Source organism: Eurosta solidaginis, chromosome X, assembly GCF_040869045.1.
Source record: "Eurosta solidaginis isolate ZX-2024a chromosome X, ASM4086904v1, whole genome shotgun sequence".
Classification (NCBI taxonomy): domain Eukaryota; kingdom Metazoa; phylum Arthropoda; class Insecta; order Diptera; family Tephritidae; genus Eurosta; species Eurosta solidaginis.
Window position 1 is genome coordinate 111,624,986 of NC_090324.1, and position 72,089 is coordinate 111,697,074.

The 72,089-nt window shown below is 39.2% G+C and overlaps 2 pseudogenes; both read left to right on the forward strand.

Moving 5' to 3' along the window:
- The first annotated feature begins 20,872 nt into the window (after positions 1 to 20,872).
- LOC137235076 (DNA repair endonuclease XPF-like) lies at positions 20,873 to 49,836 on the forward strand (annotated as a pseudogene).
- An 11,540-nt stretch (positions 49,837 to 61,376) lies between these two features.
- Positions 61,377 to 72,089, forward strand: part of LOC137235077 (F-actin-uncapping protein LRRC16A-like) — a 12,781-nt pseudogene continuing 2,068 nt past the window's right edge.

Here is a 72,089-nt window from a genome sequence, read left to right on the forward strand (position 1 = left end):
CCCCAACTACTATAGCCGTCGTTCCGTTGTCTGCGGAGCTATTAAAGCAACGCAACTATTTGATGTTCTGTGGGTTTGACAGGGTCAAGTCAAGGCCCAAAACCAAGCAACTCCTCCCCCTGGTAAATATAAATACCAGCGGCAGTGACAATAAGGGTGAAGGGGATGATACGGTTGACGATGACAAACCGTGCTGTTCGAAGAACCAGAAGGTGTCTAGTAGGCATTTACCTACTCAACACCAGGTTTTGCAGAGTCAATCGGACACCCCCCAAAAACCTTCTCAAGAAGAACCCAGGCCTTCTGGGTCTAGTGTTGGCCCACAGAGGCCAAACGAGGTAGCGACAGTCCGCCAGCATGTCCCCCAAAACCCGGCAATCAGGCAACCACCTCGTGGGAGCCCCAATGTCAGCAAAGGGACCAGAAAGGACGAGGACGAACGGCTGAAGAAGCCATAATGTCGCTTAACAATAGGGCAAGGAAGGTGGCTACACGTGGCCGTAAAGAACATAAATATTGTCTCCCCTCCCTATCAAAGCCCAAAAGCAAAGACGTCTGAATCTTCACCATGCCAAGGCAGCCTCAGACGTCAATTAAAAAAATTGCAGAAGAAGGTCTGGGAATAGCCTTCATCCAGGAGCCCTGGATTCAACACGGTGCCGTAAAAGGTCTTAACAGTACTGATGGTAAGTTAATTTATGCCACCAGTTCTCGCGCAAGAACGGCGATGATTTTAAGCAACAAACTAATGTTTCTTCCACTCTTACAGTTTATGACGGCTGATCTCGTAGCAGTTTGGGCTAAAATTCCAACCCAAAGAGGCGAACAAGAGGCATTCTTGGCCTCTGCCTTCTTTCCGGGGGAGTAAGAAACGGCCACAACATCCGAAACAATAGCCCCCATCAAATACTGTCAGCAGAGTGGCACGCCATGGATCCTCTGCTGTGACGCAAATTCCCATCATACAACATGGGGTAGTACGAACATCAACAACAGGGGTGAGTACCTCCTTGAGTTTATCAGTAGTAATAATATAAGCATTATCAATCGGGGCAATGAACCAAACTTTGTAAATGCTATTAGAGGGGTAGTTTTGGATCTTACTATGTTCAGCCATAATATGGCCAGCACCGTCACTAACTGGCATGTTTCAGGAGAGGAATCAATGTCGGACCACAAACACATTGTATTCGACATTGGTCACTTTCCGGAACACATGCCAGCTTTTATAAATTCCAGGAAAACGAACTGGGAGCTTTTCCGTTTTATTATTGAGGAAGCTGGTAACAGCTTACAGCGACCTATAACCACCGTTCAGGAGCTTGAGAAGGAAGCTCCACTCAGACATTAAAGCACTGGGAGTTGCCCCCAAGGAAAGATACGTACACAACATGATGTGCCTTGGTGGAACAAAAAGTTTGGGCAGCTAAGATGCCAGGCTAGGAAGCTGTTCAATAAAGCGAGAGCTACGGGCGACTGGGATTCATACAAATTCGCTCTAACATCTTACAATAAAGATCTTAGGAAATCTAAAAGGGCTACCTGGAAAGAACACTGTGAAAAGATTAATGATCTTCCAGCAGCGGTTCGATTACATAAAGCCCTTTCTAGAGATCACAGACGTAGAAAAAACAGATGGGAGCTACACAACGCGGCCGAAAGGGACGACCAAACTATTACTCGAAACACACTTTCCTGACTGCACAGCAGGCTATCAATCACCACCTATAATGGCAGAATTGCCAACGATCAGTGGTAATGAAAAAAGCCTAGCAACAAAGCTCACCACTGTGAAACGAGTGCAATGGGCTCTGTCTAATTTCAGCCCATTCAAGTCACCAGGACCGGATGGGTCCTACCCTTGTCTGTTACAGCAAGGGATACAGCATATAACCCCAGTCCTTTCCACTTTGTATAAGGCATCACTACTGCTCGGCCATATCCCGAGCAGGTGGGCAGAGGTTAAGGTAGTATTATTACCAAAGCCAGGGAAACCCGAGCAACTTCCCTCGTCGTATCGAGCAATAAGCCTGAGCTCGTTTCTCCTAAAAGGTATGGAGAAAACCTTAGATCAGCATATCAGGGAGGTCAATCTAAATAAACTCCCTCTGTGTAGGAATCAGTTCGCCTACCAGTCAGGGAAATCCACGGAGACGGCTATTCATAGTCTCACGTTAAAAATTGAAAATGCTCTTGAGTCAAAAAATTTAGCCCTCTGCGCTTTTATTGATATATCAGGGGTTTTCGATAACACAACGCATCAAGCTATCGAATAAGCTATGATTAACAACGACATAAGCCCTATAATAATACGTTGGGTGCTGTCTATTTTAAAGAGTAGAAAAATCCATTTGGAACTGGAAGGGACAACTGAATCAATTGTGGCCACAAGGGGCTGCCCACAAGTATGTGTGCTCTCCCCTCTCCTGTGGACCGTGTCATTGATGACCTCCTTCAGTTAATGAAAACCAAGGGATTTGACATACAAGGATATGCAGATGACCTAGTTATTTGCATGACAGGGATGCACGAAGATACAGTATCAGATCGCATGCAACAAGCCCTTTGCATCATAGAGACGTGGTGCGATACAAAAGGATTGTCTACAAATCCTAACAAAACTGTTATAGTGCCTTTCATCCGGAGAAGGAAAATATCTATCCCAGAACCATCCCTGGGTGGTACAAAAATACAAATCTCAATGGAGGCTAAATATCTAGGGGTCACACTGGATAGAACCCTCTCGTGGAATGCTCATTTGGATGCTATCCTAAACAAGGCAACAAGAGATTTCTTCGCCTGTACTCGTCTCTACGGCAAAACATGAGGGATTTGTCCAAAAATGGTATATTGTACATTTAATACTGTCGTAAGGCCAATAGTCACCTATGCTTCTCTAGTGGCAGAAGACCACGCGAAGAAAGGCAACGGCTAAACTAAGCTAACTGCATCGATGAGTTTGCGTTGGCATAACGGGTGCGATGAGAACCGCCCATGTTGACGCGCTTAGTGCTTTAGTGGGAATACCTCCCTTCCCTATTCTGATAGAGAAAGAGGCAACACTAGGTGCACTAAGACTTCCAAATATTTCTGAGTTGAAGGAAGGAAATAAGATAGGGCATATGAAAGTAATAAAAAAATTCATAGGAAATCCCTCATTACAACTGCGTAACGTAATGTCCCCTAAGCTCAGAATCTCACGGAAATTTGAAGTGTCCATTGTGGACAGGACCCACTGGGAAATAGGGAATCCTTATAACGACCCTGAATCAGAGGTCTGGTACACGGATGGATCGAAAATCGATGACGGAAGAAAGGGAGCTGGCATCTATGGACAAAACTTCAAAAAATCAATACCAATGGGATGTTACCCCACCATATTTCAGGCAGAAATTCATGCAATAGAGGCCTGTGGTAGAGAATGTCTGCGGGGAGGCTCAACATTGAAGAGCATCTACATTATTTCGGACAGCCAGGCGGCACTGCGTGCCTTGCAATCCTACATAGTTACATCTATTTAATTTTAAAATTTAAAATTTTATATTTTTCCTATATAACACAAAGAAAAGAGCGCGAAACTGTCAACCACATAATCAGCTGTGTGTGGTGGGTTTAGTTTGTAACAAATCCTTCCCTCCACAAGCGAGACAAAGCGAGACGAAGCTATAAGCGTAAAAGCTTGCATCAAAATCGAAGTAAGCTTTTTACTTCGCGAAGCTTCTCACCACAAGTGAGCTTTTCCAATAAGCTCTTTTAAATTAAAGAAAGCCTCTAGCTATAGGGTAAATGAGGCATATATGACATAATACGATAAACACCTATTTATACCTAAAAATTAAACTAAATTAATAAATTAAAATAAAATTAAATAAAATAAAATCAACTAAAACTAGGTAAAATAAAGCGAAAATAAAACAAAATATACCATAAAATAATACTTACTGAAAACTAATAAATAAAAAATAATAATAATAATAAAAAAAAATTAACTAAATAAATTAAAAGCATAAATACAATGAAAAATATAAGCACAAATATAACATAATAATAATATAATTGAAAAGAATAAGAAGGAGAGCAATATGAGAACACCACAAATTTTCCCTGTTGAAATAAGCGAGGACGGCAGTATGGATCCATGCGCCAGGAGGTCAAGACTTGCGCAGTCACCTTCAATGCTCTGCTCCACCCATTAGTGCTTCTTCGCAGAGACTGAGCGAATCAGGGACCGAGGGCGGTGCAGACGACGAAAATGCTCTCCAGTCCCTCGGAAAGATTATAAAGGAGATGAAGGAGCTTGTAGGAAGTGGGAAACGCACCATTAACCAAAACCTTCGGATTTGGTCAAGGCTATTGCGATCTCCTACGAGCAAGCCATGGATGCGCTCAAGAAGACGAATAAGTCTTGCTGGGAAGTGAAGCAGTCACAGACTACCCCATCTCTGGCACAAAGCGTGCAACAGAAAGGTACAAAACGTGGTCGCGAGTGCGCCTCCGGGGGTACGCCATCGTCGCAGGTGCGGCCAAAGATAAAAGAAGAACGCGCAAAAGACCTCAGAGGTCGTGAACGTACCAACGAAGGAAGTAGCAGAAGTAGTAAAAGAACCAGAAAAGAGGAGCTTGGGCGACATTTAAAAAGCAAAAGCGCCCGAAGCAGAGACCAGCCCGCTCCAACGCAATCCTGATCAAAAGCTCAGGCGATTGCTCATCCTTAAAGTTGTTAAAATGAAGAGTCATTGAAAGAAATGAACACAATGGTTCGTAAGATCCGCAAGACTGCTAAGGGAGAACTCCTCTTCCAACTCAGTAGGCAGTCGGACAATGACACTGCAAAACTTGAAGCAGCTGTAGGACAAACTCTCTCAGGGAAAGCCGATGTCAAGTCCCTCAAGGAGGAGTCTCTGTGCGAAATACGTGATATAGACGAAGTAGCGACGGCTGCAGAGGTCTGCCAGGCGCTGAACACACAGCTTGCAGGCTTCAATGCTAAGCCGTCTAGTGTGCGATCCTTGCGTAAAGCATATGGCGGTACACAGGCTGCGACTATTTCTTTGCCCATTGAGTTAGTTCGGGAACTTACGAGAAGTGGTAAAGTCCGAATCGGATGAGTTATATGCCGAGTCCGAGCAAAAGTTCAGCCGAAACGATGCTTTAACTGTCTCGAGTTCGGACACATAGCAAGAAATTGCGGCACCGAATCCCATCTCAAAGGCGTTTGCTTTAAGTGCAGGGGCCAAGGGCACGCGGCAAATTCATGCACTAACGCGCTTAATTGCTTATTGTGCGCTAGAAGAGGGCTCAGCGGCACAGACTATCACACTGGTGGCTATAAGTGCCCAGTATATAAAAAAAGCGGTCCAGAAACAAAGACCTTTATGAGATTATTGCAACTTAATCTCAACCATTGTGAAGCAGCCCAGTACATTCTGGCACAAACAGTTTTGGAGTTGAAGATTGACTTAGCACTTCTTAGTGAGCCCTACAGAGCGAAGACTTCGAATTGGATACAAGACGAATTGAGCAAGGCTGCTATTTGGTCCTGCAGACATAATCCCTTATATGCGGAATTAATACTTAAGGAACGAAGATTCGTATGCGGTAGGATTGATGGCATTTACGTTTACAGTTGCTATATACCACCTAGTACGCCGCTACTACATAGTTACATCTATTTAATTTTAAAATTTTAAATTTTATATTTTTCCTATATAACACAAAGAAAAGAGCGCGAAATTGTCAACCACATAATCAGCTGTGTGTGGTGGGTTTAGTTTGTAACAAATCCTTCCCTCCACAAGCGAGACAAAGCGAGACGAAGCTATAAGCGTAAAAGCTTGCATCAAAATCGAAGTAAGCTTTTTACTTCGCGAAGCTTCTCACCACAAGTGAGCTTTTCCAATAAGCTCTTTTAAATTAAAGAAAGCCTCTAGCTATAGGGTAAATGAGGCATATATGACATAATACGATAAACACCTATTTATACCTAAAAATTAAACTAAATTAATAAATTAAAATAAAATTAAATAAAATAAAATCAACTAAAACTAGGTAAAATAAAGCGAAAATAAAACAAAATATACCATAAAATAATACTTACTGAAAGCTAATAAATAAAAAATAATAATAATAATAAAAAAAAATTAACTAAATAAATTAAAAGCATAAATACAATGAAAAATATAAGCACAAATATAACATAATAATAATATAATTGAAAAGAATAAGAAGGAGAGCAATATGAGAACACCACAAATTTTCCCTGTTGAAATAAGCGAGGACGGCAGTATGGATCCATGCGCCAGGAGGTCAAGACTTGCGCAGTCACCTTCAATGCTCTGCTCCACCCATTAGTGCTTCTTCGCAGAGACTGAGCGAATCAGGGACCGAGGGCGGTGCAGACGACGAAAATGCTCTCCAGTGCCTCGGAAAGATTATAAAGGAGATGAAGGAGCTTGTAGGAAGTGGGAAACGCACCATTAACCAAAACCTTCGGATTTGGTCAAGGCTATTGCGATCTCCTACGAGCAAGCCATGGATGCGCTCAAGAAGACGAATAAGTCTTGCTGGGAAGTGAAGCAGTCACAGACTACCCCATCTCTGGCACAAAGCGTGCAACAGAAAGGTACAAAACGTGGTCGCGAGTGCGCCTCCGGGGGTACGCCATCGTCGCAGGTGCGGCCAAAGATAAAAGAAGAACGCGCAAAAGACCTCAGAGGTCGTGAACGTACCAACGAAGGAAGTAGCAGAAGTAGTAAAAGAACCAGAAAAGAGGAGCTTGGGCGACATTTAAAAAGCAAAAGCGCCCGAAGCAGAGACCAGCCCGCTCCAACGCAATCCTGATCAAAAGCTCAGGCGATTGCTCATCCTTAAAGTTGTTAAAATGAAGAGTCATTGAAAGAAATGAACACAATGGTTCGTAAGATCCACAAGACTGCTAAGGGAGAACTCCTCTTCCAACTCAGTAGGCAGTCGGACAATGACACTGCAAAACTTGAAGCAGCTGTAGGACAAACTCTCTCAGGGAAAGCCGATGTCAAGTCCCTCAAGGAGGAGTCTCTGTGCGAAATACGTGATATAGACGAAGTAGCGACGGCTGCAGAGGTCTGCCAGGCGCTGAACACACAGCTTGCAGGCTTCAATGCTAAGCCGTCTAGTGTGCGATCCTTGCGTAAAGCATATGGCGGTACACAGGCTGCGACTATTTCTTTGCCCATTGAGTTAGTTCGGGAACTTACGAGAAGTGGTAAAGTCCGAATCGGATGAGTTATATGCCGAGTCCGAGCAAAAGTTCAGCCGAAACGATGCTTTAACTGTCTCGAGTTCGGACACACAGCAAGAAATTGCGGCACCGAATCCCATCTCAAAGGCGTTTGCTTTAAGTGCAGGGGCCAAGGGCACGCGGCAAATTCATGCACTAACGCGCTTAATTGCTTATTGTGCGCTAGAAGAGGGCTCAGCGGCACAGACTATCACACTGGTGGCTATAAGTGCCCAGTATATAAAAAAAGCGGTCCAGAAACAAAGACCTTTATGAGATTATTGCAACTTAATCTCAACCATTGTGAAGCAGCCCAGTACATTCTGGCACAAACAGTTTTGGAGTTGAAGATTGACTTAGCACTTCTTAGTGAGCCCTACAGAGCGAAGACTTCGAATTGAATACAAGACGAATTGAGCAAGGCTGCTATTTGGTCCTGCAGACATAATCCCTTATACGCGGAATTAAGACTTAAGGAACGAAGATTCGTATGCGGTAAGATTGATGGCATTTACGTTTACAGTTGCTATATACCACCTAGTACGCCGCTGGATGCGTTCGAAGAAATCGTCGGGAAAATAGCCATGGATGCGACGTTGCGGGAGCGTTTTGTCATCGCGGGAGACTTTAATGCATGGGCTATAGAGTGGGGCTCACAGAGAACATCTCCCAAAGGGAGGGCTCTGCTCGAAGCATTTGCATGCCTTGATGTAGCGCTCCTTAACGTGGGTGGGCAAAACACCTTCTTAAGAAACGGGTTCGGCTTCGTAATCGACATAACGTTTGTCAGCGTCAATCTCTACTGGTTGGCTGAGTGGAAAATCAGTGATTGCTATACCCAAATCGATCACTCAGCGATTGTGGTGGACATCAACCTCGAGGTCGGCGGGCGACCCACTATATAGCTACCCTTAAAAAACAAAGGTTGGAATATCAATACTTTTGACCCCTACATATTCAAGCTAATGTTGACAACAGTCGAACATAGACGACATGGCGAATAAATTAATGGAGGATATTAGAGCAGCATGCGATGCGTCAATGACTAGAAAGCCCAAGCGCAAAGAACATTGTTCCACATTTTGGTGGAACGAGCGCATACATTCCCTAAGGACAGAGTGTATTCACGCTACGAGGCGCTATCAACGAGCCAGAGGGAGACCGGAATGTCTAGAATGCAGAGTTACCTACAAAAGAGCGCGACTCGCACTTAAGAGAGCAATAAAAGATAGTAAGCGCGAATGCTTTCTTAAGCTTTGCGATGACGTCGAGAATGAACCTTGGGGCACAGCTTATAAATTGGTTTTTAAGAAATTGAAACACAAAGGAGAGGCGATGCCAATATGCCCCTATTTTCTCAGAAACGTGGTAGATACTTTATTTCCCACGCAAAGGGAGCTAGTTTCTCCCACATCAGGCGCCGCGCTATACTCATTTGACGAGATTACCGTCGTCGAGGTCTTTCAAGCGGTAAATAGACTGTAAGACCGCAAGTCTCCTGGCCCAGACAGGGTACCAAACAGAGCACTCAAACTAGCTCTCACTTATAATACGCCAACATTTGCGAAACTATTTAATGCATGCTTGGCTGAGGGGACATTTACTACAATATGGAAACGACAAAAGCTGATACTGCTGCCAATGCCTGGTAAAAATACGGCGGAACCATCTAGCTCCGCCGGTAAAGATCTTGAGCGAGTCCTCTATAATCGACTCGAAAAAGAAATCGAAGATGTGGGGGGTATTTCCGATAACCAGTTTGGGTTTAGGAAAGGACGGTCTATTATCCAAGCTGCGAACATGGCGAAGGGAGTGGCCCAAGAAGCCATAAGTGGCACTCGATGGCTCGAAGGCTCTAAGGAATATTGCCTTATCGTTACCTTAGATGTGAAAAATGCCTTCAACACTGCCAATTGGGCAAAAATCCTACACACGCTGGACCAGATAGGTATATCCCTTTACCTGCGAAGGATCATACGCAGTTACTTTGAAGGTAGAGTGCTGGAATATGAAACGGCTGCTGGAGTAGAAAAGTTTCACGTCACAGGCGGTGTTCCTCAAGGCTCCGTGCTCGGTCCACTGCTTTGGAACATTATGTACGACGGAGTATTTCGCCTCAAGGTACCCAATGGGGTGAAAATTATCGGCTTCGCGGACGATATCGCATTGGTAATCACGGCCAAGCACCTAGGCGAAATATGCACCAAATCTAATACAAGCATAGCCATGGTTCAATCGCGGATTACGGAAAATGGACTGCAGATGGCGGAACAAAAAACAGAGGCTGTACTCATATCAAGTAGGAAAAGGGTGGAGCAGGTCACTATAAGAATCGGCCGCCATGATATCAACACCCTGTCTGCGACAAAATACTTGGGGGTTGTCACAGACAGGAGGTTGTCATTCAAAACCCACTTAGAGTATGCCAATGAAAATGTAGCAAACCCCGTAGCAGCATTATCTAGGGTAATGATAAATGCAAGAAGACCAAAGCAACGACGGCTTCAACTTCTGGCTGCCGTTGTAAAAAGCCAACTACTTTACGGGGCTCCTGTTTGACACCAGGCCACGGAGTATAAATCATACTTCCGCCTGTGTGCATTACGCGTCTGTAGCGCCTTTGAAACTGGCTCTGACGACGCAGCACTAATCATCGCAGGAATGTGGCCTATAGACATATTACCAAAATAAGCAGCGACGATTTATCAGGATCAAAGCTCACGTGATGGAGCACGAGAGCTAAGCGTGCAGAACTGGCAGCTCAGGTGGAATGCCCCAACAAATGGACGCTGGACACAACGATGTATCCCAGATATTAATATATGGATATCTAGAAAGCACGGCGAGGTAGATTTCTACTTCACACAGTTTCTGAGTGGTCACGGATGCTTTAAGGAATATTTGCACCGATTCAATCACAAGCCTAACAACATATGCGATCACTGTGGCGGCGATACAGTAGAAGATGTTTACCATGTATTTTGGAGTGTCCTAGGTTCTATAGCTCGAGATGCAAACTACGCAGAATATTTGGACGGGATTACACTCCTGAAACAATTGTTGGATGCATGCTACAAAGCAAGGTAAAATGGTCCGCCGCATGCGATGTAATAGCGGAAATAATGAAGTGTCTACGAAGTCTGGAAAGGCTCCGGCGTAGCAGCGAACATTGGACAGTCGAGTTGTGTGGGTGGAGAACAAACTGCAAAGGTGGAGGGGATCGAGCTGAGCACGTATAGGATGCAAGGCCTCCGTACAATTAGCGGCGTGAGAATGATAAAATAAGAAAAGACCAGAATATATGTAGGTAATGTAATAGTAAACCAGGCGACGGATTGAAGACAAGGCCTCTTCAACCGTTCGAATACTGCCCCAGGTGAAGGAATAAAGCACGGATTGGAGACACGGCCTCTTCAACCGTGCGACCAAAAGCAGTCAACATACACCCAACGACAAAATGAGTGTAAACGTCTCACATGTAATCAGGGTTTATACACGGATTGGAGACAGGGCCTCTCCAACCGGTGGAAGTACGAGAAAAGCCGGCCTTACATATTGTTGGAAAAAAAACCTATCAAAATTAAATGAAAAAAGAAAAACGCCAAACATGCCTCAAGCACTGTATGCTGTATGCACAGTGTTTAAGGTATGCTTGGAAATATTCGTAGAAGTGGTATGTGTCAAGCACATTCAGGTAGTAAGCAGGGAGTGCCAGTCTGACAGTCACACTGACTATAAGGCCTTCGCTGCTTCCTCCTCGTAAAAAAAAAACCACACATCTAAGCTGGTGGATGAATACACTGAAATCCTTAATGCCCTGTGAGCCAAAAACAAGGTTTTGTTGGGATGTGTTCCCGGACATCAGGGACATGCAGGTAATGAACATGCAGATTTCCTAGCAAAGCAGGGTGCTACATCAGCATTCTATGGTCCAGAGCCCTTTTGTGGACTCACAAAAGCACACACCAGGGAAACTATAAGTAACTGGCAAACTAAACAATCCAGACGTCACTGGATTGATTGCCCAGGGCAAAGGCAGGACAAATTGTTTATACTTCCGGCAACGAAATTATCAGCCAAACTCAACTAACCTAAGCAGGGAGGACCTAAGAAATCTTACTGGGTACTACACGGGACACTGCCGTTTACGATATCATCTAAGTAAATTAAATCTATCTGATACCCAAATTTGTCGTTTCTGTGAGCTGGATGATGAAACGCCGGTTCACATTCTCTGCGAATGCGTCGCTCTAGCTAGGCAGAGACTATCCCATCTAGGTGGTGGGACTCTTAATCCCTATGTGATATGGAGTAAAAAGCCTGAAGAGGTACTTATATACGTCAAGAGCCTCCAGATACAAAATTAGGCTGAAAGGTCTTGCACAATAGATCTGCACAAAGGTCGCAGTGCTTCCAGACCAATTAATAATAATAATAATAGTTCTAGAGGTGGACGCCTTTTCGAGATATCGCCATAAAGGTGGACCAGTGGTGACTCTAGAATTTGTTTGTACGATATGGGTATCAAATGACGGTGTTAATGAGTATTTTAAAAGGGAGTGGGCCTTATTTCTATAGGTGGACGCCTTTTCGAGATATCGCCATAAAGGAGTTAATATGTATTTTAAAAGGGAGTATGCCTTAGTTCTATAGGTGGACGCCTTTTCGAGATATCGTTATAAAGGTGGACCAGGGTTGACTTTAGAATGCGTTTGTACAGTATGAGTTTCAAACGAAAGGTGTTAATGAGTATTTTAAAAGTGAGCGGGCCTTAGTTCTATGGGTGGACGCCTTTTCGAGATATCGCCATAAAGGTGGACCAGGGGTGACTCTAGAATGTGTTTGTACGATATGGGTATCAAACGAAAGGTGGTAATGAGTATTTTAAAAGGGAGGGGGCCTTAGTGTTATAGGTGGACGCCTTTACCCGATATCGCCATAAAGGTGGACCAGGGGTGACTCTATAATGTGTTTGTACGATATGTGTATCAAATTAACCCCCATTAGTACGGGTTTTAAAGGGGAGTGGTGGTAGTTGTATATGTGGAGGCGTTTTCGAGATATCGACCAAAATGTGGACCAGGGTGACCTAGAACATCATCTGTCGGGTACCGCTAATTTATTTATATATGTAATACCACGAACAGTATTCCTGCCATGATTTTAAGAGCTTTTGATTTCGCCCTGCAGAACTTTTTCATTTTCTTCTACGTAATATGGTAGGTGTCACACCCATTTTACAAAGTTTTTTTCTAAAGTTATATTTTGCGTCAATAAACGAATCCAATTACCACGTTTCATCACCTTTTTCGTATTTGGTATAGAATTATGGCATTTTTTGAATTTTTCGTAATTTTCGAAATCGAAAAAGTGGGCGTGGTCATAGTCGGATTTCGACCATTTTTTATACCAATACAAAGTGAGTTCAGATAAGTACGGGAACTGAGTTTAGTAAAGATATATCGATTTTTGCTCAAGTTATCGTATTAGCGGCCGAGCGGAAGGACAGATGGTTGACTGTGTATAAAAACTGGGTGTGGCTTCAACCGATTTCGCCCGTTTTCACAGAAAATAGTTATCGTCCTAAAATCTAAGCCCCTACCGAATTCCACAAGGATTGGTAAATTTTTGTTCGACTTATGGCATTAAAGGTATCCTAGAAAAATTAAATGAAAAAGGGCGGAGCCACGCCCATTTTGAAATTTCCTTTTATTTTTGTATTTTGTTGCACCATATCATTACTGGAGTTGAATGTTGACATAATTTACTTATATACTTTAAATATATTAAATTTTTTGTTAAAATTAGACTTAAAAAAAATTTTTTTTGAGTGGGTGTGGGCGTTCTCCGATTTTGCTAATTTTTATTATGCATACATATAGTATTACGAGTAACGTTCCTGCCAAATTTCATCATGATATCTTCAACGACTGCCAAATTACAGCTTGCAGAACTTTTAAATTACCTTCTTTTAAAAGTGGGCGGTGCCACGCCTATTGTCCAAAATTTTATTAATTTTCTATTCCTCGTCATAAGTTCAACTCACCTGCCAAGTTTCATCGCTTTGTCCGTCTTTAGTAATGAATTAACGCACTTTTTCCGTTTTTCGAAATTTTCGATATCGAAAAAGTGGGCGTGGTTATAGTCCGTTCGTTCATTTTAAACAGCGATGTGAAATGAGTGCCCAGGAATCTACATACCAAATTTCATCAAGATACCTCAAAATTTACTCAAGTTATCGTGTTAACGGACGGACGGGCGGCCATGGCTCAATCAAATTTTTTTTCGATACTGATGATTTTGATATATGGAAATCTATATCTATCTCGATTCCTTTATACCTGTACAACCGTTATCCAATCAAAGTTTTTATACTCTGTGAGCTCTGCTCAACAGGTGACTGTTACGTAACGAAAGTGCTCGATTGGTATTCTGTATCACGAAAAGGTGTTACCAATACAAAAACGAAGTGGCAAAAACAAACAACAGGTATTCACCTGTCGTTTTGGTTGAAAATGAGCGACACAAACAAAAAAAAAGTGAGTAATATTATTTAATTAGTTATTAATGTATAAAAAAAAATAGTATTTTATATTAGAAAATTCAAAAAAGACCACAATAACTATCACTATATCACATAGTACCCAAAATAGTACGAAAAAAATTGTTGTTCCTTTTTATGAAAGCTTAGTTTTAAAAATTGGTTGAAAAAGTTTTTATGAAGATAATTAGCGTGAGAATAGTTAAAACAACTTGCTCAAGAGCATTAAGCATGACAATTTTAAAAATGTCCAGTTATATTGAAAAAAAGTATTATTCCCGCAAGTTGAACATTCCTGTCTTTCATATTAAATTTTTTATTGGAGGTGCTGATATAGTGACTTTTTTACTTGGGCATATTTAATTAACCCTCGGAGCATATTTGGTGATTCATTTTGTTAAGTTTTCAAGTTTTCTTAACAAATTTTGCTCGCTTTTTTCGAAGTAGCCCTTTAAAGTCGCTGTCACAGCTTTAAAAAAATAAAGCTAAATGGAAAAGAAATGCTAGACAAAGTGCACAAAACCCCCCAAATAACACAAATCGCAAACGTAAGATTTTACAGCTCTGAACCCCCGAATTTATGAGTGGGCTAATTTTTTATTTGAACCGCAGAAAAATAATGGTTGAATAATATGTTGCTGTCACAAATGCAATAGACTTTTTCAGTAAGCAGAAGCATTTTTAAATTTAGAAAAATGATTACTTACCTTCTCATGGAAAAATTTTAAAAGAAAAAGTTATCTACAGTAAGTTTTCTACCCACGTGTAAAGTTTGCATCATCGGTTTTCCCCGTGATCATTTTGATACATGTAAATCTTTATTTATCTCGATTAGTTTATGCCATTACGATGCAGAGTGACAGATGAAACGAATAACCTTATTATCTTGGGTAGAATAAAGTAAAATAGATATATCCAAAATTCTACATCATTTGCGCACCATACAACAACATATCCTTAGCTTAATGTGAAAATGTGCGATGTTAAGAATTTTACAGGAGCCGAAAAAAAAATTAATAATTTTTGAAATAACCGCTTTTTTCAAAACTGTGAATGAGGATACATTAGCTGCAATACTTTTGAGTGTAGACGCTTTGAAAAAGATAAATAAAAATCATGTTTGCTAACCCAGCAGCTGTATTATGACTTAGCACGATTTCCGCACTCAAAACAAATTTTTCTCCTGACTTAGCACTTTTTACTCAATATGTTTCCCCATTACTTATTCCCCCCATGTCTTATTCCATAAAGACTACTGCCATATACTTTATCTACAAACTAAATGCTAAATCTCTTAATCGTTGTCAAGAGAGTAAAGACTTGGGTGTAATTTTTGACTCCAAACTCTCTTTTTCTAGTCACATTAACTTCATTGTTTAAAAATTTGTTGCAATCGTTGGGTTCAGTAGACGTAACACCAGTGACTTTAAGGACCCTATGACGTTGAAGGCCCTCATCTAGCCTTGGTCAGAAGTGGTCTTGAATATTGCACAATAATATGAAATCCTTTCTATGAATCTAACTCCTATAAAATTGAGAAAGTTCAAAAAAATTTTACGAAATTATTTTACGTATGCTTCAATGGACAGACGGCCTCCCATCATATACCAGCAAGCACCAATTGTTTGGTCTTCAGGCTTTACTTGACAGAAGAACTTTTATCTCACTCATGCTTACCTATAATATAATAAACTTTAGCACGAATTGCTCTGATTTATCTAATTTGTTCATTCCATATATTCCACTGCCTGATCTTCGGCATAATAATTTATCGAAATAAATCATAACATGAATTATGCTGTGAATGTACCATAACTAGGACTATCCATTTAGCAAATCGATTCAGTAGTGTTATTAGTTTTAATAACAGCTTATATAAGTTTAAGCTTGAATTGTTTTCTATTTTTAACTAGTCTGTAAGAAAGCATGTAGTTATCGACTTGTAAGAATTGATGTAGATTATGGTCAGCGCAAAGCATTTATCAAACACCAGGCATGTCCCAATTGGGTCAATCCAATTTCAAGGGGTTGTGTTCGCAACCCTCTTAAGGGGTTGGCAGCGCAATATATGTCTTCTCCAACTCAATTGTCAACCTCACCTAACCGTGGCGAATCCTGTTTCATTGACAGGCGAGGCTCTGGCGACCCCAAGTTCGCCATGGAACTAGGGGGTGGGGAGGGCGGGATGGCCTAGAAGGTTTAATGTGGTCATATAAATCGTTCCCCATATGATCGGGCTAGTACCTTAATAGTGCTTTGTTACCGGAAAGTACCAGATCTATATCCGGCAAAGGATCATCAACATCGGTAACACTCCCCAAAGCCTTCGAGGAGTGTCTTTATCGTTAATACAACAACAACAACAACAAAGCATGAACTTTTAGACTGAATGAATTAAATAAATAAATAAACTGCGCGCACAAAGAAATGACTAGTAATTCAGATTGATATTATAACATGAATTATGCTATGAATGAACCTATAACTAGGGCTATACATCTAGCAAATCGATTCAGTAGTGTTATTAATTTTAATAACAGCTTATATAAGTTTAAGCTTGAATTGTTTTCTATTTTTAACTAGTCTGTAAGAAAGCATGTACTTATCGACTTGTAAGAATTGATGTAGATTATGGTCAGCGCAAAGCATTTACCAAACACCAGCCATGTCCCAATTGGGTCAATCCAATTTCTAGGGGGATTGTGTTCGCAACCCTCTTAAGGGGTTGGCAGCGAAATATATGGCTTGTCCAACTCAATTGTCAACCTCACCTAACCGTGGCGAATCCTGTTTCATTGACAGCCGAGGCTCTGGCGACCCCAAGTTCGCCATGGAACTAGGGGGTGGGGAGGGCGGGATGGCCTAGAAGGTTTTAAAACTGCATTAAAATAAAATTTTTCAAAAAAAGTGACTTAGCACATTTTCACATTAAGCTAACCATATGGCACATTTATATAAAAATCTGTAAAAATCGGCGTGACATCGAGCAGTCTATTTAAGTGCGCTTTGGGTGTAAACTATTTACTTTACTGCAAAATTTCTAAATTGTACCTACTCGCTAAGAACCCTGGATCTTACTTATCTTGGTATTCTTTATTTACATTGTTTGTTTTAAGTGCTCTTTTTTCATAAAAAAAGTTGCTTGCACTTTTAATGGTTTTTTATGTTATTAGTAAAATTGTAACAACCACGATTAATGTCATCAATGTTATTTTTTCCATTTTACTTGTAGTATACCATAAATGTTATGTTCAATGTTTTACATGTAGACTCGTTGTAATGTTTTGTGAAAATACCACTCTGTGCTGCGCACAGTAATACCTTAAAATTGCATCACTGACGATCAGCGTCGACATGATCGCCTATAAATACTGTGTAAGCAATGTAATTGAGAGCCATTCTCGTTTGACTGCCATAAATGTTAGTTCGTCCAATATTGCTTTGGTCAACTAGCATTAATAAACCACAAACGAAATATTAGTACACGCGTTTTTATTCGATTGTCTACAATTCTGTATGCGACTCTCGTCCTGATTATTGGACAGGTCCATTTGGAAGAGTAGACGCGGTCGCTATATCAAAAATAAGGAATTGTTGGCTCAGCCAATCCTATGATCTTAGGAACGGCAAGGCTAGCGTTTCATTGGCGCCCAACTTAGTGGCCTCGAATCTCGACAACGAATCGACTAGCGGGGACAAACTGGCGACATTTTCACCCGAAAAATTTTCCCAAATACTTGAGGCGATTTTAAGCGGCGGTAAAAGCGGTTCTTTTACAAAGTGTACATCACGCTTTAAAGGGCAACGGGATCCAGCAACGGTAGAGGACATTGTTGCTGCTGTAACAGTATACAAAGATATAGAAAAAATTTCTGACGCCGATGCATTACGTGGGATGCCGCTATTGCTCGAAGATTATGCAGCAACTTGGTGGATGGGAATAAAAGAATCCGTTTTAACATTCGACGACGCCATGCAATTGATACGAGCAACATTTTTTCCTCCAACACCCGACTGGAAGATTTACTTAAATATTTTCGAGCATAAGCCGCAAGTACGCGAAGCTACCGACAGTTTTATCTGCAAAAAGCGGCTGTTGTTCTCTCAACTCAAAGATAGCAGAAGTGGTGCAGCTGAATATGATCTACGGCCTCTTATCGATGAAAATTAGAGATCGTGTGCACCGTGATGCATTCTCGATATTTGAGCAACTTATATCGCGTTGCCGTGATGCGGAATTGTTTCTGGCCGAATCCAATCAACCTCCGACGGCACCAGGTGAGGAGGCGGAATGCGGATGGGCCCAAGAGGTGCTCTTTCTGCCGATTACGCGGGCATACAATGGACGTATGTTTAAAAAAGAAAAGGGAGCAGCAGGCTCAGCAACAATCGACAGTGGCAAGTTCAAGCGGAACAGCGCCGCAAATCAAACGTACACCTGCGTTTGCATGCTACGGCTGTGGAGCACCGGGAGTGTACCACGCGAATTGCCCAAAATGTAGTGGGCACAGTAAAGACAGTCCTCAATATCTAGCGTTTAATGCGGTGAACAGCAACATTGTTAGAAGATCCAGTCCGCTAGTTCACATAGAGATGTTTGGGATGACAGGTGAAGCTCTCTTCGACACTGGAGCGAAATATTCTGTTGCCAGCGCTAATTTAAAGAAAGTATTATCGAGCAAGGGGTGTATTTACTAAGATGCTGACGTTATATTGGCAGATGGAAGCACGACCACGCAAAAAGTGTTATCAACCATTTGCGACATTACTATCGGTAATAGGGTTCGGAAAATTCGAATGATATCGCTTCCAAATGCTACAAAGAATCGTACCTTAATCGGATCGGACTTTTTGGAACAAGCACACATTGTGCTGAATATGGCACAACGATACTGGTATTTCGAAGATGAACCCAGAAAAAAATATGATTTCGCCGCTCCAAGTGGAAGTAGTCTACCGTTTGCTGTAGACATAGCTAGTGCGCATGTGGTAACGAGCAATCAGCAATCGCCTCGAACTAAGGCTCTAAACGAATATACAAACTTCGTAAGCTACGTCATAAGGCGTGATACTAACATCAACTATACCGATTCTCCAGAAATATGTCCAGAAGTAAACTATGGGCCATCAGTAAAAGAGAAACGTTCAAATTCCAACGACTACTCTCCACCTGTAGTACAGCGAATATTTCAGAGTTCACTCCCAGTTGGCGAATATATGCCCGAGAATACATCTCGTCTATTTGCACCTCCAATAAAGGTAAAGATTAGCGGCTATGAAAAGTTTTGCGAAGAGAACTTCTTCTCATTGAACTCCCTTGAATTTAGTGCGGAAAGTAAGATAGATATTGGTGATCTAACTATGCAACAGAGCGTTGAGCTTGAAAAGTTATTATCTTAGCATAATGAAGTCTTCGAAGAGTCAACATGCGCAACACAACTTGCCGTGCACAGCATCGATACAGGCGAATATATCCCAATCGCTTTGCCTTCATATCGATTGGCACCGCAGCGAAAGGCTCTATTAAAGAAAGAAATAACCGAAATGCTGAGGGTTGGTGTTATCGTAGAGAGCGAATCGCCGTGGGCAGCACCTGTGGTTATCGTGCCCAAGAAATCAGGTGACATACGTATTTGCATCGATTACCGAGAGTTAAACGCCATTACTAAGCCGGATCGGTATCCTCTTCCACGGGTTGACGACTTGCTGCATGAAGCAAAAGCTACCAATTTTATGCCAACGTTGGATCTACAGGCTGGCTATTGGCAAATCGGTGTGAAGAAAGAAGACCAGGACAAGACCGCGTTCGTTACGCCGTTTGGTATGTACAAGTTCACACGCAAGCCTTTTGGTTTACGAAACGCGCCAGCAACGTTTCAACGGTTGATTGATCGACTCAAAACGTCCTTAAACAAAGTAACTATATTTGTATACTTGGACGATATAATTTTATGCTCGGTCAGTTTGGAGGAGCATCTTCGAGAGCTAAATATGCATTCCGATCGAATTAAACAATTTGTCTTAAGGTCAATAAAAGGAAATGCCGGTTTGCCTGCCGCGAATTTAAGTACCTAGTGCACATCTTAACGCCAGATGGCATACAAGTAGATCCAGAAAAGGTTGCCGCAATATCTCTGCGTAATCCTCCTAAAAATGTATCGTTCCTCCAAGCGTGTTCATGGTACAGGCGTTTCGTACCACAATTCGCGGATGTTGCAAAACCACTTTCACAGCTGACTAAAAAGAATGCATCTTGGGTATGGACAGATGAACAACAAGCTGCGTTTGACAAGCTTAAGCAGCAGTTGATAACATCGCCTATCCTAAAACAAATCGACGAAAACATGCCATACATCATAAAAACCGACGCTAGCGGTTACGCATTAGGAGCAGTTTTGATCCAGGGGGAGGGTCCAGATGAACACCCCGTAGAATACGCGAGTAGACTCTTGACAAAAGCAGAGCAAAATTACTCTAACATTAAGAGGGAAGCTCTTGCCATAGTGTGGGTTGTCCAAAAGTATCGTGGCTACATTGGAGGACCCGAGTTAAAACTCATCACGGACCATCGGCCGCTTAAATGGTTAATGACGCTAAAGTCACCAACCCGACGCCTAGCCCGATGGACATTACTCCTCCAACCATACAATTTAAATATTGACTACAAGCCTGGAAAAATAAATGTTGTGGCAGACATGTTTTCAAGGCCACCTTGTGAAGATAGACATGAGAACAAAGAACCGTGTCATATATGCTCATTTGCTATTGATCTTCCACACCGTGGAGCGAAGGAAATCCGTGACAGCCAACTCAGTGATCCCACACTAAAAAGTATTATTGATTGTTTCGTGGGTGAGACTGATGATGCGGTACATTGGGCCAAGAGAGGATACACGATGAACGATGGCGTTCTCTATTGCTACAGCGACGAAGATAGCGAGGATGCACAGCTGGTTGTTCCGAAGTCCGAAGTCCCAGATATTTTAAATACGTATCACAACAAAGACACTGCTGGTCATTACGGAATCGACCGGACTATGTGAAAGGTATCATCGCGTTATTATTGGCCAGGTATGCGGAAGGATATTGAGAATCATGTCAAAAAATGCATTGAATGTCAGCGCTATAAGATAACGAACCTGAAGCCAATGTCCCTATACCAAAAAAACTGCAGTAAACAACGTTTTGAAGCCATAGCCGTTGATCTGTTTGGACCATTACCACCAGATACGAACGGAATGCAGTGGATTTATATTGTGGAAGATGTCGCTAGCCGGTGGGGGGAGCTCTTTCCACTAAAAGAAGCTTCTGCCGAGAGCTGCGAAAAAACGCTTATAGACGAGGTGTTCCTACGCTGTGGAATCCCTAGACGAATAATCAGCGACAACGGTGTACAATTCGTACCAGGTGTGATGCAGAAAGTTGCCTTTTGTCTGGACATACGCCAAGTATTTACGCCATTCTATCACCCTCAAGCGAATCCGGTAGAGCGGAAGAATCGAGGCTTTAAGACGCAGCTGTCCATTTTGGTAGGCACAAAATATCGCAACTGGGCAGAGAAGTTGCCAGCCATACGGTTCGCAATGAACACAACATGCTGCCAAAGTACTGGTCACACAGCCGCTTATCTTACGTTTGCGCATGAATTGCGTACAATCGACGACGTCAACCATGATTTAAAAGCTATCGTCCATTCGGAAAACTTCATTGCTGAAATCACGCCGTACCTAAGTACACTCGCTGAGGTGTTCAGAGCTACGCAAGAATGCGAACGAAAGCAACAAGACGCTAACAAAGCCGTCACGAATAACAAAAGACGGGACCAAGAAGGTTTAGAAAATGGAGCTAAGGGGCTTGTGACGACTCATGTTTTGAGCAATGCTGTAAAGGGTATAACATCAAAATTTATTCCACGACGAGATGGGCCTTACGTAATTATTGACAAACAAGGTTCAACCTCCTACGTAATTGCTCATGAGGATAATCTTCAGTATCCACTGGGTACATAACATGCATCATCATTGACACCATATCGTAGTTCTGACAACGTTCCCGAAACTCCGGTAAACATTAAGACGCCGAGGACGTCCTCAAAAGGCCACTAAATAGGATACATCATCGGGTTGATTTCTGTATTCTAGGGAGAGACTGTAACAACCACGCTTAACGTCATCAATGATATTTGTTCCATTTTACTTGTAGTATACCATAAATGTTATGTTCAATGTTTTACATGTAGACTCGTTGTAATGTTTTGTGAAAATACCACTCTGTGCTGCGCACAGTAATATCTTAAATTTGCATCACTGACGATCAGCGTCGACATGATCGCCTATAAATACTGTGTAAGCAATGTAGTTGAGAGCCATTCTCGTTTGACTCCCATACATGTTAGTTCGTCCAATATTGCTTTGGTCAACTAGCATTAATAAAGCATACACACAAACGAAATATTAGTACACGCGTTTTTATTCGATTGTCTACAATTCGGTGTGCGACTCTCGTCCTGATTAATAATAATAATATACATTGTATAATAAGACCATAATTTCTTGAGAACCATTTAATGTATTGTGACCTGATAAATCAAAGAAATTTCATAACATCCTACTTATGTGTATGTTCTGCTTTTAATACTAAGCAACATTCAAAAACTTCAAAGAGAATTCCTACATTCAAAAAGGTATTACTAATAGAGGTTTTTATGTATTCGTATAATACGAATCGTATGTATATGAATGTGCGCATGCTAAATTAATATTGAATTACGTAAGCTTTAAAAAGCGGTTTTCTGACGGCACTTCATGTTTCTTAAGAAATTTGGAGTCCCAAAATTGCTAGAATTTGTATTAAAGGTGAAGTCTCTGAATTTACATCGTTGGCATGCATGTTTAGGCAATTGTCAAATAAAAATAAAAAAAGTATTCGAATAATTTTACACACCAAGCGCACCAGTAGGAAATGAGCGCATGTTTGGCAAAGTTTCTGCAAGCCTATCTAATGGCGATTTCCTATCTTTCTTATTGTACTATTTAATAATGTAACGATCACTAAATGTGTACAAAATGATGCTTTTTCGGACAATATTTTATTAAATGAGGACGGAAACTTTCGGGAGAGCAACGAAAATCGTGCAATATTTATTCCAGAAAAGAACATAATCATGTCCACTGCCAAGAGTGGGGAAAGGGTTTTAAAAGTTTGTTTCATAAACTTCAGCCTTAAATTCAACAATTGAAGTTTAAGCACTCTCGCAGTATTACCTTTGCAATTTTTTTCTGCATACTGACGGCCCCAGCGTACACATTAATTCTGCTTAACCGGCTCCCCAATATTTTTTTCAGAAAATACGTACTTATTCTCAGTACTAAGAAGTTGTTTTCATGAGATAAACCAAAGTAGAAAATTATGATCTTAATGTACGTTTTAGCACGACCAATTAAAGGACTTAAAAAAAAAAAAAAAGTATTTTATTACTATCATTTTAAATGACCCCATCAACCAAATGGAGCATTTTAGAAAAATTTTCCAAAAAGTGTTCAGAATGGAAAGAGTTTTTGTTTTTATTTTTATTTTTTTTTTGTTTATGAAGTTGAGACAGCGCACTGCCCTCAAGTCGTCCAGTGAAACCAGGCTAATCCTGTTCATGCCAAGCCGTTGTAAGGCAATGGTTTGTTAACCGTCGAAATCTAAAACTGCTCAGCTACAGAGGAAACCTCATCAGCTAAGTAAAATAAATGCCGTATTAGTAATTAATATATATACATATAATGGATTGAATTAGTAGAAAATTAATTCAATATGTTAATGAATACAGTTAGTTACTATTAAGAGAGGAAAGAGCAGATTTTTGAGCTATTGCATAGATTTTATCGCGGGCTTGGCGACTAAATAAAAAAAATCGTATATTTGTCAAAAAAGGTTCGAAAAGGCTCGAAAAGGTTCGTAAAGGTTCGGAGGCCAAAGACATAAAATTCGATCTCTATCAAAAACAGCGGTGGGCACCACTACATTTACTCGGTTACCAAATTGAGAATGTGTTAGTAAACACGAACGCGTAGCGAGCACGAAAGCAAAATCAATTATTTATTTAGTTTGATTTCAATGCTTGAACGGAGAACACGTGTCACACGCACTCTTTGGTACTCTGTTTTAAGCGCGCGTGCGACACTTTCTAAGCGTACGACCACCGAAATCAAACTAAAAGAGCTGTCGTTGATTTTCACGAAGTAGCCATTGTGCTATCGCTTATCGTATACATATATGGTCGCTTACAAGCCAACCTAATAAAACCGCACTGCGTTTTTTTTAGCGCACGCAAACAACCGGCGTTTTTTGGCCTAACCCAAATAAGCAATCGTTGCGACAATGTAAAGCATGTGTGCAAACGTCAAATCTAAATGTCACGCAGAACAAAAATTGGAAATCGAGTTAGGTTTTCACGCACCAAATTCAATTTGAGTTGCTCTCATACAAGTTGTATGTGCATGAGACATTTTTGACAGAAAATGGCTTGCGTGCGTTTATATTAGGTTGGCTTGTTAGCAGGTGCTAAGCTCACGCCTACCCCGGATCATAAAGTTAAAGTTAAAGTTAAACTTAATGTTAGGGTTAAAGTTAAAGTTAAAGTTAAGGTTAAAGTGAATGTTTAAGTTAAAGTTAAAAATAAAGTGAAAGTTAAAGTTAAAGTTAAAGTTAGAGTTAAAGTTAGAGTTAAAGTTAAAGTTAAAGTTGAAGTTAAGGTTAAAGTTAAAGTTGAAGTTAAAGTTAAAGTTAAAGTTAAAGTTAAAGTTAAAGTTAAAGTTAGAGATAATAGATATTTTAAATTAAACAATAAAATTTATGAGCAACGTTACGGTATGCCCATGGGTTCCCCAGCATCCCCCGTCATAGCAGACATTGTAATGGAAGAATTAATGGAGAAATTTGAAGATGACTTCCCTTATAAGCCACGTTTGCTTACCAAATACTTCGATGACCTTTTCGCAATTGTAAAAACTGATACGGTGGAAGAATTGCTAAATATTCTAAATGGATACAACAGGAGTATTAAATTTACAATTGAGGTGGAGAAGGATGGAAAACTACCGTTTCTCGATACTCTTGTTATAAAAAAGAATAACCAATTATGTTTTGATTGGTATAAAAAACCTACCGCGTCAGGTAGATTAATTAACTTTAATTCTAAACATGACAAATCTACAATAGTCAATACGGCCATAAATTTTATCAACAGAGTTCTCTCCATCAGCGATGAAGTTTATCATAAAGAAAACATTAAAATAATAATAAATGTTCTAGAAAATAATGAATTTCCCACACGCAAAATAAAAAACTTTATAAGAGATTATTATAAGAAACCCACTGCGAGAAAAAATGCCGAAAATAATAAAATATATAAATCGACTACATTTGTGTCAGGCCTGTCCAACAGAATAAAATATTCAAATATTTATGACAAAGAGAAATGTAATTTAGCCTTTACCTACAATAATACGTTGCGACAAATTTTCAGTAATACCAAGAGCAGAATAGATAAATATGAGAAATCGGACTTGATATATAAAATTCTATGTAATGGTGACGGGTCCCACGTATGCGACAAAGTATATGTGGGGACTACTAAATCGAAACTAAAAACGAGGATTTCCGTGCATAAAACGAATATTAAAAATCGCAACAACCCTAATGATGGCAAAACGGCGCTAACACAGCATTGCAGAGAAACTGGACACTCTCCCAATTTAGAAAATATAGAAATTCTACAGCAAGAGAGGAATTACAACAAACGCTACATATTAGAGATGCTGCACATCATAAACACACCCAGCGACAAACGCATGAACTTCAAATCTGATACAATTGGTATTGCCTCTGCCTTTAGGCAGCTGATCAACAACAACAACAATATTAGATAAGAGCATCTCCCACTGTTTACCAAAGAGTTCACCTGCAGACTGCAGCTGATATCACTTGAGCGGCGCTCACTACTCATTAGATAACTTTCTGCTTATGTTCAATTTTTGTTTATGATAACGGCTTTGTGTTATTTACATTTTATTGTTATTTGCTTTGCACTGTTCGTAAACTTATATTTTTGTTACACTAGTTGACATATTGCATTCAACAATGTAAGTTCTGTACTTGTGCAAATGTGTATTTTTATGATTTTAATATGTATGTTTGTTCTTTTCGTACCTAGTCCTGATGATGACTTCAGACTGAAGTCGAAATATCGACAAATTAAATAATATAATTGTATATCAAAAATTTACGTGTTATGTTTTATTAAGAATATACAATTATTTGGCCTAGAGCTCGATTTGATTTAAAAAGTTAAAGTTAAAGTTAAAGTCAAAGTTAAGGTTAAAGTTAAAGTTAAATTTAAAGTTAAAGTTACAGTTAAAGTTAAAGTTAAAGTGAATGCTAAAGTTTAAGTTAAAGTTAAAAATAAGGTTAAAGTTAAAGTTAAAGTGAATTTTGAAGTTAAAGTGAAAGTAAAAGTTAAAAGTAAAGTTAAAGTTAAAGTTAAAGTTAAAGTTAAAGTGAAAGTTAAATATTAACTTCTCATTTATTCAATAAAGGAAAAAATTTGTTTTCTTATCGGTCACCACGCTTAAAAAGGTTAACTTGAATTAATATCAAAGACAAAACTTGAATTAATATCAAAGAAAACAAAATGTTGCATAAATATTATAATTGCATAAGTTGATAATATGCAATAGCTTTACCGCGGCAGTCCCCGAGTGCCACACGTCCTTTTTTTTAATATAAAAAAGCGAGTCCGAAAGATCAAATGTGCTAGAGTGGGAGTTGTAATTCTAACATACACAGCGGAGGGGCTCATTTATTTCAAAATTTGTTTTCCAATATTTTAGGTAGAGATGTTTAAGATGTCTTTAGGGCCGGGAAGGGACATTAAAGTTGTTTACTTCGCTGAACAGGAATGAGTTGGAGGCCGAACCATTTAGTTATTTAATCATAAATACAATTCCAAGCATTTCCCTACGACTAGTAAGGAAATCTCTTAAGGAGAAAAGTAAGAATTGTTTTTGGACTGATTCTAGCCGATCAATATAAACCTGGTAGCTCGGTTTCCAATTTATTGCACCATATTCTAATATCGACCTGACGAATGTTTTAAAAAGAGCCTTTAGTAACGTAGGGGTCGCTGAATTCTTTATACCATGGCTTTTCAAATGCCAGAACACCTCTAGCCTTATTAACAGTTGCAGTAATATGAAGGTTGAAGTTAAGTTTACTGTCCATATCAACCCCAAGGTCTATAAAACTGTATACATACCTGTTCAAGATTATAATTGTTAAGAGTGTAAGAAGCTGGCTGAAGTAATATATGTACACAAATTTGCATTTTTTTTAGATTAAGTGGCACCAATTGAGCAATGTGTCCAAATCTGATTGCAAAATAGACCTTTCTTCGCTTGACGCATAGGATAAAAAAGATTTACATCTTCCTTTGCAAGAGAAAAACTAAATATTATTATTAACTTATTTATTTGGGCGAAATCCAAAATTTTTTTGCTAACGTATTCTTGGAAAGGACACGGCGATATATATTGTATGAGCAATAAAGTTTCCAATTGGGTAGGTAGTCCAATATTGTGCTTATGTCATTAATGAATTTTTTATTTTTATATATTTTTTGTTTATAACAATAGAAAAAACATCGCCTTCCAGACACAGTGTAGCATTTTCAACGAACACGAAATATAAAGAAAAAAGCTTATAGCCAGCTAACGTGATTAAAAGTACAATATAGTTACACTATTAATAAAAAATCACGTTGTTGTCATGCGAATTTCATCTTTTTATATCAACAAATTTTCAAAAAGCCTTCAAAACGATACCAATCATATTTTTCATTAAAAATAATGGTAAATTTTGATAACATTAGCTGCCAAAACTTTCTAAAATTTCAAAACTATTGCAGAGGCTCCAAGAAAACAAGAAAAATCGTTTTTACAAATTAAAATCTGTACAAAATCCCCCTTTCTCTTTGATTTTGATCCCCCTTATGCCTTTATTTGTACCAAACACAACGGGAAGCTTAGTCAATGCACACGGATATCACACCCCTGGTTTATTTTATGTTATGCACACAATGCCAAAGACTTGGTAAAACGGAAAAAATGTTTTTTTAAGTTTCAGAGTAGCTTGTTTTTTTTTTTTTTGGTTTTTGTTTTGATAATGACTTATACTTAGATACATTGAAACATTCTTTAGAGATGTTGTTCAATTTCGATACATATTTGCTAGTAACAGTATTCAAGGCTATCCCAGATGTGAGTTTTGCTTCATAAAGATATCATTAACATGCTGTAAAGAATTCAGGATACTTGTGCATGGTAAAATAGACATAGGTCCAAAATTATAAAATGTAAAATCACTGATTAGCAAAGTTAAGAAATGATGAAATAATTGTTTTGCAAAAACAAGCTTATATCTGCAAGCGAAACAGTCTCGCGGCTTGAGAATATATACTTTGGAAAGATCAAAAAATGCCAGGGCTTTGAATAATACAATCACATTTGATGTGTTTTTGATATAAAGAGGAACACCTTGCACAACTATCTGACGTCTACCGTTTCAGGCTTTTAAACGCATTTTCTCCACCTTCACTTCACTATAATCTACAAGAAGAACTTTATTATATTCCGTATTTATGTGGCAATAGATTTCTACTTAACTTTTAGAAAAATTATGCTTATTCTTGTAGAAAATACCAAAATACTGTTATACAATATAAAATATCAAAACATTGTGTCAGAGTTACCGTCACTATTGAATGCGAGAACCACATTTGGGATTTATAATTGGAAATTATTTTATTGGAAATAATATTTTATTCCAATTATGTTTTATGAATGTATTAAGTCATTTCCTCGTGTTTCTTATTTATTTCAATCAGAACTGAAGCATGTAAAATTGAGTTCCAATAATTTAGGGCAAAATTCCCCTAATAACACTTTTTAGAATCAAACATAATGTTTTAAATGAAATATGGCAGCCCGGTTACTTATAACTATTTTGACACTTTCAAACCAATCACAGGTATGTTAGCCATCAAAAGTACGAAAGCGTCAACCCTGAAAGCGGATATTTCAATGGAACTGAATGAAAAAGTGATTGCAATCAACAAATTTTGCAATCATCGTGAGTGGGAGTGCTCTCGATGCATTCACAATCAATCTGAATGCTTTTTTTACAGTCATGCAATCACTAACGGAATTTTTGAATGGAAAAAATGAAATCGCATTCAAACTTGGCTTATATATATGAAATCAAACAATTATATTTGTAAAATGAATCCATCTTGATTTATAATTGTATTGCTTGAATCATTTTATAGCTCTGCCTTGTACAAACGGTTACATCGCTCATGCAATATGTATGTACGTATGATTAGTATATAGGAACTTTAAAACATAAGTATTTGTTTAGAATATTTTAGTATAAATAAGTCGAAATTTAATGAATAAAGTTAATTCCATCTGGGCCGCTTCCGCTTAAATGGCACTACACCGAATTCAAATATTTTTATTCTAATATTACACCAGGTCTCTCACTAAGTGCCAAGTTTTATGTCTCTAGGTAACCGGGAAGTTAGTTAAAAATGGATTGAAAAATTCACAAATTAAAATTTGTTTTCTTACTATCTCGATCCGCGTGCCACCTAGCGATTTTTTTTGATCAGATGTTAAATTGTCACCGGGTTCTGACCCACGGCCCATGGTTCAATTCTCTAGCTCACCGGCAAGTTACTCAAAAATCGATAGCAAGATTCCCCTCGTTTTTCAGGGATTTGTAGTTATCTCAATTAGCACGCCACCTAGCGGAACTTTGTTTTTATAAATTGTATTGACACCGGGTCTCGAACTATGCGCTAAGTTGCAAGTCTCTGTGTAACCAGGAAGTTAGTTAAAAATGGATTGGAAGATTCCTAAATTAAAATTAATTTTCCTAATATCTCGATCCATGCGCCACCTAGTGCAATTTTTTTGATCATATTTTGCATTGTCACCGGGTTCTGACTTACGGTTCAAGTTTCATATCTCCAGCTCACCGGGAAGTTATTCAAAAACCGATTGCAAAAATCCCTCGTCTCTCAAGGATTTGTAGTTATCTCACTTAGCGCGCCACCTAGCGGAATTTTGTTTCCTGTAAATTGTATTGTCACCGCGTCTTGAACTATGTGCTAAGTTACAAGTCTCTAGGTAACCGGGAAGTTAGTTAATAATGGATTGAAAAATTCCCAAATTTAAATAAATTTTGCTAATATCTCGATCCGTGCGCCACCTAGCGGATTTTTTTTTTGATAAAATGTTGCATTGCCGCCGCGTTCTAACTTTCGGCTCAAGTTTCATTTCTCCAGCTCACCGGGAAGTTACTCAAAAATCGATTGCAACATTCCCCTCGTTTTTCAAGGATTTGTAGTTATCTCACTTACCGCGCCACCTAGCGTAATTTTGTTTTCTGTAAATTGTTTTTATTTTATCGACCTATTGATAAAGTATTCAAGGTTGGAAACGTGCTCAAGGCCAGAACAATAATTTTTTGTAATGATTATTGTTTTTTTAATATTTCTATAATTGAAAAATTTTTTTGTTTTTGGAATAGTAAATAGAAAATTTTTCAGACAACCTGCCATAGCTGTGCAGATAGATCCATTTCGAAGGGTGCTAAGCCTTCATCATCAGTACGCTTTAGGCAACGTTGCGCTAACCATTTAGCTATACAGCGGTGGTTTGCTTGACTGACAAATTGCTACTTCTATTCCTTTCTACTAAATATATTTATTCAGCGTTGCGCCATCTGTTTCAAGACACTGATAATGTTGGATTTGTTTATTGTCAATTACTTTGTTTGACATTTCCCAAGTGCTAATGGTTTATTCACAATTGTTTTTGTTTTATCGGCGTATTGATAAAGTATTCAAGGTTCGAAACGAGCTCAAGGCTAGAATAATAATTTTTTGTAATGATTATTGTTTATTATATTCAGTTGAGCAGAGCTCACAGAGTATATTAACTTTGATTGGATAACGGTTGGTTGTACAGGTAGAAAGGAATCGAGATAGATATAGACTTCCATATATCAAAATCATCAGTATCGAAAAAAAATTCGATTGGGCCATGTCCGTCCGTCCGTCCGTCTGTCCATTAACACGATAACTTGAGTAAATTTTGAGGTATCTTGATGAAATTTGGTATGTAGGTTCCTGGGCACACATCTCAGATCGCTATTTAAAATGAACGATATCGGACAATAACCACGCCCACTTTTTCGATATCGAAAATTTCGAAAAATCGAAAAAGTGCTATAATTCATTACCAAATACGGATTAAGCGATGAAACTTGGTAAGTTAGTTGAGCTTATGACGCAGAATAGAAAAATGGTAAAATTTTGGACAATGGGCATGGCACCGCCCACTTTTAAAAGAAGGTAATTTAGAAGTTTTGCAAGCTGTTATTTGGCAATCGTTGAAGATATCACGATGAAATTTGGCAGGAACGTTATTCTTATTACTATATATCTGCCTACTAAAAATTAGCAAAATCGGAGAACGACCACGCCCACTTAAAAAAAAAAAAATTTTTTTAATTCGAATTTTAGAGTATATAAGTAAATTATGCCAACATTCAACTCCAGTAATGATATTGTGCAACAAAATACAAAAGTAAAAGAAAATCTCAAAATGGGCGTGGCTCCGCCCTTTTTCATTTAATTTGTCTAGGATACTTTTAATGCCATAAGTCGAACAAAAACTTACCAATCCTTGTGAAATTTGGTAGTGGCATAGATTTTATGACGCTAACTATTTTCTGTGAAAATGGGCGAAATCGGTTGAAGCCACGCCCATTTTTTATACACAGTTGTCCTTCTGTCCTTCCGCATGGCCGTTAACACGATAACTTGAGCAAAAATCGACATATCTTTACTAAACTCAGTTCACGTACTTATCTGAACTCGCTTTGTATTGGTGTAAAAAATGACTGAAATCCGACAATCACGATATCGAAAATTACGAAAATTGAAAAAAAATGCCATAATTATATACCAAATACGAAAAAAGGGAGGAAACATGGTAATTGTATTGGTCTATTGACGCAAAATAAAAAAAAAAAAAATGTAAGGCGCGATAACCTCCGAAGAGATCTAAGGCCGAGCTTCTCTTCCAAGTTGCGTCGTGCTCTTCTTGATTTTCCCTACAAATTGGTCGGACGGGACCTACATGTTTTATGCCGACTCCAAACGGCATCTGCAAGGCAGATGAGTTTTCACTGAGAGCTTTTCATGGCAGAAATACCCCCGGAGCGCTTGCCAAACACTGCCGAGGAGCGACCCCGCTTAGAAAAATTTTCTTCTAATTTAAAAACCTTATTTCTAAAATTTTGATGTTGCTTTGCCCGGGGTTCGAACCCAGGGCATACGGTGTGGTAGGCGGAGCACGCTACCATCACACCACGGTGGCCGCCAATATGGACGCAAAATATAACTTTAGAAAAAAACTTGGTAAAATGGGTGTGACACCTACCATATTAAGTAGAAGAAAATGAAAAAGTTTTGCAGGGCGAAATCAAAAGCCCTTGGAATCTTGGAAGGAATACTGTTCGTGGTATTACATATATAAATAAATTAGCGGTACCCGACATATGAAGTTCTGGATCACCCTGGTCCACATTTTAGTCGATATCTCGAAAACACCTTCACATATACAACTAAGGGCCACTCCCTTTTAAAACCCTCATTAATACCTTTAATCACCCCTGGTCCACCTTTATGCCGATATCTCGAAAAGGCGTCCACCTATATAACTAAGGCCCACTCCTTTTTAAAATACTCATTAACACCTTTCATTTGATACCCATATCGTACAAAAAAATTCTAGAGTCACCCCTGGCCCACCTTTATGGCGATATCTCGAAAAGGCATCCACCTATGGAACTAAGGCCCACTCCCTTTTAAAATACTCATTAACACCTTTCATTTGATACCCATATCGTACAAACAAATTCTAGAGTCACCCCTGGTCCACCTTTATGGCGATATCTCGAAAAGGCGTCCACCTATAGAACTAAGGCCCACGCTCTTTTAAAATACTCATTAACACCTTTCATTTGAAACCCATATCGTACAAACGAATTCTAGAGTCACCCGTGGTCTACCTTTATGGCGATATCTCGAAAAGGCGTCCACCTATAGAACTAAGTCCCACGCCCTTTTAAAATACTCATTAACACCTTTCATTTGATACCCATATCGTACAAAAAAATTCTAGAGTCACCCCTGGCCCACCTTTATGGCGATATACCCATATCGTACAAACAAATTCTAGAGTCACCCCTGGTCCGCCTTTATGGCGATATCTCGAAAAGGCGTCCACCTATAGAACTAAGGCCCACGCCCTTTTAAAATACTCATTAACACCTTTCATTTGATACCCATATTGTACAAACGCATTCTAGAGTCACCCCTGGTCCCCTTTATGGCGATATCACGAAACGGCGTCCACCTATGGAAAGAAGGATCACTCTCTTTTAAAATACTCATTAACACCTTTCATTTGATACCCATATCGTACAAAAAAATTCCAGAGTCACCCCTGGCCCACCTTTATGGCGATATCTCGAAACGGCGTCCACCTATGGAACTAAGGATTACTCCCTTTTAAAATACTCATTAACACCTTTCTTTTGATACCCATATTGTACAAACAAATTCTAGGGTCACCCCTGGTCCACCTTTATGGCGATATTTCGAAACGGCGTCCACCTATAGAACTAAGGCGCACTCCCTTTTAAAATACTCATTAACACCTTTCGTTTGATGCCCATATTGTACAAACAAATTCTAGGGTCACTCCTGGTCCACCTTTATGGCGATATCTCGAAAAGGCGTCCACCTATATAACTAAGGCCCACTCCTTTTTAAAATACTCATTAACACCTTTCATTTGATACCCATATCGTACAAAAAAATTCTAGAGTCACCCCTGGCCCACCTTTATGGCGATATCTCGAAAAGGCATCCACCTATGGAACTAAGGCCCACTCCCTTTTAAAATACTCATTAACACCTTTCATTTGATACCCATATCGTACAAACAAATTCTAGAGTCACCCCTGGTCCACCTTTATGGCGATATCCCGAAAAGGCGTCCACCCATAGAATTAACGCCCACTCCCTTTTACAACACTTATTAGCACCTTTCGTTTGATACCCACATTGTACAAACGCATTCTAGAGTCACCCCTGGTCCCCTTTATGGCGATATCACGAAACGGCGTCCACCTATGGAAAGAAGGATCACTCTCTTTTAAAATACTCATTAACACCTTTCCTTTGATACACATGTCACACAAACACATTCCAGGGTTACCCTCGATTCATTTTCCTACATGGTTATTTTCTCTTATGTTGCCACCATAGCTCTCAACTGAGTATGTAATGTTCGGTTACACCCGAACTTAACCTTCCTTACTTGTTTTTATTCTCAGTTGAGCAGAGCTCACAGAGTATATTAACTTTGATTGGATAACGGTTGGTTCTACATGTATAAAGGAATCGAGATAGATATAGACTTCCATATATCAAAATCATCAGTATCGAAAAAAAGTTCGATTGAGCCATGTCCGTCCGTCCGGCCGTTAACACGATAACTTGAGTAAATTTTGAGGTATCTTGATGAAATTTGGTATGTAGGTTCCTGGGCACTCATATCAGATCGCTATTTAAAATGAATGATATCGGACTATAACCACGCCCATTTTTTCGATATCGAAAATTTCGAAAAAGCAGCAACGTTACTCTTATTACTATATGTATGTTTAATAAAAATTAGAAAAATCGGAAAACGACCACGCCCACTTTTTAAAAAAAAATTTTTGTATAGTCAAATTTTAAAAGAAAAGTAAATATCTTTACAGTATATAAGTAAATTATGTCAACATTTAACTCCAGTAATGATATGGTGCAACAAAATACAAAAATAAAAGAAAATTTCAAAACGGGCGTGGCTCCGCCCTTTTCATTTAATTTGTCTGGGATACTTTTAATGCCATAAGTCGAACAAAAATCTACCTATCCTTGTGAAATTTGGTAGAGGCTTAGATTCTAGGACGATAACCGTTTTTTGTGAAAATGGGTGAAATGGGTTGAAGCCACGCCCAGTTTTTATACACAGTCGACCGTCTGTCCTATCCTTAACACGATAACTTGAGCAAAAATCGATATATCTTTACTAAACTCAGTTCACGTACTTATCTGAACTCACTTTGTATTGGTGTAAAAAATGGCCGAAATCCGACTATGACCACGCCCACTTTTTCGATATCGAAAATTACGAAAAATGAAAAAAATGCCATAATTATATACCAAATACGAAAAAAAGGATGAAACATGGTAATTCTATTGACGCAAAATATAACTTTAGAAAAAAACTTTGTAAAATGGGTGTGACACCTAACATACTAAGTAGAAGAAAATGAAAAAGTTTTGCAGGGCGAAATCAAAAGCCCTTGGAATCTTGGAAGGAATACTGTTCGTGGTATTACATATATAAATAGGTAGCGGTACCCGACAGATGATGTTCTGGATCACCCTGGTCCACATTTTGGTCGATATCCCGAAAACGCCTTCACATATACCACTAAGGGCCACTCCCCTTTAAAACCCTCAATACCCTTAATTTGATACCCATATCCACTTATAGAACTAAGGCCCACTCCCTTTTAAAATACTCATTAACACCTATAGAATTATGGGCCACTAAGGGCCACTCCCCTTTAAAACCCTCATTAACACCTTTCATTTGATACCCATATTGTACAAACGCATTCTAGACTCACCCCTGCTCCACCTTTATGGCGATATCCTGAAAAGGCGTCCACCTGTAGAACTAAGGGCCACTCTCTTTTAAAACCCTCAATAATACCTTTAATTTGATACCCATATCGTACAAAAAAATTCTAGAGTCAACCCTGGTCCACCTTTATGGCGATATCTCGAAAAGGCGTCCACCTATAGAACTAAGGCCCACTCCCTTTTAAAATACTCATTAACACCTTTCATTTGATACCCATAACGTACAAACAAATTCTAGAGTCACCCCTGGTCCACCTTTATGGCGATATCTCGAAAAGGCATCCACCTATAGAACTAAGGCCCACGCCCTTTTAAAATACTCATTAACACCTTTCACTTGATACCCATATTGTTCAAACAAATTCTAGAGTTACCCCTGGTCCACCTTTATGGCGTTATCTCGAAAAGGCGTCCACCTATAGAACTAAGGGCCACTCCCTTTTAAAACCCTCATTAATACCTTTAACTTGATACCCATATCGTACAAAAAAATTCTAGAGTCATCCCTGGCCCACCTTTATGGCGATATCTCGAAAAAGCATCAACCTATAGAACTAAGGCCCACTGCCTTTTAAAATACTCATTAACAACTTCATTTGATACTCATATCCTACAAACGCATTCTAGAGGCACCCCTGGTCCACGTTTATGGCGATATCCCGAAAAGGCGCCCACCCATAGAACTAAGGCCCACTCCCTTTTAAAATACTTATTAACACCTTTCGTTTGATACCCATATTGTACAAACGCATTCTAGAGTCAACCCTGGTCCACCTTTATAACGATATTCCGAAAAGGCGTCAACCTATTTAACTAAGGCCCACTCCCTTTTAAAATGCTCATTAACAACTTTCATTTGATATCTACCCATATCGTACAAACAAAGTCTAGAGTCAGCCCTGGTCCACCTTTATGGCGATATCCCTAAATGGCGTCCACCCATAGAACTAAGGCCCACTCCCTTTTAAAATATTTATTAGCACCTTTCCTTTGATACCCATATTGTACAAGCGCATTCTAGAGTTAACCCTGGTCCACCTTTATAACGATATTCCGAAAAGGCGTCCACTTATAGAACTAAGGCCCACTCCCTTTTAAAATGTTCATTAACACCTTTCATTTGATACCCATATCGTACAAACATATTCTAGAGTCACCCCTGGTCCACCTTTATGGCGATATCTCGAAAAGGCGTGCACCTATAGAACTAAGGCCCACGCCATTTTAAAATGCTCATTAACACCTTTCATTTGATACCCATATCGTACAATCAATTTCTAGATTCACCACGGTTCCACCTTTACGGCGATATCTCGAAAAGGCGTCACCTATAGAACTTAGGCCCACTCCCTTTTAAAATACTCATTAACACCTTTCATTTGATACCCATATCGTACAAACAAATTCTAGAGTCAGCCCTGGCCCACCTTTATGGCGATATCCCTAAATGGCGTCCACCTATAGAACTAAGGCCCACTCCCTTTTAAAATACTCATTAACACCTTCCATTTGATACACATGTCATACAAACACATTCCAGGGCTACTCTAGGTTCTTTTTACTACATGGTGATTTTCCCTTATTTTGTCTCCACAGCTCTCAACTGAGTATGTAATGTTCGGTTACACCCGAACTTAGTCTTCCTTCCTAATTTTATACTCAGTTGAGCATAGCTCACAGAGTATATTAACTTTGATTGGATAACGGTTGGTTGTACAGGTATAAAGGAATCGAGATAGATATAGACTTCCATATATCACAATCATCAGTATCGAAAAAAATTCGATTGAGCCATGTCCGTCCGTCCGTCTGTCCGTCCGTCCGTTAACACGATAACTTGAGTAAATTTTGAGGTATCTTGATGAAATTGGGTATGTAGGTTCCTGGGCACTCATCTCACTTCTTCGATATCGAAAATTTCGAAAAATCGATAAAGTGCGATAATTCATTACCAAATAAGGATAAAGCGATGAAACTTGGTAGGTGAGTTGAACTTATGACGCAGAATAGAAAACTAGTAAAACTTTGGACAATGGGCGTGGCAGCGCCCACTTTTAAAAGAAGGTAATTTAGAAGTTTTGCAAGCTGTAATTGGTCGTTGAAGATATCATGATGAAATTTGGCAGGAACGTTACTCTTATTACTATATGTGCGCTGTTTAGGCCACAGGCCTAAATATATTTCCCCCCCTCGTAACATAACTTTCTTTGGTTATTTTCTTTCGTTACTACCACCCACATATTCTTGTGATCACTATACACACAGGCATGTGTGAGTGGTAGTACGTATGTATCCTAGATTTTTACCGCTGTGAGCCCGCGGTACGGCAACTTTGTTGCCGGGAAACCCAACGAAGGAGCTGTATCGTGGGTTCATCGGCTCATGTAGCAAAGAGTCTCGTCCTCTTTTAATCCAGCAGCCAGCAAAGGAACACGTAATCGCCCGTTCACGTAAGTTCAACTTTTCAAAATTATTATCACATATATATAATTTTCCACAACATTTGTTAAACCTTTTCTTAACACTTGTTGTATTTATATAAATAAAAGCACTTTGTGAATTCTTTTTATTAATACGAAATCTTTTTGGTGTTTTTATTTTATTTCCCCCTTTTTTCGCCTTAACTATTATTTAACAAATACGTGGGTGCGCGCCGTTGCCACCACGCATTTGTTCATGGTCCTTACCGCGCCGGTAAAGAGAACCAGTCACACAATTACAGTCCACTCAACTCTCTAGGCATTAAAGCAAGGAAGCATACCAAACTCGTGAGAATACACAGGAAAAACCAAAAATTTCAACAACAGATATCAGCAATTGTCCATGGTGATACAATTTTCTTGGTGATACCAGCGATTTTATATTCGAAACAACAACAACTGATACATTTTTGGTGGTACCTTTTGGAAACATCCAACAACAATATTTAAATCACATTCGATTATCCGGATCAACACTTTGATAAAAGGTACGTGGTTTAAAAATATTCCGTGCTAGGTAGGGGTTTCTTTTAATTTCACTTTTACTAAAATTTCAAAATAAAATTAAAAATTACAAAGTGGCTCTTTATATTAAACAGTGCAAGTGATTTTTTGTTCGTGAAGTGAGAAGTCTTATTTTGTGCAAAAATAGGACAAAAGGCGCTTAACGCAGTTATTTAAAGTTTGTGCAACACGCCTTGTGACTATCCGGAACAATCCCCCACCAGCGGTAAGATTTTCCGGACACAGCTCAAGGTAGCACAACACCGCTTTGCGCCAATTTTCTATTTTCACATTTGCAGGATTTATCTGAAAAAATTCATTTAATCCACAGCACAAAAATTCCATTTGTTAAGGTTACTTATTCAGAAACCTGTAAATTTAATTTAGGCGCACATTTAATCAAATAAAATTTTTTCTCACATATAAATCACTTGCACTTATTTACACGGGCAATACGTTTGCAATTTAGTTTGTTGCTATAGCGCAAAGTGCACTTAGTGTAATACACACATATGGTTGTTGTTGTTTGGGTGGCCAATAGCCTTATTCCTGGCACAATTATTTAAAAAAAAAAAAAAAACTGAAGAATTATTATTCTCACTTGCGGCAATATACAAATCAGTTTTGACTGATCTAATTTGGTTATATAAAAGTTCACATTCCTTGGTTAAATTATCAAAAAGTCCATAACAAGCGTACATATATTTTTTTCTTCTTCCACTGACACCATTTTTGCACTAGCCATTACTTATTGGCTTAGACAATTCAGTAGCAATTCTGCATTAGCACTTTCCTTAACATTTACGTGGGTGCGCGCCGTTGCCACCACGAAATTGTACTTATCCCACTTGGCACATAAGCCTCTGTACAGTCCTTTTCACGTTAGCCATAACTTATCGGCTTACACAATCAATTGGTAAATTTGTGCATACATACGCGTACACCAAATACTTTCACTTGTCACATTATCACTTCCAAGTTCTGTCCTTTGGCGACATTTTTCACTCACTACTCTCTGCAAAGGTAATTTCTGTATAAACTTTTGGGTTTTTATTTTTATCCACAATGAAGACCTATACACGCCAAGCAGATGCAGTGACGGAGTATGAAAATGACTTCAACGACATGTCACCTTCACAACACAGTAAACACTCCCTAATATACCAAAGGGATGAGTTAAAAACTCTGTGGGAAGCTACGAAGGTGACATACGAAAAGCTCTTAGGTTCATCAGAGCTTGATTCAAAGGACTTATCGGCTATCAAGAAGAAGCATAAAATGTGCTATTTCAGCTTCCCAAAGTGTCAGGCGGCAATAGCTGAGCTTTTGGAAAATTTTGAAAAGAAAGATAAGAAAGTAGATGTCTCAGATAATATGGAATATCATGTGCGCCTGCCAGCATGTGATACGGATATTTTCAAAGGTGACTATATTTCATGGCCGTCTTTTAGGGACATGTTCACTGCCATATATATTAATAATAGTAAACTCCATGCAGTGCAAAAACTATACTATTTAAGGCAAAAAACTCAAGGGGAGGCCAAAGAGTTAGTGGAACGGTGTTCCTTAACAACAGACGGTTTCGATACAGCGTGGAAAAATTTATGTGACCGATACGAAAACAAACGTATCTTGGTCAATGCCCAATTAAAAATTCTTTTTAGTTTAAAAGCAGTTGAGAGCGAATGCGGTAGCTCCATTAAAAAACTGCAACGTGAAATAAACAATTTTATCTCAGCGCTTCAATGTCACAAGATTGACATATCAAACTGGGATGCAATTCTAACGTATTTGTGCTCCACAAAACTGCCAGAAACCACACTGGCTCTATGGGAACAAACCATAGAAAATAAAACAGATATTTCAAAATGGGCAGATATGGATAAATTCTTATCCAGCAGATTCCAAACGTTGGAAACTGTCGTAGATATAAGAGGGGATACGGTTTCTAAACCCTCTAAGCCACATGCTTCTCGTTCCTCGGCAGATACATCGTCGAAACGATTAGGGTCCTACCAGGCAAGTGCAACAGTAACCAAACCTACGTGTAAGATGTGCAAAAGTCCTGCACATCGAATTTCAAAGTGTGAAAAGTTCTTACGTTTAACACCCAATAAACGGTTTGAACAAATTAAGAGCAGCCGTGGGTGTATAAACTGCCTTTCTGCTGGCCATTCGGTGACAAAGTGCACCAGTCAAATGAACTGTGCCACATGTCATTTAAGACATCATACGCTGCTTCATATTTCGAATCAGCCAAAACCAACAAATACTCCTGACACTATCGGAGCATCTACCTCAATGGAAGCTCAAATACGACGCAATGCTGAAAGAGAAAACGCTCCGATTAATAATGTGAACTCATGTTTCGCAAACACAAATAAAGGGGTATTACTAGGGACAGCTCTGGTCAATATTCATTTTAATGGTGTTGACTATTCGGCGAGAGTCCTAATAGACTCGGGATCGGAATGTTCATTCATTACCGAGAAACTAAAGCGCAGAATTAATCTGCCATCCAAACACCTGCATGCCCAAGTTTCGGGCATCAATAATACAATGTCTGCACAAGTAAAAGAAGCATGCAACATACAACTGCGGTCACCAACCGACCCATTAATCAATATCAATACGATCATGCTGGTTTTACCATAACTGACAGGGAATCTTCCAACTTGCCAAATAAACGCAATGACTAGGCAAGCATTCCCTGACTTAGTACTGGCTGACAAACGATTCTTTGTCAATGAGCCAGTCGATCTAATTCTGGGCGGAGACATATACCCCCAAATTATGTTAGGCGGCATTAAGAAAAATGTGCTAAACACATTAATAGCACAGGAAACGGTGTTCGGCTGGATTTTGACAGGCCGTACCGATGCGGTTGATTCAAATAAAACCTTAGTTTCATATTTCAATGAGGTCACTTTAGATAAACAATTGGCGGCTTTCTGGGAGATAGAGGAAATTCCAAAGAAGAGGAGCATCAATAAAGATGATACTTACTGCGAGAAGCTCTACAAATCCACAACAGTTCGGAACAACGATGGCAAATACGTAGTCTCCTTACCCTTTAGGAAAGAATTTAGCCTAGGCCCCTCATTAAGAAGTGCCTGTACTCAATTTTATCGCAACGAGACACGACTTGCGAAAAACCCAGTCCTTCAAACGGAATACAATAGAGTTGTATCCGAATATGAAACTTTAGGGCACATGAAACAAATAGGCAATATTTCGCCAGACTCAAATGACTGTTACTTCCTACCTCACCATGCTGTTATAAAGGAGGGAAGTACAACGACAAAAGTCAGAGTCGTATTTAATGCATCTTGTCCTACCACTAACGGCAAAAGTCTAAATGATGCCTTATATCCAAGTCCGATTCTTCAATCCGACCTGACAGTTCTTATACTACGTTGGCGGCTGTTCAAATACGTATTTAACAGCGACATAGAAAAAATGTATCGCCAAATATGGGTAAATGAAAACCAAACAAAATATCAGCGAATCATATTTCGCAAATGCCCCAAAAACCCAATTAACATTTATGAATTGAAAACGGTAACCTTTGGGGTTAATTGTGCTCCGTATCTTGCGATCCGGACACTACACCAACTGGCTGATGACGTGGAGACATCGCATCCAATGGCAGCAGATATCCTGCGGAATTGCATGTACGTTGATGACGTACTCGCCGGTGGACACAACATCGAAATTGCAATCAAGGCAAGGGACGAAATATCATTGGCATTGCAATCGGCAGGTTTCCCATTGCGAAAATGGACGTCCAACTGCAAGAAAATCCTACAGGGTATACCGAAGCAACACCTATTAAGCGAGGATTTTCTTGAGTTTGAAGACACCAGCATGGTAAAAGCACTCGGTATCAGGTGGAACGCCCATTTCGACTACTTTTACTTCACAGCGAAACCCTTTGACAATAACCACGCCGTAACAAAAAGGTCAATACTTTCTGCGATCGCAAAACTTTTCGACCCTCTTGGCTGGCTGGCACCAGTCGTAATTGTAGCCAAAATAATAATGCAAAATATTTGGTTGGAAGGGACAGGCTGGGATTAAGATGTGTCTGAAACTACTCTACATCGGTGGCAATCATTCATGACGGACTACGAAAAGATCAACGATATACGCATACCGCGATGGGTTCACTACACATTGAAGGACAATGTCGAAATACCTGGATTCAGCGATGCCTCGGAAAAAGCATATGCCGCCACTGTTTTCCTGAGGGTACAAACAAAGGATCAAGTCTTCACCAACCTGTTGATGGCCAAAGCGAGAGTAGCCCCGGTCAAAACCATATCATTGCCACGACTGGAACTCTGCGGCGCAGTCCTACTTGCAGAAATTATAGAGTCGGCCATGGAAAATATTCAAATTTCAAACATTAAAGTAACCCTTTGGACAGATTCGACTATAGTACTGGCATGGATCCGAAAACCACCATGTTCGTGGTCAACGTTTGTGGCACATCGAATAACGAAAATCATCGACAAAGTTGGAGACAAAGTATGGCGGCATGTAGACTCTGCGTCAAACCCTGCAGATTTGGCGAGCAGAGGCCTCCTCGCTTCGGATCTAATCGACAATTCTTTGTGGTGGCAGGGACCTTCTTGGTTACAAGAAGACAACGAAAATTGGCCAACACAAGAAGAAGATTACAATACGAATATGGAGGAAAAGAGGGTGAAAGTTCATACAACTTCGGTCAAAAATAACTTTGATATTCTAGATAGGTTTTCCGATTTACCAAGGGCTTTGCGGGTTATATCCTATATTCTTCGGTTTTACCAGAATACGCACCCAAAAACTAAAGCCTCCTTCAAAAGGGATTCTCATTCGATCGCTCCTGACGAAATAGAAAAAACAACACGAAGATTGATAACAATATGCCAGAGGCAACATTATCAAGAAGAGTACGCAAACTTGAAGTCAGGAGATCTTATAAATGGGAAGAGTGAGATTTTACCCCTGAACCCATATATAGATGAAGAAGGCATCATTCGAACTGGGGGGCGGACTGGGGCATCGAAAGACATGTCCGATAATGAAAGTCATCCCATTATTCTTCCTTATACTTGCAGGTTATCCAGACTTATAGTCCAATCCTCTCATGAGACCACCCTGCATGGAGGGAACCAGCTGATGCTACGTCATATCCGCACTCAGTACTGGATCTCACGCGTTAAAGTCATGATAAGGTCGGTTATCCACAACTGTAAAGTCTGCACTATTTACAGGAAGCGGACACAAACGCAACTTATGCGGATCCTTCCGAAAGAGCGCACCACCTTTACTAGGGCCTTCACTAACACTGGGGTAGATTTCGCGGGACCATTCGATATAAAATCCTACCGAGGGAGGGGATGTCGAATTTCAAAAGGATACGTTTGCCTGTTCGTCTGCTTTTCGACGAAAGCCATCCATCTGGAAGCGACAAACGACCTTAGTACCGGGTCCTTCCTAGCTGCCTTCGCCAGATTTGTATCCAGACGAGGCTGTCCGAAAAACGTTTACTCCGACAATGGTACTAACCTGAGTTTAAGGCATTTCTGCGTGAAGCAAGGGACGGAACATTAAATAAATATAGCCATCACACTTTAGAATGGCATTTTATACCGCCAAGCGCTCCTCACATGGGAGGTTTGTGGGAAGCGGGGGTAAAAAGTTTTAAGACACACTTTAAAAAGATCGCGTCCGACCATAAATATACTTTAGAAGAGTTTACAACCCTCTTATGTCGAATTGAGGCCTGCCTCAACTGGAGACCTCTAAGTCCCTCATTTAATGACCCTTCCGACCTGGAGCCGCTTACTCCAGGCCATTTTCTCGTAGGCGGGCATCTTTTAGCTCCACCTAAACTCGATTGTAGTGAAAACCCTGCCTCAATTGTAAACCGATGGCAAAAGATGAAAGCCCTTCATCAAACCTTTTGCAAAAGATGGAAATCGGAATATCTCACCGAGATCCAGAAACGGTATAAATGGAAACATCCACAATCCAACTTAAAACCCGGGGACCTAGACGTCATCAAGGAGGATAACCTACAACCGAACGAGTGGAAAATGGGGAGAGTCGTCAACACACACCCAGGTTCCGATAACCGTGTACGTGTTGTTGACGTTCATACAATGAAGGGACAAATTACGAGACCAATCGCGAAATTGGTACTACTTCCGCCCAACGACAAGGAAAATGAACTTTAATAGTCCATATCCCTTTATTCCAAATAACCCAGCTCTCGTTCATTCCGAATGAGGCCAACACACCGATAACCCTGCTCTGATTCCCCTGAACAAGGCCAACATACCCTAACGCAGACTCACTATCTGCCCCAGAATACAATTGAATTAGCAATCACACCCCAAACATCAATTGCCATATGAACCACACATTCAAACTTAAAAGTATTTTCGAATATAAAATTAAGGTACACGTCGTAAAGGTTTAAAAGTGCAAATAAATGTTTAACAAGCCGGCCCAATAAAACCGCACGGCGTTCCTTGCCCTAACCCAAATAAGCATGCGTTGCGACAATGTAAAGCATGTGTGCAAACGTCGAATCTAAATGTCACGCAGAACAAAAATTGGAAATCGAGTTAGGTTTTCACGTAGCAAATTCAACTTGGGTTGCTCTCATATAACTTGTATGTACATGAGACATTTTTTGACAGAAAATTACTTGCGTGCGTTTATATTGGGTTGGCTGTAAGAAACACAAGGTGGTGTTCTGAATAGCAATCCGGCCTGTTCTGGATTCCGACTCGCTTTGAAAGGTCAGGCGAGGTTGATTCCGAGTCGATTTCTTTTTGGTGTTCTCAGTTCCGATTTAAACAAATCGATTCGAAGCCGATTTCGTATCGTTTTCATATCGAGTCGATAATAAAGCGAAACAGCTGTTTTTATTTATTTTGGTTTTAGTTAAATTAAAATTGTGCAAAAATTTGAACAAAATGCCAGCACCAATGGTTTTCGGAAATGCAGAGGCAACAAGACAATTGCAATTTTGCATAACAAACGCTAAAGAATCGATCGATCGAAATTGAGAACACGTCGGCTTGCTTTCGACCGGAATCGCTTTGCTTGGGTGGGACAATTCTTGATAGGAGTTTTCAAATTGAGATTTATTATACTAAATAAACAAATAGTCCAGCAAAACGTTGTAATAAATCTTCCAAATAAAATGAATAATTTAATAAAACTTATTTGTGGGGAAAATAATGTAATGATCTGTGCTTAATGGGCTAAATACTTTCGATTCCGGAGAACAGGTCCGAATAACTTAAATCCCAATTTGAATATCCTAATATTTTCCACATAAGACAATTAAAAGCGGAACATTAAACTAAAATAAAGTGACTAACACAAAAGGGTATTAACTCAGATTTCTGCACACTATCCTTTATGTGCATTCCATTCCAACCAAAGAAATTTCGCAAACTATTTGGAACATACTAGAACCGGGAGACTTGGATGTTGAAGTATTAAGCATCAAAATCAACATTTCAGACGCTATTTTATAGTTAAGCAAATAAAATGCATTTTCAAACCCTACTCATACGTACATCTATCTTCAACTTAAGTATGCTTTGGGAATCATTTCAAGAGAGTAGCTAAACCCCTGGAGCCTACTAAAGAATTTGGCATCGCTGACTTCGTTTATTCTTTCAGTAAATCGGGATAAAGAATTTTTGAAAAGAAGAAAAACTGCACCCATCTCGGGTAACTTAACAACTTGAGGTCAATTTGAAGCATGCCCGACTTGGGCCATTTTATTTAAATTCATGGTTATTTTCTAATTTTTAGAAAAAAGTTATGCGTAGAGAGCATGTAAAAGGCAAGAAATCAACAAATTAATCTGGCTCAGGATCTTTGCAACGAGATGATGGCGTATCTGACCAACATTATGGCTCATTACCGCGAGAGATTTCGAATCGTCATTTACTACTCACCTGAACGATATCCATATAATAGCGTCCCTCTTCAACCGCTCCTTGTATTTCATAATGCAGCGCTGCAGCTTCTGACGTTGGTACGTTGCCATCGTCGGGCAATAGCGAAAGAGTTGTATGAGTTAGCCATGTTGATTACACAATCTTCCCTCAGAAAAAAAGAATATAATTATATTAATAAGCCTTCAGTACCTCCAAGATGTAATTTTATACACACCTACGCTTCCTTTGTGTGATATCCACCGGCAAATATATGACAGACTTGGCTCTATCGACACCCGCTACCTCCGGTTCTAGCGCGCGTTGTCCTGGTCGGCACATAGACATAAAGAATGTTTAGCAGCACAACTTGCAACAGCACCTTATTAATTGTCAATGGTTATGAGCGTTTTGCCGGTATAGCAAGCCGTTTTTAAGTGCCCAAAGTTTCGCCTTCGTATGACGTATGCCAAAGCGGTGGCATATAGAAAAGTGTTGAAAGATCGCTTGACGATAGAAAGCTGACGATTAAGTTATTGAGTTCGGTTGAGCAATGTAAATTCAGTCGTGGAACTTGTTTTCGACAGCGCTCCATTATGTGCAAGATTTTGGATTAAAATAGAAACCAAATTGCTCTTTAGAACGTAAACACTTCCAGTTACCTCATTTTACTTCCTTTATATTAGGCCCATTTCAAGTTGTCAAGTTTCATCACAAAATTTTGCATTAGTTCTACTTAATTATATTTTTGTATCTTTAATCTAATACAAACTGTCAGCATGAGTTCAAAATTGCCGGTGTAATAAAAAAGGTTAGCAAATCTTACAACATTACAAATCAAGAGGAATCTGGATTTCAAGACGATGATGAAACTTTAGCAAATATCATGACCGCTGAAGAATACCTCCAACATAAGGATATATGTACAAAGGCTCGAGTATGAACAGCTGATTTTTTTTTTGGATATGGTGAACTCTGATGGGTTGCTAGTTTGCGCAAAGGGTTTGCACTACGATAGCGTACTTACAAATATATTAAAAGTGTACAGCGATCCAGGCAATTTAGTGCTTGTAATGAATTGTTCAGATTGGGATATATTGCTATAAATCTAAATTGGAACAGAAATATGTACATGAAGTAGCGTACACAGTTACGGACAGAGAACGCGTTTACTTGGAAGACGGCATTCAATTCATAGGCACACGAATTCTAGGGGTTGATCTTTTAAAGCGTCGTTCACCCAGTGAGCTAATAACGGGCATCGTTGTGCTACGCGCACACACCATTATTGAATCCTGTCAAGAAGCATTTGCTTTGCGTCTCGTATCGTATGAGTAATAAAACTGGTTTTATAAAGCATTTTCCAACAGCGCCGAAGCTTTCACAAGTGGATTTAGTCATATTGAGTGCACTATGCGTAATCTGTTTGTAAAACAATTAGTTATTTGGACGCGTTTTCATGCTATTGTACAACAATCACTGAAGCCTCATGAGGCACAAACTATTGAGTTGTTCCCATGACGCTAATACAAACACATCTGCTTAATATAATGAATTGTTAGTGCGTGAAATTAAGCGTATAAACAGACCGGAAGATTTGGAAGAGATCACAGTAGAGAATTGTATAACAAAAAATTTCATAATATACAGCAAGCGCAACTGGATTGTATTTGGCATCAATTGAATTCGCAGACTACATTGATAGTAGCTGATTTGAAAATTTTACGCAATCTTATGATTTCCAATACATATCATGATGCAGTGGCCGCGTATGCACTAACCAAACGTTATCACACTACAGAGTATGCGCTTCGTAATTCGGGTTGGACGTTTTTAGATTCAGCTGAGCGAATATTCAATTTAACCAGAGAGCGCGTTTACAATGCACAAGGTGAGTTTGAACATGAACCCTATCCCAAATGGAAATTTTAGCTGAAATACTCAAAGTTGAAATACCGGGCGATATGAAACGTTCACGTCCCGACTGCGCAAGTGCCACCCAAAATCGTAATACTTTGTCATGATACACGTACCTGCCTTCAATTGCGTCTATTTCTCACACAAGGTGGTGAACGCTTTCTCTTATTTGCTGCAAGGCAGCATGAGATACCAATCGGTAAACTAGCTGATTGCTATAAGTTAAGGAAATGGTAAATGCACTAACGCAATTTGAGAAAACTATCAGCGGCAAAAACACAAGCACACAAAAGGGGAATAGCACTCAACCAAACACGAAAGAGAATGACGTTCTAAAGAATGAAGCTTCGGACTCAGAACAAAGCACCCCTATGGATGAGCTGACGCAGCTGTTGACTGATGCTAATGGTGATGAAGATCTTGCAGCAAAATATTTTCAAGAAAGTTATATGCTAACTATTACACAATTAAGTGATGCTGACGAAACTTTAACTTATGCTGGCGCCGATGCAAATGCAAGCGGGGCTACGGAGACCTCTATTATGGATACTTCGGTTTCGAGCCATTTCCACAGCTAGAACACCTGGATATAACTGCGGCTGTGGCGGCACGTAAACAACCACTAATCTGCATACAAACATTCAAACCAGAACGAGAGGGTGCTATGTCACTCGATCGCATACTCGATGAAATACAACCACAGTATGTTATAATGTATCATTGTAATGTGGCCGCAATAAGACAATTGGAAAGATGCGAAGCGCGTCAACGGCGCGCTCCGAAAGATCGGACGCATGTATCCTTCCCTTTACATGCGCACACCGTAGAAGAACAATCGTATTTGACTAGCTGGCGACGTGAGAAGCAAGCATTTAGAATGATTATTAAAACGAAGCGTGTAATGGTTATACCAGAGTACCAAGATGGCAAAACAGATGAAGCTTTCATGTTGTATAGAACCTATGCAGAAACTGAAGGCGTGGACGCGGCTAATGCGGCTAGTCGTGAAGCAGGCGGTCAAGCGAGCCTCATACCTTTTGTTTCAGCCAAATTATCGTAGATATGCGTGAATTCCGTTCTGATTTGCCATGTTTAATACATAAATGAGGCATGGAGGTGCAACAAGTTACTATCACGATTGGCGACTATATACTCACACAGATATTTGTGTTGAACGTAAATCGATCTCCGACTTAATTGGTTCACTAAATCCCGGACGCTTATACAATCAATGTGCACAAATGCAACGTTATTCTGCCAAACCAATAGAAAGCAAAAACATATTTTCTTGGGAGTAATATAAAGCCAACATATTTTCGTGTCGAATTGAATGGCACAAATAATCCCAATATGCTATATATAATTCGAAAAAGCCGTTTATACATATTTCCATGAAGCGAAAATCTGGAAAGAAAAGAAGAAACTCAATTAATTAATAAAAATATAACCAAGTCTATGAGTGTACTCACCGCCGCGTGTTAAATGAATGACATTTTTTCATTCAGGAAATGGAAGAGCGACATCTGCTAGTCAAAATCTCTACACTCCATTTCTGACTGTCAATGCACTGTGTTACCGACATTATGCCTTACGCGTTGCTACACGCAACACATGTCGCGTATTACATATCTCGATCAATCATTCATTTGGTCGCGAATGTGTTTATAGAATATCGATAACGAATGAAAGCTGTTGATGAGTGCTTTATTACAGGGTAGTTTTCATACCTATTGGTGACTAGGGTCTCGAAATTGAGGCCAAAACGTGGACCCGGGTACCCCTAGAAAGTGTTTATACAATATGGATAACAAATGAAAACTGTTGATGAGTGCTTTAGTACAGGGTAGATTTCATACCTATTTGTGAAGGGTCTCGAGATATAGGCCAAAACGTGCATCAGGGTAACACTAGGATATGTTTTATGGGTATCAAATTGCAGCTGTTGATGAGTGCTTTAGTACAGAGTAATTTTTATACCGCTGGGTGACTAGGGTCTCAAGATATGGGCAAAACCTGGACCCGGATACCCCTAGAATGTGTGTGTAATATGGATATCAAATGAAAGTTGTTGCCGAGAGCTTTAAAGTAATTTTCACTGTAATATTCGATTTAGTCGCATTAACCTGGCAAAACTGATAAATGTGCATGCGAAGCCGAAATAAAGACATGAATTAACAATACCCACATAACTATTTACATACGTCCTATTCGATTTGCCTGGTAATTAGGGATGAAGAAGAATGGGAAAAACTTTAGAGAAGAGAAAAGACGGAAGGAGAAGGAGACTGAGAAAGAGATAGAGTGAGAAGAAAATAGAGATAGATGAAGCGAAAAGACGGAGGGAGGAGTGAATAAAAGGATTAAGAAAAAGTGAGGAGGGGGAGGGTGGAGGGGCAGAGTTAGACGGAAAAAGTTTATTAAAATCTATGGAGATAGACCAAATTTAGGGCAGAACAACGTCTGACGGGTCTGCTAGTTACATATATAAATAAATTAGCGGTACCCGACAGATGAAGTTCTGGGTCACCCTGGTCCACATTTTGGTCGATATCTCGAAAACGCCTTCACATATACAACTACCAACATTCCTTTTTAAAACCCTCATTAATACCTTTAATTTGATACCCATATCGTACAAACATATAACAGAGTCACCCTGGTCCACCTTTATGGCGATATCTCGACAAGGCCTCCAACTATGGAACTAAGGCCCACTCCCTTTTAAAATACTCATTATCACCTTTCGTTTGATACCCATATCGTACAAAAAAATTCTAGAGTCAGCCCTGGTCCACCTTTATGGCGATATCTCGAAAAGGCGTCCACCCATAGAACTAAGTAAGGCCCACTCCGTTTTAAAATACTCATCAACACCTTTCGTTTGATACCCATATTGTACAAACGCGTTCTAGAGTCACCCCTGGTTCACGTTTATGGCGATATCTCGAAAAGGCGCCCACTTATAGATTTAAGGCCCACTCCCTTTTAAAATACTCATTAACACCTTTCATTTGATACCCATATCGTACAAAAAAATTCTAGAGTCACCCGTGGTCCATCTTTATGGCGATATCTCGAAAAGGCGTCCACCTATAGAACTAAGGCCCACTCCCTTTTAAAATACTCATTAACACTTTTCATTTGATATCCATATTGTACAAACGAATTCTAGAGTCACCCCTGGTCCACGTTTATGTTGATATCCCCAAAAAGGCGTCCACCCATAGAACTAAGGCCCATTCCCTTTTAAACTACTTATAAACACCTTTAATTTGATACCCATATTGTACAAAAGCATTCTAGAGTCACCCGTGGTCCACCTTTATAACGATATTCCGAAAAGGCGTCCACCTATAGAACTAAGGCACACTCCCTTTTAAAATACTCATTAACACTTTTCGTTTGATGGGTATCGTACAAACAAATCCTAGAGTCAACCTACAATATCATTGGTCTATCTGCATAAATTTTAATAAGCTTTTTCAGTCTAACTCTACCCTCGCCCCTTTACACTTTTTCCTAATCTTTGTATTCACTCCTCCCTCCGTATTTTTCGGTTCATCTATCTCCATCTTCGCCTCATTCTATCTCTTTCTCAGTCTCCTTCTCTCTTTTATCTTCTCTCATATTTTTCTCATTCTTCTTCATATGTTATTGCCCGTCCCAGAGGATGGTATGTATTTTGTTCCAGTCCCATTCCGAGTCTCAGTCCCAGTCACACTCCGAGTCTCGGTCTCAGTCTCAGTCCCAGTCCTAGTCCTAATCACAGTCCCAGTCCGTCTCTAGTCTACTTCCCGGAAAAAGGCATTGTAAATACTAATATAGGCAAATTTATATCCCAAATTTCAGGCAAATCGAATAGGATGTATGTAAATAGGTATGTGGGTATTATTAATTCATATCTTTATTTCGGCTTCGCATGCATATTAATCAGTTTTGCCAGGTTGATGCGACTAAATCGAATATCACAATGAAAATTACTTTAAAGCTCTCAGCAACAGCTTTCATTTGATATCCATAATAAACACACATTCTAGGGGTATCCGGGTCCATGTTTTGGCCTATATCTCGAGACTCTAGTCACCCAGCGGTGTGAAATTCTTTCTGTACTAAAGCACACACCAATAGCTTCAATTTGATACCCATAATGTAAAAACTCATTCTAGGTGTTTCCGGGTCCACGTTTTGGCCTATATACCGAGACCCTAGTCACCCAGCGGCATAAAACTTACTCTGTACTAAAGCACACTTCAACAGCTTCAATTTGATATCCATACTTTAAAAACACATCCTATTGTTACCCTGATCCCCGTTTTGGCCTATATCTCGAGACCCTAGTCACCAATAGGTATGAAAATTACCCTGTACTAAAACACTCATCAACAGCTTCAATTTGATACCCATAATGAAAAAATACTATCTAGGCCTTCAAGGGCCCACGTTTTGGCCTATATCTCGAGACCCTTGTCACGCAGAGGTATGAAAATTACCCTCTACTAAAGTACTCATCAACAGCTTTCATTTGTTATCCATATTCTATAAACATATTCTAGTGGTACCCGTGTCCACGTTTTGGCCTATATCTCGAGACCCTAGTCACCCAGGGTTATGAAAGTACCCTTTACTAAAGCACTCATTAACTGCTTTCATTTGATATCCATATTACACACACATTCTTATATCACGAGACCCTAGTCACCAATAGGTATGAAAACTACCCTTTAGTAAAGCACTCATCTGCAGCTTTCATTTGATATCCATATTGTATAAAAATTGTCTCGGGGTATACGGGTCCACGTTTTGGCCTACATATATCTCGAGACCCAAGTCACCCAGCGGTATAAAAAATAATCTTTAGTAAAGCACACATCAACAGCTTCAATTTGATACCCACAATGTAAAAACACACCCTGTTGTTACCCTGATCCACGTTTTTGCCTATATCTCGAGACCCTAGTCACCAATCGGTATGAAAACTACCCTGTACTAAAGCACTTATCAACAACTTTCATTTGATAGCCATATTGTAGAAACACATTCTAGGGGTGCTCGGGTCCACGTTTTGGCCTATATCTCGAGACCCTAGTCACCCACGGTACGAAAAATACCCAGTATCAAAGTACTCATAAACAGCTTCCATTTGATACACATATTGTACAAACACTTCCTGGAGTAACCCGGGTCCATGTTTTGGCGTATATCTCGAGACCCTAGTCACCCGGTATCAAAGTACTAATAATACAAACCTTCCCCGTGGCAAAATACATATATATATACTAATTTTCATAATAATCGGTCCCGTAGTTTTTTAGTTCATCGATGACATACGTACAAACATTCATTTTTATACTCAGTTGAGCAGAGCTCACAGAGTATATTAAGTTTGATTGGATAACGGTTGGTTGTACAGGTATAAAGGAATCGAGATAGATATAGACTTCCATATATCAAAATCATCAGGATCGAAAAAAAATTTGATTGAGCCATTTCCGTCCGTCCGTCCGTCCGACCGTCCGTCCGTAAACACGATAACTTGAGTAAATTTTGAGGTATCTTGATGAAATTTGGTACGTAGGTTTCTGAGCACTCATCTCAGATCGCTATTTAAAATGAACGATATCGAACTATAACCACGCCCACTTTTTCGATATCGAAAATTTCGAAAAACCGAAAAAGTGCAATAATTCATTACCAAAGACAGATAAAGCGATGAAACTTGGTAGGTGAGTTGAACTTATGACGAAGAATAGAATAGGCACCGCCCACTTTTAAAAGAAAGTAATTTAAAAGTTTTGCAAGCTGTAATTTGGCAGTCGTTGAAGATATCATGATGAAATTTGGCAGGAACGTTACTCCTATTACTATATGTACGCTTAATAAAAATTAGCAAAATCGGAGAAGGACCACGCCCACTTTTAAACAAATTTTTTTAAAAGTAAAATTTTTACAAAAAATTTAATAACTTTACGAAAAGTAAATTATGTCAACATTCAACTCTAGTAATAATATGGTGCAACAAAATACAAAAAATAAACAAAATTTCAAAATGGGCGTGGCTCCGCCCTTTTTCATTTAGTTTGTCTAGGATACTTTTAATGCCATAAGTCGAACAAAAATTTCCCAATCCTTTTGAAATTTGGTAGTGGCATAGATTTTATGACGTTAACTATTTTCTGTGAAAATGGGCGAAATCGGTTGAAACCATGCCCATTTTTTATACACAGTTGTCTTTCTGTCCTTCCGCATGGGCGTTAACACCATAACTTGAGCAAAAATCGACATATCTTTACTGAACTTAGTTCACGTACTTATCTGAACTCACTTTATCTTGGTATAAAAAATGAACGAAATCCGAATATGACCACGCCCACTTTTTCGATATCGAAAATTACGAAAAATGAAAAAAATGCCATAATTCTATACCAAATACGAAAAAAGGATGAAACATGGTAATCGGATTGGTTTATTGGCGCGAAATATAACTTTAGAAAAAACTTTGTAAAATGGTTGTGACACCTACCATATTAGGTAGAAGAAAATGAAAAAGTTCTGCAGGGCGAAATAAAACACACTTGAAATCTTGGCAGGTATTACATATATAAATAAATTAGCGGTATCCAACAGATGATGTTCTGGGTCACCCTAGTCCACATTTTGGTCGATATCTGGAAAACGACTTCACATATACAACTACCAACACTCCCTTTTAAAACTCTCATTAATACCTTTAATTTGATACCAATATCGTACAAACACATTCTAGAGTCACCCCTGGTCCACCTTTATGGCGATATCTCGAAAAGGCGTCCACTTATAGAAATAAGCCCCACGCCGTTTTAAAATACTCATTAACACCTTTCATTTGATACCCATATCGTACAAACATATTCTAGAGTCACCCCTGGTCCACCTTTATGGCGATATCTCGAAAAGGCGACCACCTATAGAACGAAGGCCCTCTCCCTTTTAAAAATACTCATTAAGCCTTTTATTTGATACCCATATCGTACAAACACATTCTAGAGTCACCCCTGGTCCACCTTTATGGCGATATTTCGAAACGGCTTCCACCTATAGAACTAAGGCCCACTCCCTTTTAAAATACTCATTAACACCTTTCGTTTGATACCCATATTGTACAGACATATTCTAGAGTCACCCCTGGTCCACCTTTATGGCGATATCTCGAAAAGGCGACCACCTATACAACTACCACCACTCCCTTTTAAAACCCTCATTAATACCTTTAATTTGGTACCCATATCGTACAAACACATTCAAGAGTCACCCCTGGTCCAAACGCATTCTAGAGTCACTCCTGGTCCACCTTTATGGCGATATCTCGAAAAGGCGACCACCTATACAACTACCATCACTCCCTTTTAAAACCCTCATTAATACCTTTAATTTGATACCCATATCGTACAAACACATTCGAGAGTCACCCCTGGTCCACCTTTATGGCGATATTTCGAAACGGCGTCCACCAATAGAACTAAGGCCCACTCCCTTTTAAAATACTCATCAACACCTTTCATTTGATACCTATACTGTACAAACGCATTCTAGAGTCACCCATGGTCCACCTTTATGGCGATATCTCGAAAAGGCGACCACCTATACAGCTACCACCACTCCCTTTTAAAACCCTCATTAATACCTTTAATTTGATACCCATATCGTACAAACAAATTCTACGGTCACCCCTGGTCCACCTTTATGGCGATATCTCGAAACGGCGTCCACCTATGGAACTAAGGATCACTCCCTTTTAAAATACTCATTAACACCTTTCTTTTGATACCCATATTGTACAAACAAATTCTAGGGTCACCCCTGGTCCACCTTTATGGAGATATCTCGAAACGGCGTCCACCTATGGAACTAAGGATTACTCCCTTTTAAAATACTCATTAACACCTTTCATTTGATACCCATATCGTACAAACAAATTCTAGAGTCAACCTGATCCACCTTTATGGCGATATCCCTAAATGGCGTCCACCTATAGAACTATGGCCCACTCCCTCATAAAATACTCTTTAATGCCTTTCATTTGATACACATGTCATACAAACACATTCCAGGGTTTCCCTCGGTTCATTTTCCTACATGGTATATTTCCCTTATTACACCCGAACTTAACCTTCCTTACTTGTTATATATATATATAAAATACTGTTGTATGTCACATCATGTTTTAACAAATTCTATTATGTAAATAGTGGTAGTGGGGTGAACAAAAAAGAACAATATTTATATAAAAAATTTTTTTAAAAAGAGAATAAAATATTTCAAAAATAATTGACTTTATCAATAGGCCGTAAAACAAAAACAATTGTTAATAATCCATGAGCACTTGGGAAATGTCAAACAAAGTAATTGACAATAACCAAATCCAACATTATCAGTGTCTTGCAACAGATGGCGCAACGCTGAATAAATATAGTTGGTAAGAAGGAATAGAAGTAGAATTTGTCAGTCAAACAAACCACCGCTGTATAGCTAAATGATTAGTGCAGCGTGCCTATTTGAGGGCATAGCACCCTTCGAAATGGATCTATCTGCGCAGCTATGGCAGGTTGTCTGAACAATTTTCTACTTACTATTCCAAAAACAAAATAAAATTTTTCACTAATAGAAAAATTATAATAACAGTAATCATTACAAAAAATTATTGTTCTGGCTTTAAGCTCGTTTCGAACCTTGAATGTTTTCAGTAAATTATATTGCCACCGGGCCTCGAACTATGTGCAAAGTTACAAGTCTTTAAGTAACCGGGAAGTTAGTTAAAAATGGATTGAAAAATTCCCAAATTAAAATTAGTTTTCCTAATAATCCGATTCATGCGCCACCTAGCTGAATTTTTTTGATAAAATGTTGGATTGTCACCCGGTTCTGACTTACTGCTCAAGTTTCATAACTCCAGCTCACCGGGAAGGTACTCAAAAATCGATTGCAAGATTCCCCCCTTTTTCAAGGATTTGTAGTTATCTCACTTAGCGCGCCGCCTAGCGGGATTTGGTTTTCTGTAAATTGTATTGTCACCAAGCCTCGAACTGTGCGCCAAGTTTCAAGCCTCTAGGTCACCGGGAAGTTAGTTAAAAATGGATTGAAAAATTCCAAAATTAAAAAAAATAAATTTTCCTAATATCCCGATCCCTGCGCCACCTAGCATAATTTTATTTGATAAAATATTGCATTGTTACCGGGTTCTGACATACGGCTCAAATTGCTAGATTCCCATCTTTTTTCAAGGATTTGTAGTTATCTCACTTAGCGCGCCACCTAGCGGAAGTTTGTTTTTTGTAAATTGTATTGTCACCAAGCCTCGAACTGTGCGCCAAGTTTCAATTTTCTAGGTCACCGGGATGTTAGTTAGTTAATGGATTGAAAGATTCCAAAATTAAAAAAAATTTTCCTAATATCTAGATCCCTGCGCCACCTAGCGGAATGTTTTTGATAAAATATTGCATTGTCACCGAGTTCTGACTAACGGCTCAAGTTTCATATCTCCATCTCACCGGGAAGTTACTCAAAAATCGATTGCAAAACTCCCCTCGTCTTTCTAGGATTTGTAGTTATCTCACTTAGCGCGCTACCTAGCGGAATTTTGTTTTCCGTAAATTGTATTGTCGCCAAGCCTCGAACTGCGCGCCAAGTTTCAAGTCTCTAGGTCACCGGGAAGTTAGTTAAAAATGGATTGAAAAATTTCCAAATTTAAATTAATTTTGCTAATATTTCGATCCATGCGCCACCAAGCGGAATTTTTTTGATAAAATATTGCGTTGTCACCGGGTTCTGACCTACGGCTCAAGTTTCATATCTCCAGCTCACCGGGAAGTTACTCGAAAATCGACTGCAAGATTCCCCCCGTTTTTCAAGGATTTACATTTATCTCACTTAGCGCGCCACCTAGGTGAATTTTGTTTCCCGTTGATTGTATTGTCAACGGGTCTCGAACTATGTGCTAAGTTACAAGCCTCTAGGTAACCGGGAACTTAGTTAAAATGGATTGAAAAATTCCCAAATTTAAATTAAATTTTGCTAATATCTCGATCCATGCGCTACCAAACGGAATTTTTTTGATAAAATATTGCATTGCGACCGGGTTCTGACTTACGGCTCAAGTTTCATATCTCCAGCTCACCACGAAATTACTCAAAAATCGATTGCAAGACTCCCCTCGTTTTTCAAGGATTTATAGTTATCTCACTTAGCGCGCCACCCAGCGGAATTTGTTCTCTTTAGATTGTAGCGTCACCAAGCCTCGAACTGTGCGCCAAGTTCCAAGTCTCTAGGTCACCGGGAAGTTAGTTAAAAACGGATTGAAAAAGTCCCAAATTTAAATTAATTTTGCTAATATCTCGATCCCTGCGCCACCTAGCGGAATTTTTTTGATAAAATGTTACATTGTCACCGGGTTCTGATTCACGGCTCAAGTTTCATATCTCCAGCTCACCGGGAAGTTACTCATAAATCGATTGCAAGATTCCCCCCGTTTTTCAAGGATTTACAGTTATCTCACATAGTGCGCCACCTAGCTGAATTTTGTTTTCCGCTGATTGTATTGTCAACGGGTCTCGAACTATGTGCTAAGTTACAAGTCTCTAGGTAACCGGGAAGTTAGTTAAAAATGGATTGAGATATTCCCAAATTATGATTGCCCTCGTTTTTCAAGGATTTATAGTTATCTCACTTAGCGCGCCACCTAAGGAAATTTTGTTTTCTGTAAATTGTATTGTCACCAAGTCTCGAACTGTGCGCCAAATTTCAAGTCTCTAGGTAACCGGGAAGTTAGTTAAAAATAGATCGAAAAATTCCCAAATTTAAATTAATTTTGCTAATATCTCGATCCATGGACAACCTAGCGTATTTTTTTTTTTATAAAATATTGCATTATTAAATTTTTCGAGCTCAAGGCCACGCATAAATAAAAACCAAATATTTTATATCTTCCAATAAATATATTTGTTTAATGATTAATCGATATTTCGACCTCAATCTGAGATCATCCTCAGGAACTCTTAGCTGTGTCGATCAGGATGAGGATGATCTCAGATTGAGGTCGAAATATCGATTAATCATTGAACAAATATATTTATTGAAAGATATAAAATATTTGGTTTTTATTTATGCGTCGTGTCTGTTGACCGAGGGTCTAAGTCGACAGCTCGAAGCGGTAAAAGCTCTATTTCCTGATTTCGAAAAGCAAGGTTTAGGCTGAACTAGTTTACTTACGCACGATATAAACGTTGGTGACGGAAAACCAGTTAAACCACGTTTTTATCTTGTTTCACCAGCAGAGGAAAAACTCATGTATAAGGAGGTAGATAGAATTTTGAATTTAGGCGTCATTGAGAAATCCAATAGTACCTGGAGCTCACCAGTGCGCATGGTCATTAAGCCAAATAAAGTTCGCTTATGTCTCGATGCGAGAAAAATCAATGAAGTCACCCAAAAAGATGCTTATCCACTTCCATTAACAGAAGGTATATTTGCACGGTTGCCAAGGGCACATATTATATCTAAAATTGACTTAAAAATGCTTACTGGCAAATTGCACTTACAAAACGATCTAAGGAGCTAACGGCTTTCACAGTACCGGGTCGGCCCTTGTATCAGTTCGTAGTAATGCTATTCGGTTTGTGCAACGCCGCTAAAACTATGCGTAGATTAATGGATGAGATTATCCCACCAGATTCAAAAAATTGCGTCTTCGGATACCTAGGGACCTTTGCACAGTGTCTGACACCTTCGAATCACATTTTCAGTTTTGGTAGGATTTGCTGATCAATTCCGTAAAGCAAATTTAACAATAAATATTAGAAAAATTCAATTTTGTGTTAAAAAATTAAATATCTTGGCTATGTTATAGGCCTTGGCGCTTTTGCGACTGATCCGGAGAAGGCTGAGAAAAATCTTAATTGGCCAACTCCCAAATCACTTAAGCAAGTACGCGGTTTTCCCGGACTCGCCGGATGGTATAGGCGATTCATTGAAATATTCGCGTAAGTTACTTTCCCGATTACGGAAGTTCTTTCAACTGAAAAGGAATTCCGGTGGACAGAGGCTGCGCAAGTTGCTTTCGAAAAAATAAAGCTGCTACAAACTACTGTTCCTGTGTTGCAAAACCCAAATTTCGAGAAAATATTTTTGGTGCATTGTGACGCTTGCGACTTTGGCATTGGCGCTGTCCTAGTTCAGTTGAACAACAACGGCGTAACTACAGTGTGACGGAGCGTGAATGTCTAGCTGCCATTCAAGCAATAGAACGCTTCCGGTGTTATCTAGAGTTGCAAGAATTCGAGATAACAACCAACCACTCGAGTCTACTGTGGCTAATGCGGCAACCGAAGCTAAATGGTCGATAAGCTAGGTAGGTTTTAAAGTTGCAAAGCTTTAAATTTACTATCAGCCACAGGAAAAGCAAAGATAATATACCAGATACCCTTTCTAGAATGCACGAAGAAGTGAACGTATTAGAAATGGGGCCACAAATTGATCTTGATTCTTCATATTTTGATGATAAAGATTATGCTGAGTTGAAAGAAAAAATTCGGCAAAACTCGGAAAAGTATCCAGATATAAATATTGTTGATAAATATGTTTATATTCGGACTCAGCATTATGATGGTATCGATGATACGGAACAAAATCCGTTGAAGCTTTGGATTCCTCTAGAACTGCTGAGTGATTAACTGTGCATGACACATGATTACATGATTGCAGCTCATGGTGGAATCGCTAAAACTCTAGATTTACTTCGTAGGAATTTCTATTGGCCAGGAATGGTAAAAGACGTCAAAGAATATGTAAAAAATGTGATACTCGTAAAATGACGAAAGCGCCAAACGTGACTTTACGACCGCCAATGGGTAATCAAACGATTTCTGATAGGTCCTTTCAACGGCTATATGTAGATCTTTTAGGACCTTACCCTAGGAGCAAGTCAGGTCATATTGGGTTGCTTATCGTAATGTATCGCATGTCAAAGTTTCATTGGCTTTGTCGACTAAACAAGTTTTCCACGAACCTAATAGTTCGATTTCTGAAAAACCCAATTTTTCTAGTATACGGTGTGCCTGAAGTTATCGTCAGTAATAATGGCTCCAAATTTAAAGCTAACGATTTTGAAGCTTTTCTAACAAAATACGGGATAAAACATGTTTTTATTGCTTTGTATTCACCCCAATCAAATGATTCTGAGCGTGTGAATCGTTCTTTAATAGCTGCCATACGAGCATATATGAAAAGTGATCATCGTGAGTGGGATGTAAATATAAATTCCATCAGTTGTGCACTTAGAAACTCCCTTCACCAAGCATTGAGCTGTTCCCCATATCATGCTATATTCGGTTTCGATATGATAACCCACGCATCATCATATGAACTTCTGAGAAACCTTCAGAAATTAGATGATCCAACTGTTAGGTTGTCACGCGATGACGGTCTTGCCCTGATCAGGACGAAATTGAGACAAAATTTGACCAAAGCTTACGAGCAAAATAGCAGACAATATAATCTGCGGTCTAAACCCGTATCTTTCCGAATAGGTCAAGCAGTTTTCCGACGGAACTTTGCTCAGAGCAATTTCGAAAAAAATATCAGCGCTAAACTCAGTCCACCTTTCCTTTTCTAAAAGTGAGAATTAAAGAAAAAATTGGCAATTCTTATTATTTGTTAGAAGATCTTCAAGGTAGGCCAATAGATACATTTCATGCTAAGGATAAACGTATAGTTAGCATTCTATTTTCAGTCTAATGCTCCTATTAAAAAATATCCCATTATCCAGTTTGTAATGAATGCTTCTGAGATTTAAGGCAGTTTGAAATTAAACGTCTTTTACGCTTTCTTGTTTCTATGGAACTTACCTTATACAGTAAGTATAAATAAAATCTACTACAATTTTCAAACTGTTATACACCAAACGTCATTATCATATGGCGGATATGTCTTTTATCCCGGATGGAAAGTGATCTGTCAATCAGAATGGGCAGAGCCTTCCTCTTCAAATTGCACCAGCAAAGATATTAACGTGCTTTTTATAATGTGTTATTTAATTTAAAGTTATTGTAACATTTTTAAGTAATTACATCAGTTTCATTAAACTCTCAACTAAGCAGCAAAATTCATTAATTTTTAATACGCAAAAGTCGATGGAAAATTTGTTAAAATCAAGAAGTGAAAACTTCTTCCAGTGTTACTTTATCCAATCTTCAACGACAAGATATACCGGAAGAAACATAAAATTTGGTAAGACGCCACTACAACTGGCATGGCCATAAGCATGTTCCAGTTCGTCATCACGTTTTGTGGAAATAAGTTCCAGTTTCAGCATTAAAACCAAGCCTAGTTTGACAGGATCACTTCTTTGATGACTTCGAGGAAATCATGCGCACTGTCAATGCAGATGACCCCTTTAAACTATTAAGTTTTTGTTTACGAAAACGTGATTCGATAATCACCTAATACCACTACCATACATTAATATACATACCTCAATAAACTATATAAGAGCTGTGATTAAAAAAAATTTTAATAAACTCAATTTTTATTTCGATAATCTTTCGATTAATACTTACCTAAATTTTTATTTCGATAATCTTTCGACTAATACTTACCTTAACAAACAATACTTACCATAAATTTGAATCTACACTTTTCATTTTTCATACACCTACCTTAAGTAATTTGATCTGTATCTGTATGGTAGCGTGCTCCGCCTACCACACCGATGATACTGGGTTCACGCCATGGGAAAAGAAACATCAAAATTTTTGGAACAAGTTTTTTTAAATTAAAAGAAAATTTTTCTAAGCGGGTTCGCTCCTCGGCGGTGTTTGGCAAGCACTCCGAGTGTATTTCTGCCATGAAAAGCTCTCAGTGAAAACTCATCTGCCTTGCAGCTGGCGTTCGGAGTCGGCATAAAAGAAGTAGGAACCGTCCCGCCAATTTGTCGGAAAAATTAAAAAGCAGCACGACGCAAATTGGAAGAGAAGCTCGGCCTACAATCTCTTCGGAGGTTATCGCGCCTTACATTTATTTTATTTACCTAAAAAACAGTAAAAAACATTTGTTTCAAATACATTTGATTAAAATGTAATTTGAGTTAACAAATCAAATTTTACAACAAAAAGTATGTATACTAGACTGGGTCGATTTATTAACCGATATTGCGCATTGGATTTTTCCTCACGAATACCCAAAAAATAATTTTCGAGCCTGCGAAATTTAATTTTTTTGACTTTTTCAACTTTGATTTTTAATGTTTTTTCATGACCTACAAAAAAAAAATTTCATTTCATTGTAAAATTTTCATGTATTGCGGCCCAATAATGCCCTCTAAAAACGTTGTCGGTAACAGTTTTTTGAAAAAAAAAAAAAATATTTAACTTTTCCATAATTTTCCAAATTAATCTATTTGTGTGTGATATAAAAGCGAAATACAGTGAAATCTCGTAAAACGTAACTTTTCAATTTTTTTTGTATTCATGATTCTAAAAAGCCAATTTTTAGTTTCAAAACCACAGTTTGTGTGGCTTAACAGATATAATTTGGATTCCCATTACTTTCTGTATATATATAGCTACAAGCTTTCAACTTTAAAAATCTGTAACAAAGTTTTTTTTGTTAAAATTAATTATCTTATTTTTTTGTTAACTTTTCTTTGGACACTACGGCATTGGAATTTTTCTCAGGAGTGATACTACATACTTCTCCACATATAGATCAAAATAGCTGAGCTTTTCTTTATTCTTTTTTTTATTTTTGATCTTCGTTTGTATACATATTGTTACGAATATTAGCAAAATTAAGTGCTATCTCTAAGCCGATGCTAAGCAGTGACGCGAATTCACATCAATAATTCAATCATTATGTATCTACATAAACGAAACAATAATTGCGTCTACACATATGTACAATGTACGTATACGAGCAGCGGAGAGTCAATGCACAAACACATGCATATATCTGAGATACTCCTGAAAGTATGAAATGAGAAAAGCTATAAAATCGTGCAATTGTAGTTACAGCTGAGAAGTTTGAGAGCTAATGGCAACTAGTAGATTCTGGAAGCGCCTAGAAGATGGGAACGTTGAAATCAAAGAGTATATAAGGCAGCAAATTTAGTGGCGCTGGAATTCATTTTCGATTAAGACGCTATCTAGCGAGCAAGAGCATTATTATTTTGAAAGTGAGTTTCATTTGAGCTACAAATCAGTTTGGTTACTAAGCAAGCTATTCGTTGCATAGTTTGAGTGTTATTGTGAAGTACTTTAATAAAGGCCATTTTGCGTTATTAAATATTGGAATTATTTATTCAACAGTTTAGTGATTCGAACTTAGCAGAGGGTTGCAAATAAGAGGTTTTGCAAGTAAATTCGTTAAAATTGGTGTCAGAAAAGGAATCGTTGAATAAATTCCAGAGGACAACAAGGACATGGCAAAGTTCAGTGAATTGAAGATCCAGCAATTGAAGAAGAAGTTGGACAGCCGTGGATTGAATACAACCGGCAATAAACTCGACCTTCAGGCACGACTACGAGAGGCAATGGAATTAGAGGGAATTAACTTGGAAGAGTATGTCTTTCATCTTGATGGCGAGGAGACAACAAAAATTGAATATAAAAACGAAACATTGCAGACGGTTTCCAGCACAGATTTGAACATGATATTGGCTGCAATATCTGCAGAAACATCGACAGTAGCATCAATGTCGTCGCAATTAGCATCCCAACTGGAAGCGCAAGAGGCACGTATAACAGAAATGTCATCACAAATATCCACCAACATGTCATCCCAACTGGAATCACAGGAGACACGTTCAACATCCAAAATGGAAAAACAACTGGAATCACAGTCGACATAGATTACATCTAAGATGGAAACATATTTAGAAAAACAGAAGACATATATGGCTGAGCAGTTGAAAGCACAAGAATCTCGCATATCTTCGCAACTGTCAGAACAGGAAGCAAGGGTATCATCAAAACTGGAAGCGCAGGATGCAAAAGTCGTATGGAGCAATTACAACTAAGTCGCCCAGCTGTTTCAGCGAGTAATCCAAAGGTAAAAACACCATCCTTTGGCGGTTCTGTTTCTTTCCGGGTCTTCAAGCTACAGTTTGAGAAAACCGCAGCAGTGAACAACTGGAACGCGGAAGATAAAGTTGCTGCACTGTTCATGGCGTTGAAAGGGCCTGCAGCTGAGATCTTACAAACCATTCCAGAGGGAGAACGGAACTGTTATGAAGCATTGATGGGCGCTCTAGAGAGACGATACGGAACTGAGCATTGGAGAGAGATATACCAAATGGAGTTGCTGAACCACTTCCAGAGGCCTGGTGAAGCATTGCAGGAGTTTGCGTCCGATATTGAAAGGCTAGCACATTTAGCAAATGCGGACGCACCCGTGGAATACACTGAAAGGGTAAAGGATTCAGAGCTTTATAAATGGAATACGGGACGCCGAAAAAAAGCAAGCTACATACGCAAACCCAAAGCCAGCATTCGCAGAAACGGTGTCACAAGCTCTGATTCAGGAAACAGCGTCGCTTCTGTGTAAACCAGTTTTCAAAGCACGCCGTGTGGAAGTAGAAAGGCCAGAGTGGATAGACGCAATATTGGAGGCGCTGAAAGGATCGCAAAAGCGGAGTGAAACAGTTATCAAATGCTTCAAATGCGGGAAGTCCGGTCACATTGCACGTCATTGCGATCTTGGTACTAATAGTTCCAGCAATGTGGGTAGCCGTAAACGCAAAGCTGGAGGAGATGAGCAAGAGCGAGTAAGAGGTATAGATCGAGAGCTAGATCCAGCTATTGAATGCCCTGTGCTATCTGTGTTGCAAATTGGTAGAAAATCGAGCAGTCTTACCGTCAGAGGGAATGTGGATGGTAAAGAACGTGTACTGACTGTAGATACGGGCGCATCTCATTCCTTGATCCGATCTGACTTGGTCAACAGGAGAGTAAAACCGTTACCTGGAGCAAGGTTGCGTACGGTCACTGGCGAGTATAACCAAGTTCAGGGAGAAGTGATATGTGAAGTCTTGATTGGAAAGGTCACGGTTCTACACAAATTCGTTGTGGCGAAGATCGTTGAAGAAGTCATATTTGGAGTGGATTTCTTGGTTGACCATGACATCAAGATCGATATGCAGAAAATGGTGATGCGTTATGAGAACCAGGATATACCACTTAACTTCTAGTTGGAGAAAGGTTTCAGTAGTAATCGAGTACTGGTTGAGAAGACTCGACAAAAACAACGGAAGTCAAAGGCAAAGGTTAATAGGTCGAATGGGCCAAATAAAGCAAAATCAAAAGTACCTGCGAGAGAAACACTGGCATTGACAAAACCTAAAAGACGCAGCAAAACGAAGCAACGAACTTCCGAGAAAGAATGCGAGGGCAGTTTCAAGCCGGAGCGCACTACTGTTGTGAAACGTGGGAACGATACTGATTATGCGAAGCCAAACCGTCAAGCGCAAGCTCTACGAAGTAGTTCATTGGCCAAGCAACAAAGTGCGAGGGAACGATCCAGGATAATGAGTAGTAAGATGAAACACAGGTACGACAAGGAAAATAATTTGGAAGGTTTCCGGGAGAGAGATTTGGTACTGCTATACAACCCTCACCGGCGGAGAGGTGTTCCATCCAAATACCGGTGCAGTTGGGAAGGCCCGTACAGAGTTGTGAAGACGATCAGTGACGTCATCTACCGCATACAAGCAATTGGTAAATCACGAAATAGAAGAGTGGTACATTTGGCGATGCTTGCAGCGTTTAGATCGAGAGATTTGTCTGATAGGGACGATCAAACTTAGGTGGAGGGCAGTGTTACGAATATTAGCAAAACTAAGGGGTGCTGCTATCTCTAAGCCGATGCTAAGCAGTGACGCGAATTCACATCAATAATTCAATCATTATGTATCTACATAAACGAAACAATAATTGCGTCTACACATATTTACCATGTACGTATACGAGCAGCGGAGAGTCAATGCACAAACACATGCATATATCTGAGATACTCCTGAAAGTATGCAATGAGAAAAGCTAAAAAATCGTGCAATTGTAGTAACAGCTGAGAAGTTTGAAAGCTAATGGCAACTAGTAGATTGTGGAAGCGCGTAGAAGATGCGAACGTTGAAATCAGAGAGTATATAAGGCAGCAAATGTAGTGGCGTTGGAATTTACTTTCGATTAAGACGCTATCTAGCGAGCAAGAGCAGTATTATTTTCAAAGTGCGTTTCATTAGAGCTATTAATCAGTTTGGTTATTAAGCAAGCTATTCGTTGCAAAGTTTGAGTGTTATTGTGAAGTACTTTAATAAAGGCCATTTTGCGTTATTAAATATTGGAGTTATTTATTCAATAGTTTAGTGATTCGAACTTAGCAGAGGGTTGCAAATAAGAGGGTTTGCAAGTAAATTCGTTACAATATGTATACATTGCATAATGTCGCTGCATTGATACATATGGCAACTAAAAGTAGGTCACGGATCACATATGAATAAGAAGCAACGTTGAGGTAGATCAGGGATTGGGCTACCATCAAAAAGTTATGTTAGTAATTATGTAATCATAGCAAGTTGAATTTTAAAAAAGATACTTAGAAAAAAATAATTAAAACTGATTGTGGTAAAAGTCTAGTTGAGGGGTCGACTGCTAATACGCTACCAAAAATATCGAGAGGTGTCAAACGACGCGTCTTGTTTAATACTCCGAAGGCGGATATTAAAATTTTTAGCTCATTCAAAAATATTAACGAAAAACCGAAAAATGATCCGTGGGTCCCTCCGAAACGGGGGTGGAATGCATAGTATTTTTACGGAGAACACCTTTCTGCATTGGTGGCCTTCGGCCGCGCTTATTAAAAGCTACCCTGAGTGGGTTCAACACCGGTTTGGAAACAACAACTATATCCGCGCAAAACAATAATGTACGATTTTTTTTTGTGGGTACAACAACATTACAACATCCACATGAAAATCCCCAACTTCAACTGCAAATATCTCCGGACAGAGATAAAATTTTTAAAATTAATAAATAAAAATAGGCTTTACTTGACTAATATGTGCTATAGTGCAAGTCAAAAAACTTCACTAGTACAACCCGACGTTTCGCTAATTATCTTAGCATCCTCAGGGGTGAACTGCATTTATTTCAATTATTTTTCCAATTTCAACCAACAACAACATTATAACATGTAAAAGAAAAAATCATAATTTGGAATTAAATATATATAAACCTTACTAATTTATATCACAATTATATATCGAGCACTTACAATTTTTGTATATGTTAATGTGTCCATCTCACATATTGCATTAAACGTCGTAATCAATGTATTTTAATTTAAATTAATTTATTTTAAAAATTATGCTGATACCCGTTTGTTTGGGTACACTTGTGAAATATGGTTGTTTAGTTGGACTTTGATCCATGTATGTGTTTGTATGTAAGTTGTTTCATATGCGTAACAGATAAGCAGAAGAAATTTCATCTGTGTCTTCTTTTCTGTTTACTGTTCTGTTTCTGTTTTGTAGTATCCTTAAACTCTCTATTGTGTATCTAAAAGTTTCGCGTTCCTCTTTGTTTTTGGCTTTACTTGACCAATATGTGCTGTAGTGCAAGTCAAAAGACTCCACTAGTACAACCCGACGTTTCGCTAATCATCTTAGCATCCTCAGGGGTGAACTGCATTTATTTCAATTATTTTTCCAATTTCAATCAACAACAACATTATAACATGTAAAAGAAGAAATTATAATTTGTAATTAAATATATATAAACCTTACTAATTAATATCACAATTATATATCGAGCACTTACAATTTTTGTATACGTTAATATGTCTATCTTACATATTGCACTAAACGTCGTCATCAATGTATTTTAACTTAAATTAATTTATTTTAAAAATTATGCTGATACCCGTTTGTTTGGGTACACTTGTCAAATATGGTTGTTTATTTGGACTTTGACCCATGTATGTTTGTTTGTATGTAAGTTGTTTCCTATACATAACAGATAAGCCGAAGAAACGTCATCTGTGTCTTCTTTTCGGTTTCCTGTTCTGTTTCTGTTTTGTAGTATCCTTAAACTCACTATTGTGAATCTAACCTTTTGGCGTTTCTTTTTGTCTATGATTTTCGCGTTGTGGAGATCAGATGTATGACCGGTTGCTGTGGTATGTTACGATAATTCCTTGCTATTTTTGCTTTTCCTTATATCCGTGCCGCATTCTTTTAGACGAACGCCTAATGCGCGTTTTGTGGTACCTATGTATATTTTATTGCATGTTTGGTTATCATCTCCTTTACATGCTATTTCGTGCACAATGTTATTTTGTTGTGTAGTTGGAATTGGGCTTTTTGTTTTCGTGAAAATAGTAGACAAAGTTTGGTTAGATTCGTAGGCGAAGCATATATTCTTGTTGGTTTTTAGTATACTTTTTTCTATGCTGCCTGTTAACCTAGGAATGTATGTTTCGCTGTAATACTGTTTTGGTTGGACATTTATGTTAGCTGTTGGTTTGTTGTTAATTTCATATTTTATTTGAGTTTTCTTTTGTTCAATTAAATTTTGTATAAGACCGTATTGGTAATTGTTTTTTCTCAATATTTTGGTGATTTTGTTAATGTTGACATCCCAGAATTTTTCATGGCTGATTTTCAGCACTTTATGGTAAGGTTTTTGGCCGTGTTAACCTTATATTTGAATGGTTGGGCTGATAAGTCCGAAGAGGTGGGTTTTGTATACCAATCTAGTACAAGGCCGGGGTGCGTCTGCTCGTGAGTCGTTGGGCGCACCGGGGTCGATCTCGATGGGAATGAGCGGGTTGAAATAAAATAAGAGAAGACGAGATTCCTCGTTATAAGATATGTGATTTATTGGGTAAATGTATAAATTGGTTGGTTACAATATTACCTGAAAGTATTGTTGAAAAACGGTAAAGATAGCTGGCGGCAGATGCGTATTGTAAGGCTGTTGAAATCCAAGAGGACGGTTGTATAGAAAGCGCCAACCGTTGACCCGCAAAACCCTCCGTTTTGGAGGGGAAAGGCACCCACACATTAACTCGGACATGCGTATGCATGAGTGCTGACAAAAAGCACACATACACGTGCATGTGAATGCATGCACATGCATGTGGCGGTGATGGTGTGGATGGCTATAAGTTAAAGTCGAGTATCGAATCGCAGAGTTGCATTAGGGGGCTCGCATTCAGATGCGGAAAAGTTATGCATCCTGCCTAAACATGCCGCCCCCCCTTGCGATACGCAACATCGTTTTTACCCCCACCGATCTCCGACCGCTGACAAGCAAAGAGAAAAAACATTTGCATTAAATCTAAACTTAACCTAAATCGCGTATTTCGCCAGCGTCGCGGGTGGCCGGGAGTCCTGCCCGACTTGCGCAGTATGCCACCTAAGCTAAGATGAAAAAAAGTATTAGAAGGGGAGGAAAGTAAATATTTCTTGCCTTTGATTATACATATTTCTTAGATATATATAGAATCCATAAATTGATATGGCGTAGAAGGTCAATAGTGCTGAACGAAGAGGCCGAGGTCTCCGTTACAGCCTGGCAAAATTTATATCTTTTTTTCTTTTTGTTGGATGGAGAGGCCGAGGTCTCCGTTCCAGATTCGCATTTTTTTGTTTGGTTGGACGAAGAGGCCGAAGTCTCCATTCCAGACTCGCATTTTTTTTGTTTAGGTTTTTCTGGGCTGGACGAAGAGGCCGAGATCTCCGTTCCAGCGTCTAATGTATCGTGTCGCTCGGGGCGACTGATTTTTTTTGTTGGAGGAGGTGTGGCATCTTTTTAGGTGCCAGGGCGAGTGGCCGTGAGGTTGGTTGGGTGACGATTATTAGTGCTGTCGAAACGGCCGTGATTCCATGCCACCTGCGCAAAATTACTTGTTTTCGTGATAAGCGTGGGAGGTTGGAACGGACGTGATTCTAAGCCACCCACCCAGATCATTGCGTATTTAAGTTAGGCAGTAGATATTTCATTATTGCGTGTGAAAAGAGTGTTATTTGATTAACAAACGTGTGTTAAAATAGATGAATAGAGCGAGTTTAAGTGGAGCGTAGAGGCCGACGAAGTTATGCATTTAATTTTGTGCGACAGCTCATGACGAATAGCGAAAATCGTGATTAAATTCGAAAGTCCACCAGCTGCCTGTGCTTATATGACGTGGATGGTTCAACCCGGGATATTAAATTCAATTGTTACCAAGCGGAGATGCGTTATTTACCATAACCTGACATGAATTGGCAGATTGGCGATGCGTTCTCCACGACGCGTTCTATCTGCACGTATCATTATGCTAAATGTCGTGTATTTATTGGTCAGCTGATAGCTGGTATGGTGATTTTGTGGCGTGCGAATATATATACATATATGTATTTGCTTGTCCTTGAAAAACAAACTAGGTCACAGGGGCAATAGCACACTAAGCCAGTAGAAACAGTTGGCTTTTTCCAATTTCGTGACATATTCTTTTCGGGACTCTTTAATTTCAGGACTCGGATTGTTTT